Source organism: Primulina eburnea, chromosome 15 (genome assembly GCF_022965805.1).
Source record: "Primulina eburnea isolate SZY01 chromosome 15, ASM2296580v1, whole genome shotgun sequence".
NCBI classification, from domain to species: Eukaryota; Viridiplantae; Streptophyta; class Magnoliopsida; order Lamiales; family Gesneriaceae; genus Primulina; species Primulina eburnea.
In genome coordinates, this window is record NC_133115.1 from 6729790 (window position 1) to 6801878 (window position 72089).

General features: G+C 38.4%; 3 protein-coding genes across 5 annotated transcripts; 1 reads left to right on the forward strand and 2 right to left on the reverse strand.

Moving 5' to 3' along the window:
• Positions 1-4998: 4998 nt before the first annotated feature.
• Positions 4999-31297, forward strand: LOC140813481 (polynucleotide 5'-hydroxyl-kinase NOL9-like). Of its 3 annotated transcripts, none has more exons than XM_073171963.1 (10): positions 4999-5311; positions 5558-5790; positions 6526-6623; positions 6734-6767; positions 7925-7975; positions 28571-28689; positions 28832-29015; positions 29590-29767; positions 29968-30195; positions 30372-31297. In XM_073171963.1, the coding sequence occupies exons 1-10, from the start codon at positions 5294-5296 to the stop codon at positions 30417-30419; spliced, it is 1191 nt and encodes a 396-aa protein (XP_073028064.1). In that variant the 5' UTR covers positions 4999-5293; the 3' UTR covers positions 30420-31297. The 3 variants fall into 3 exon arrangements, with proteins under 3 accessions (XP_073028064.1, XP_073028065.1, XP_073028063.1); XM_073171964.1 differs by having other exon boundaries at positions 5000-5311; positions 5503-5790; XM_073171962.1 differs by having other exon boundaries at positions 5000-5311; positions 5552-5790.
• On the reverse strand, positions 30873-36308 carry LOC140813482 (prefoldin subunit 3). The gene is made up of 6 exons (XM_073171965.1): positions 36115-36308; positions 34724-34781; positions 33359-33430; positions 31770-31889; positions 31580-31681; positions 30873-31261 (listed from the first exon to the last, which is right to left on the reverse strand). Exons 1-6 carry the CDS (start codon positions 36240-36242, stop codon positions 31181-31183), a joined length of 561 nt encoding a protein of 186 aa, XP_073028066.1. The 5' UTR covers positions 36243-36308; the 3' UTR covers positions 30873-31180.
• A 21195-nt stretch (positions 36309-57503) lies between these two features.
• LOC140814024 (transcription factor bHLH148-like) lies at positions 57504-59984 on the reverse strand. The gene is made up of 3 exons (XM_073172876.1): positions 59836-59984; positions 59040-59643; positions 57504-57791 (listed from the first exon to the last, which is right to left on the reverse strand). Exons 2-3 carry the CDS (start codon positions 59610-59612, stop codon positions 57657-57659), a joined length of 708 nt encoding a protein of 235 aa, XP_073028977.1. The 5' UTR covers positions 59613-59643; positions 59836-59984; the 3' UTR covers positions 57504-57656.
• Between the last annotated feature and the right edge of the window lie 12105 nt (positions 59985-72089).

The following is a 72089-nucleotide window of genomic DNA, read 5'->3' on the forward strand; positions in this document are numbered from 1 at the left end:
TAAGGAAAAAGTTACGTTTATGCACAATTTTATTAAGTGATGATTATGATGTTAATTTTGAAGGATGAGATTTGGTTGTGACTGACGATGTATATGTATACGATGACATGAGATATGATGAGCTGAGGCCCGGGCTCAGTGGGCGGGTAATGCTGTCGCTGATGTCCCCTGCCGCCGGGTACCACGGTTTTTATAGATGGATCCATCGATAGAGCTGATACGATAGAGCTGATACGAAAGTCACAACTAATGAACTGAATTCAATAAAAATAAAATGTTTGAGTTCATGATGACACGATGAGCTTTTTGACATGTATATGATGATACGACATGACATGATTTCATACGACACGTTTACGTTACGCTTTTAAGTTCATGAAAGTTATGTTGAGTATGACATTTTTCACTGCTGTGTGCTACGTATATGTACTTGTTATTACTGGTGCAGGCGTGTTGAGTCTTTAGACTCACTAGGCGTGTGTGATGCAGGTGAGTTCGATGTTGAGGAGACTGGAGGTGCTGGACTCTGAGTCAGCGGACCTGGTGGGCGACACGACCCGAGGACCTATGGTTTTTCCGCACATTATGGTTTTATGTTTTGGAGAGGATACGACGATTTTATCTGCTGTTTATATTTTTCTGTTGGATGTAGGATTTTACTCACTTCTTTTACCACGTATATTTTATTGGTAATTAATTATGATAACTTTTAAATGTTACTTTCAAAAAAAAAAAAAAATATTTCCGCACTTTTTAAAGCGAGTAGACGTTACAGAGTTATTTACTGATACATCGTATTCGATATTGTCTTTTCAGATTGATATGGACAGAGTTGAATACAGATCATCATCTTCGTCAGACCGGGACGACAAAGGTATAATTCATGTGATATACGGGAAGAAACAACTCAATTGAGATCACCATTTGAGTTGCCAAATAAATCACATACTATGTTCTTGTTTATATATTTGTTTATAGACCTTGTATTCAAATCTTGCTATGCTTTGTTTACAGATCATGTTACATTGCATTAAGATGATTATGCTTGTTTACAGATTGTGTATTCATGCATTAAGATAGGAAAGTCTGCGAGATCATCCAGACTTCTAGATGTTCGGCGATATCTCAGCTTAGGGGAAGATCACCGCCCCTTTGTAGACGTGGATACAGATCAGGCCGAAGTCTAGGAATAAGACGGACAGCACCTCGATTGGGAGGGTAGGTGACAGACAGTGCCGTCTTATTCACCCCGGGATCCCTAGAGTTATAGATCGAGTCAAGTCTAGACATGATTTGATTAGGACTTCATGCTTATATGGATGTGGCTCCTAGATCATGGGACCCATCGTTATTGCTTTCAGTTGTGCTAGCATGTTTTATGATTTAGATTGTTGATATGCATGTTTATCTGATTTGAGTTGCATGCTTAATTTCATAGACTATGAAAGATATTATGTTTATACATAATCGCATGTTTTATGAATTAGTTTGTTTATATACATGCTTACCATGTTTTATACTGGGATTTATTCTCACCGGAGTTATCCGGCTGTTGTCGTGTTTTGTATGTGTGCATGACAACAGGTGGGGCTGGATCAGGGTCGAGAAGATGACGAGAGAAGACGAGTTTAGCGTGGCGATTCCGGACTTACAGTAGATTGGATTTTACTACTTGAACTGCAGTAGTTGAACCTTAGATTAATTAAAAAGACTGTTGTACATTATGGTATCTTTATACTGAAATGTAGTTTTATACAGATATGTATATCATGTAGATGCCATTACCTTCCGCACTTTATTTTAAAAAGAAAAATTTTTTAGACCCTGTTTATCAGAACTGATAATTAAATCCCAACGGTGATTAAGAAGATGATTAGCGTCCGGGTCCCCACACTAATACTTGGTAAATTCGACATGATAGAAGAAATGGAAGCCTCTCTAGCCACAAACTTATAAACCAACAAAAACAGAGATGAAGAATTGCTAGTAAAGAAATTCTTTGCAAAAGAGCATAGAAGCAGCAAAGTCATACATTTTCTAAGAGCCAACAGATTGATTGGAACCAAAAACTACGGCCAAGAGAGATAAATAACACAAAGAAGGAAGAGAATAATAGAGATCCTCTAACACATACAACAAGGCCAACTAAGGTTCATCTTGCCACAACCACTATGCTAAGGCTAATTATTGACCAAATAGCACAAAATCGCCCAACTCCCCATGAGAATTCGATATAAAAAAAAACAGCGGTGAGATATAATCATTTCCAGAAAGCAATCACAAGACATACCATGTTATGTATTAATTTCCGAGGTATCTCCCAGCCCATGTTTTATGTAATAGATGTAGAAATAAGGTGGAACATTGGAATATGATAAAATCATAAATTATGGTTCATCAGTCGTGCGGCTGCATCATCTGTTTACTTTATTGGACATTGTTTCAACTAGAGCGACAAGGTTTTTAGAGGCAAGGCAGATAGGGGAAATCACTAAATCACATCCTCAGGGACCTTATTTCCCTCTTGAACAAAGTGTCTTAAATCTCAATATTTACATAGTAAAACGTGGGACACCAGGTTGCTGCAGCTCATGATGTGGGGGACATTGCACAAAATGTCAAACATACATATTTTACCGAACTCTCTAGTTGCCTTGAGGCGAAATTGTTAGAAGCTAGTATTCCTGCTACATTTGATGAACTGATGATTTGACCAAATAATCTTTCTAAACTTGTTGCTGGTACTTATTTTAGAATTTTTGATCTAAATAAACGTTGGATTTTGGGGCTCTGTCGGCATCTGGTGGTCAGGGGTATGATTTTGGAAATGACAACTGCAAGAATCCAAGGGAGCGATTGAGCCAACATAAAAAAACCTTTGATGTCGATTAGGTTTAGATGTGTGTGAGAAATTCATGGATGTCACTTGTCAGTGATATCATAAGAGATGAGGACCTTGTTTTGCCCAAGTTTAACTATTTTGTAAATGGAATGAATTCCTACTATATGCATCACAGCCTCTGTGTAATATTAACAAACTTGTGACTAATATGGTGCCCACCTCATGATCTAGGACGTCCAATGCCATGTAGCTCAGTATCTTAGAACGTAAAGAAAAATTAATTCAAAGATCAATCCAAAGGTTTGTCAAAGGATGTGTCCACATAGTCACCGAATCACACGATGTAATGTAGTCATTGGTTGCTCAAAAGTTGCTTATAGAAAACATTTTTGTTAGGACCATATTGAAAATGGAGATAGAGGCTTGCTTTTTCAAAGTTTTGTTGAAAAACTAAAGTATTCATGTTACTCTCTTATACAAATTTAAATATAAAATAATTTGACTTTCTATAATTCTATTTGAGACAATAAGTACCAACACATAAAATTGAATATAGAAAACATGGAAGCGACCAATGGCTGCAGAAGATGAAGAACACATATGTGCAGTAGATTGGACAAAGGGTTCACCAAGTGTTGGCATAATCGGTAATTCACTTGACATAGTGAGGGCTCGGGCAATAGAAAACAACAATCCATGAGGAAGGGACACTCAAAGTACTCGATCGAGGGAGATGCGCCTGAGAGAGACTTGATCCATAACGTTTCTTTGGGTGGCGATAGCACATGGAATAGCAAATACGAGTGAGGACACTAGAGCGATATCCAGACGACGACTTTCACAAAGGTGGCAGTTGGGTACCCCTCGATTGTAAATGGAGTTAGCGATGACAATATATAGTCTTAGCAGATAGAGGAACTACTGAGCATGGTTGTGATGTGCGATGCACAAGGAATGGCTAGAAGGTCTTGAATGTTGTTGGTGAGTGTTGGAACCATTTTAGTAAAGAAAAACCCATAGTTTATGGAGAAATTTTGGGGAAACGAAGTAAAAAAACGAGACAAAAATGTTTTGAATTTAACTGATGGGCTAAATGATAATTAAGAGTATCATATCTTAGTTCATCCAAGCCAGTGATACGATGGTGAAAATGAAAGAAGAATTGGATCGAGGAATTAATTATACGGGCATTTTGGTCCAATGGACCAATACTTGCGGGGACATTTGTTTATGATAAAATTTAATTTGTTTAATAAATTTTGCCTAAGACTATAAATTGAGCCCAATAATAAACATATTAATTATTTGAAAGTTGTTTATTGAAATTTGAATTGGAATCATTCAAAGAGTATGAGAAGTCAGCAACACGTTCTAGAGTAGTGGAGGAGTTGAATAGCTAGAGAGTGGAAACTGCGTGGACAATAGAACAACACAAATCATAAGCAGAAAAAAGAGCAACACAAATCACTTAACAACACCGCAGTATCAAATCTAAAAATTAATCAATCCAGTTCAAGCATTTTCTCATATTTCTAGTCTAATTTCCAAGATTTTCTTATCAACTTTGTTTAGTTTTTATGTTTATTTTGATTTCTCTTGGTTTTTGTAAATACAATAATCATGTATAGGAATTGTTTATCGTATTTCACCTTATTTTTCATTTCAATTCCTTTTTGTGTGTGCATATTAGCTTAGGAGATTAGAACCAATAATCAAATTAAGAATTCATTGTTGTTTGATTATTATGAGTCATATTGTTTTAGTTTTCATACAAATTAGTGCTTGTAGCACTTGACACACCCACATTCTATAAAAATTGTGTAAAAACTCTCTAAAATTTGTTCTTGCACCCCCCTAAAGTTTTCAATATATATTTTTGTCTTCTCAACTTTGTTTTTCTGACTTTGTCCCTGCTTTTACCGGTCTATCTATTCATATTTATTAAATAAATTACTACTTCCAACAGTTTTCAAATCTGTGTGAAAGTATAAATTATATGTGAGATGGAGAAAGTATTTAAATTTCAATTTCAGGGAATGATTAAAAATAAAATTTGTAAATTTTTTTGGGATCTTAGAGGGAAAATAAATGATATGATTGTAAATGGGCTTTGTTAAGGAAGAAAATAAAAACAGGCTTGAATTTTGATTCCCTGGGCTTAGATTTTGGTGGCCATAAGAGGAGAGTTCTCCACGCCTGCCGCCGCCAGGGAGCAAAAATCTCACTAAGCCCAAGCTCCGCCCCAAACCCACCACAAGTTGGACATTCTACAACTACCTCCGCCTGTCCCAGGCAAGTCGACGGCCCTCATCCATGTCGGAGCAGTGGCAAAACGAAGGGAAGACCCCAAAACAGCGGAGTTAGCGCAAGCAACGCGGAAGCATAGAGTCTGAGCACTGATTTTTTTATAATAATAGTCATAAAGTGACGTTCATAGGTGGTTTTTGATCAATGCCCAGGCCTCAAAAGGTATAATCCTCGGCCCTCGTTTATTTTGTTGAAAGTTTCATGATCTGGGCTGTTTTTGTTGTTTAGAATACACCCGGGCGGTCTAATTCATGCATGTTTTAGGTCATTGGTTGTCCAATGCTAATATTGTATCCACCATTATTGTTTGTTTATGTCTTTTTATACACCCGCAACGCGTGTGTATCGAATAGATAGCTAGTGTGCATATATGTATCACAAAATGAGACGTCATTGCTCTAGGAACAGAGGCTTAAAGTGAGAGAGGTGAAAGAAATCGTGAAGCAGCCTAAGATGGAGGTAGCTCAAGAGATTGAGACTCCATCATCCAGTATAATTATACCACAAGAATGGTCTGATGCTACCAAATCGATAGTGAACAATTCTGTTTCTTCAATCCCTCCAATTGCTATTGTCTGTGGTCCTAATAATTGCGGGAAAACGACTTTCTCTCTCAATCTCGTCAATGTTTTACTGCAAAGGTATGTTTTTTACCTTGTTAATGATAACTTTTTATGAGTGCTGTTTCGGTTTTTGTGGGGAATATGGCGAGTTTATGGACGGTTTTGTATGAAGAGGTTGCAACATTTTGTTGTTTAATTACTGAACTGGTCTCTTTGTAATATATTTAGTCTATCGAATTGGTTTTGCGAATTCGTTGTACTATTTAGCTAGTTTCTTTTCATGAGTATGATAGATGTTATATGCTTAGAACATTAGTGCTCTTTGATAATTTGTACATGCTGCTTTGTCTGAAAGGTTTGAAACCTGAAAACTTTTGGAGGGACACCTCTTGCGGCTCAATTTTATTGTGCCGGGCATGGTTATCTCATCCATTTTTTTCTATGTTTTATGAAAGGATAGAAAGGAGAAAGAGTTTGGAGCGAAGTTAGTTATAAGCGAGGACTCACATTGAGAGAATAAGCTGGACCTTTTAGGTGTACCTACATAGAATAAATTAATTAATCTAAAGTAATGAATTGATTTTTTGATCCATGAATCCTTTTCTAAGGAAATTATATTGTTATGTTATATAGGCTCACAAATAATCTTATTCAAACATGAAACAAAAGTTAAGAGGAAAGTAAATGTTTTTTTCAAACTTCATGCATGGCATTAGACTTAGATGCATGTTCATAAACAATTGTTGAAAGAAGAGCACATTTTTTTGATTCACCACCAGCAGAAGTTGCGACTTTTGAGTTCTTCTTTTGCAGGCACAAGAAAGTGGCTTATCTTGATACTGATGTTGGTCAGACAGTATTTACTCCTCCCGGTCTCCTGTCACTTACTATGATCGACGAAATAACTCCAGGTACAATCTCTTGATTGCTTCTACCATTGTTTGTTGATGGTTATTTTTATTTTGATATTGTGTGGTTAATATGCTGATCGGTTCTATATTCCTTTTTTTTTCTTATTTAGATGTGATACGTCCATGCTTGAAAATTCCTGAACGGTATTGCATCTCTAATTCACTAGATTATTTTGTGTTGTTGTCCAACTTTTTATTTAGTGAACACGTATTATCACAAAGGTGATGATGAATTGATTATATGGTACATGTTTCTATTTTAATGTCTTTGTTCAATTGATTATGTTTTTAAAACTACTTTTTGCTTGCATGAAAGTCTCTAGGAAAAATCCTTCAGAAAAAACATCAAGGTAGAATAACGAGTCAAATCTGGGCTCTTATTCATGCGGCTATTGTGTTCTTGGCTTATTTGTTGTGAAAATTTAAGAGTATTCTTTGTTTTTGTCCAAAAAGGTATTATATTACATCTTTCAATTATTCATTCTCAATGTGCTTACCATTGTTTATCCTTGATGTGGTTTTACAACGACTAGTAAGTTGATATAATGAATAATGTATAATACGAGCATTATAAATTGAAAGATATTGTTAACATGATTGTTTTTAACTCCACTTATATTGTAGAACTTGAGTCAAATGTTGATGAAACAAGAATGTCGAATCTTATCCATTGCACGAAATGATACCTTTTAGTATCGTTTATTATTTAATTTAAGAAAATTAAAAGTGCAAAGTACAAACTATTAAAACACTAGGTTTTTTGCCTTTATGTATTGATTGCTGTTGATATAAAAATCTGTGAGCTATGGCACTATCCACATTTTTAACCTCTGGCTAATTATAATTATAATTACCTATATTTATTTAAACAATGTAAGAACTTGTGAAGCTCGATACATGGGAGTGTTATTTGTCCTGTTCAAATATGTCCCAGATTTTGTAATTGACTGGGTGAACTTGGGTAGTTATATCACTAGTCGATTTGTATGTCTGCGTGTCCGTGTGGCCAACTCACATGCCCCAATTAACGGTGCTCAGTATTTGATATGTTCTGCGCATCGATTAATTTCAAATATTTGGCTCAACAATGTTATCTCACTAATGGCAGCTCATTTGCCAAGCCCGTTCCAAAATTTATTAACTCTTCTCTCAATTCTCAACCAAAGTTATATACTATAGTTCACCTGTTATGAATTGGGTTCTGTAAGTATTGCAATTTTTTTGCTGTTTATATATGTTTTTCTAGTCAAATCTATCGTAGTAAACTGTAATTCACTATGACTTTTGACATCTCGTTTCAGATGTTTTTTCTTTGGTGACATCTCCTCGAAAAGGGACCCAGAATTGTATCTCTCTTTGATACCCCGATATGTCCCGGGCAGTTGATCCCGGGAATGCTCGGGTCATGGGTCAGGCCCATGAGCGATGCCCGGGTCAGGACAGCCCATCTCTCGAGTGGTTGATTCAGGACATAGCACCAGAGTTCTGGTATAACTTCTCTTCTGACATCTCGAAGCGAGGGAGGCATTTAATGATGTTGAAATACACGCGGCCGACCTGTTAACATTAATGAGTGACTGGACAGATGGGATATGACCAATATATGATTTGACATGTCAGAACAATAGGGTATAATCAGCCGCCCTAGTATATTTAATGCGCACGTCCCAAAAAACGAGGTCATCATTATTTCCTCCACTATAAATACCAGGTTTTGCATTTATTTCTTCATTCAGATATTAATGAACATTTAACACACTCATTTATTGCACACCAATATCACAGCCATCACTTGGCTACATTGGTTTTATTGCTTGAGTACCCTGCTGACTTAAGCATCGGAGTGGCCACGCCGGGGACCTCCTCCGGCGCCCATTCACGTGGTTGTTTTTCTTATTGGCAGATCTTTCAAAGGCCAACGAATAATCTTCTTTCCAGTCCGCCGTCTTAGCTCATATTTCTTCCCGTATTCTTGATAGCTTACCTGGTAGAGTTACCTACCCGACTCCACTGTTCGACCCGGGTGGCATCATTGGCGCCGTCTGTGGGAAATCTGAGTCCTAAGACGTGGATATGGCTCCTACTAGGAGAGCAAACCAAGACGCCTCTCGAGCCCCAGAGGAAAACAATACACGTCTCTCTGGCGCAGGTGGTCCCCCCCCTAATGATCCTCAACCCACCATTCATTTGACTCCCGAAGAATTGAAGAAAATCATAACCGATGCTGTCAACATGGCTAACGCCAAAAAGGCTGCTTCTCACCAGGCCAGTCAGCATGAACAGCAGCGTAAGCAAGCACAAGAGGAAGAGAGAAGGGAAGAAGAAAGGGAAAGCGCAGGTTCTAAATCCCCCACTATCGCTGGAGAATTGGAAGAATTAAGAAAAAAAGTGAAAGCATTGGAAGGGCAGGCTGTCTCCAAGGGCGGTATTTTTGTAATCAAAGGCTGCCCATTCTCTGACATCATCGTCCGGGAACCACTTCCCGGGCATTTCAAGTCGGCAAAAATCAAAGATTATGATGGAAGCTCTGACCCTGAGGAACACCTCGCGCGTTTCGAAAATATGGCCATGTTGCACTGCTATGAAGACCCAATCAAATGTAAAGTATTTCTTACCACTCTGGTCGATTCCGCACAGAGATGGTTTGAAGGGTTGGCGCCACAAAGCATCTGTTGCTTTGAAGATTTTCAAAAAGTGTTCTTGCATCAATTTAGCAGCAGTAAAAAGTACAAAAAGACCGCCTTCAGTTTATTCGAAGTAAAGCAAAGACAAGATGAAACCCTGAGGGCTTATCTCAAAAGATTCAATCGGGTGGCCCTTGATGTGCCGACCTGTGCACCTGAGACAAAAACCACCGCATTTATGCAAGGGTTATGGGAAGGGGATTTCTTCCGATCCTTAACCAAAAAACTGCCTGAAAATTTTGAGGATCTCCTGTCACGAGCGGAGAAATATATCAATATGGAAGAAGCGCAAAACCAGAAAAGAGAGGCCTTGAAAAGAGCAAGAGGAGATCGGACTTACAAAACTGAAGAAAGAGCTCCTAAGAAAAGTGGTGGGGGTCATTTTCCCCATGTGCCTTTAAAGATGGCTCGGGACAGAGAGATTCAAGAGTGCAGGTCAAATGAAGTCCTTCCTCCCCGTTCAGAGGTCAGAATCTCCAAGCCAGAACAAAAAAGGTACTGTACCCTTCATAAAAATTGTGCTCACGACACTAATCAGTGCCGAGTCCTAGGAAGAAATGCTAATAGACGTCCCGTGTCCGCGCCTCACCCGCCACGAGAACGATCTAAACAACCACCCTGGTTGTCCAGACGTTCATCGCTGAATATTCCCCAAAGAACGATGAGCACTTCAAGTGGAAGACGAGGAGGAGAAACGAGTACCCGGGAAGAGAGAATCAAGCCAGCGGGAGGAGAGGATCCTTCTCCGAGTTGAGGAGTAATCAAAATGATTTCGGGGGGAGCTACTGATGGCGACTCTAATCGGGCAAGGAAGGCAAGGGGTAGGAGGGAGTGTCTAGAAGTTGATAATAAAAGAAGAGACGAGCCGATTATAAGCTTTGGACCAGAAGATCTCCAAGGAGTGAGTTTACCTCACAATGATGCGCTGGTCATTCAGGCCCGCATCGCCAACTATGACGTGTTAAGAATTTTCGTGGATAATGGGAGCTCTGTCAATGTTATTTTCAAAGATGCCCTCATCCAAATGGATCTGCATGAATACCAGCTGGAAACTGTGGAAACCGCCCTGTTCGGGTTTGCTGGGCACGCCGTGTATCCAGAAGGGGAAATTGCTCTACCCCTGACTCTGGGCACTGGAGACTTGAGAAAAACTGTAATAACTACTTTCACAGTAGTGGACGCCCCATCTTCATATAATGTCATCATAGGGAGACCAGCCATGAATGAAATGAGAGCAGTGGCCTCGACGTACCACCAAAAGATCAAATTCCCAGTGAAAGGACAGGTCGGAGAAGTCAAGGGCGACCAGCCCTCTTCTCGAAGATGTTATGGAGAAACAGTCCGAATTGATCAGAAGAAGGCAAGAAGGGAAGGGAAGGGGAAAGAACACCAGGAAGAAGCCTGGGAAGGGGAAGTACACTTTGTGACGGAAGAAGAGCAAGAATCGGTGGAGATCGAGTCGGGAAAGACTATCCGGATAGCTCGGGACATCTGCGCCACCACCCGGGTAAAACTCTTGCAATGTTTAAAAACTAATGCCGATATCTTTGCTTGGTCTCAGCAGGAACTGTCCGGGATCTCGCCCCAAGTGGCCGAGCATAGACTAAATATCCTCCCAGGGTCCCGGCCAATTAAGCAAAAAAAGCGACATTTCGGCCCGGAGAAAGATAAAATAATTGAAAAACAGGTCGAAGCATTGCTGAGGGCTGGACAAATTAGGGAAGTCCATTTCCCTTCTTGGCTATCGAATGTAGTTCTCGTCCCAAAGTCTACTGGAAAATGGAGAATGTGCGTAGATTTCAGAGATCTGAATAAAGCTTGCCCGAAGGATTGTTACCCACTCCCTCGGATTGATCAGCTAGTCGATTCCACTTCTGGGTGTGAAATCTTGAGCTTTTTGGATGCATATCAGGGATATCATCAGATCCCTTTAGCTACAGAAGATCAAGACAAAGCTAGTTTCGTCACGTCTGAGGGAACTTTCTGCTATGTTGTAATGCCTTTTGGACTAAAAAATGCAGGGGCTACATATCAACGACTGATGAATCTTGTCTTTCAAAAACAGATAGGCCGAAATATTGAAGTATATGTGGATGACATTTTGATTAAAACCCGAGAAGTCGCCCATTTCATCGATGATCTGATCGAAACCTTCGCCACTTTGAAGCAGTATAGGATAAAACTTAACCCGGCCAAATGTGTGTTTGGGGTTAAGAGTGGCAAATTCTTGGGGTTCATGGTCACGGATCGAGGAATCGAAGTCAACCCAGAAAAAATCAGGGCCATCATGGATATGCCCTCTCCTCAGTCGGTTCGAGATGTGCAAAAACTGACAGGGAAAATTGCAGCCTTATCACGCTTCATTTCCCGATCTGCACACCGTAGCTATCCTTTCTTTCAAGTTCTGAGGAAAGCACAGAAATTCGGCTGGGATGACAACTGCGAGCAGGCCTTTCAAAATTTGAAGAAACACTTGGCTGAATTGCCTGTCTTAGCAAAACCCGAGCCCGGAGAAAAATTGTGGGTCTATCTCTCAGCCACCGAAATTGCTGTTAGTTCCGTGCTCGTCAAGGAAGAAGGGACCGATCAGAAGCCTGTCTACTATGTCAGTCACGCCCTTCGCGGAGCCGAAATGAGATACAGTGAATTAGAAAAGATTGCTCTAGCTTTGGTAATGACTGCTCGAAAGCTGAGACCGTATTTCCTATCACATCCCATTGTGGTCCTCACTAATTCTCCTCTCGGCAGAATTATGACTCATACAGAGGTCTCGGGGAGGATGATCAAATGGACTGTAGAACTCGGGGAATACGATATTGAGTATAAACCCCGGGCTGCAATAAAAGCACAAGCGCTATCAGATTTCTTAACAGAAATGATCCAGCCCGAGGAAGAAAAAGTGTGGAGGGTATTTGTTGATGGCGCTTCAAACATAGCGGGATGCGGAGTGGGGGTCGTCTTGATCTCCCCACTCGAAGAAAGGGTTAAATTGGCTTTAAGGATTGACTTTAGGGTCACGAATAAGGAAGCAGAATACGAAGCTGTCTTGGCAGGGTTGCGTGCTGCCCGTGAGATTGGGGCATCCCGAATCATCATTTATTCCGACTCCCAGCTGGTTACTCAACAAATTAAGGGAGCTTACGAAGTTAAGAATGAAAAGATGCTCAAGTACTTGAATCTTATCACTTCTCAAGCGTCATCCTTCACAGACTGGAGTATCGAACAGATTCCCCGGGAAGAAAACACCGAAGCCGACACGTTGGCTAAATTGGCGGCTTCCTTGACAGAAGTAAGCACCCGGGAGATTCTCTATTGTTCGAAGCTCGTATCCTCGCTTGAAGAAGAAACACCCCCGCTGAGAAAAGACTCTTGGATGACTCCTCTCATAGAGTATATAAAGGAGGGAAAACTTCCAGAAGACCGGACCCAAGCTGTAAAGATCAGGAAGCAGGTACCCCGATTTGCCCTTTTAAATGATGTTTTATATAGGCGATCCTTTCAGGGCCCCTTACTCAAGTGCCTATCGGGGGAAGAGACAGAGTATGTCCTTCGGGAAGTACATGAGGGATGTTGTGGGGAACATCTCGGGGGAACGGCTCTATCGCGGAAGGTTATTTTAGCAGGATTTTGGTGGCCTCAAGTAAACCAAGATGCTACCCGGCTCGTCCAGAAATGCCAAGGTTGTCAACATCACTCTAATTTCCACCACCGCCCAACTGCTAACATGCAACCGATCTCTGCATCATGCCCTTTTGACCAATGGGGATTGGACATCGTGGGTCCCTTTCCGCCAGTTCGCGCCCAGAAGAAGTTCCTCCTGGTAGCTGTGGATTATTTTTCTAAATGGGTAGAAGCCGAGCCGTTGGCAAGAATCACCGAGGATGAAATCATGAAATTCTTATGGAAAAACATTGTCTGCCGATATGGCATCCCCAGGAAATTGATTTCAGACAATGGCAGACAATTCCAAGGAAAAAAGATTACCTATTGGTGTCAGGAAATGAAGATTATGCAATCTTTTACCTCAGTAGCCTACCCTCAAGCCAATGGCCAGACAGAGGTAACCAACAGGATCATCGTGCAAGCTTTGAAAGCCCGGTTGCAGGGGAAAGGAAAAGATTGGGTAGAAGAATTACCCAGCGTCTTATGGGCTTATCGGACTACTCCTCGGACATCCACTCGGGAAACCCCATATGGTCTGGTTTATGGATCTGAAGCAGTCTTGCCAGTAGAAATCGGGCAATCTTCCACTCGAGTGGAATCCTATTCGAGCAACAATGACTTATCTCGAGCCCTGGAGCTCGACCTTGTGGAAGAAAAAAGAGATCGGGCGGTCATCCGGATGGAAGCTTATCGCAGCAGGATCATAAAATCCTATAACAAGCACGTCCGAAGAAGGGATTTTCACGTGGGAGATCTGCTTATGAAAAAAGTTAAACCGGTGGGTGATGTGGGGAAGCTAGAAGCCAAATGGGAAGGGCCTTTCAAAGTAATCAGAAAAGTCAGTTCTGGTACGGCCTATTACCTCGAAGATCCTCAAGGACGTGTTCTTAAAAGACCATGGAATGCTTTTCATTTAAAGAAGTATTATGCTTAAGAAACATTTGTATCTGTTATTTCTACACTGAATGAAGGAAATTACTCGAAAGAATTATCTTTTAAGTCCAGGGACCCGTACCCTGGCCCGGTGGACCCGTACCCCGGATAATCTTTTAAGTCCAGGGACCCGTACCCTGGCCCGGTGGACCCGTACCCCGGATAATCTTTTAAGTCCAGGGATCCGTACCCTGGCCCGGTGGACCCGTACCCCGGATAATCTTTTAAGTCCAGGGATCCGTACCCTGGCCCGGTGGACCCGTACCCCGGATAATCTTTTAAGTCCAGGGATCCGTACCCTGGCCCGATGGACCCGTACCCCGGATAATCTTTTAAGACCAGGGACCCGTACCCTGGCCCGGTGGACCCGTACCCCGGATAATCTTTTAAGACCAGGGACCCGTACCCTGGCCCGGTGGACCCGTACCCCGGATTATCTTTTAGGACTTATACCCAACCCGGGTAAACCGTATCCCATTTAGCAATCGAAATTACGAAATTTTTCTAAAGGAAGCAAAATCGAAAAAAAGAAACATGCATACATAGATCAGAGGAAAGAGGTTACAAAAAAAAAAAAAAAAAGAGAGTTATTTATTCCGCAGGAGGGTCCCGCTTATCCATATCTTCCTTGTCATCATCTACAGCCTTCTCCAAATCCGGGAAATCTTCCATATCCGCTGGAACCAGGCCAGCTTCCTCGAATTGCTCCAAACACTTGTTGAAGCCTTGTTCAAAGTACGGGAAGGCTTTTCTGGCCAGCATTCGTTTAAAATCCGAAGACTTCAGGAAGTGTGACATATGCTCTGTCTGGGTTTTCCTCAAAAGGGCCACTGCCGCCTGAAAGTCCTCAGCCCGGACCCGGTGGTATTCTGCATCTTCTCTGGCAGCCAGCATCCCTTCTCTAGCCTCAGCAGCCATCGCCTCGAAATCCTCGGCACGAGCCCGGGAGGATTCTGCTTCTGCCCTGGCCGACTGCGCCTCCGCCCGAGCAACAGATAAGTCTGCCTGAAGCAGATCCATCTGCTGTTGCCAAATGGCCTTCTCCCGGGCCAGGACATTCTCATGAATTTCCCTGATCCGGTTTACTTCCTCTTGGAGCTGACCATGCGCTCCCTGAGCGGCCTTGGTTTGGGCATTAGCTCTCTTGGCTATCTTCGCCACTCGTTCATGCCCATGAAGTAACATTTGTAAACCCTGGTAATGAAAAGGTCAGGAAAATTTGCAGGAGAAAGGAAGAAGCAAGAGAGAGGGAACCCAAAAAATGAACTTACCGAGAAGGTCCGGGCCGCTCCTTCGCTCAGGAGCATATTAGGGTGCATTCCCTGAAGATGTGCCACCTCGTCAGGTCGGAGGAAGCTCCCGATCACCCCTAGCAGATCTGAACTGATGGTATCCCCAAAAATATTGGGGAGAACCAGAGGCCTCGTCGCCGAAATGCCTGCAGAAGGATCAGCCAAAGCAGGGGAAGGGGTCATCCCCTCGGGCTCATCTTCCACCACTACCGTCTCCACCCGTGGCTCCGTGGTGGCTCTCCTCTTGCGACGGTTCAGGGAAGTTGAGTCTTCCTCCCCTCCCGAAGAGATAGGCCCCACCCGGGGAGAACTGGCCCCTGCTTGGGCATCACTCTCTGCTTCCCGGGCCAAATCTGCCTCGCTGGCTCTGCGTTCTTCTGTTTCTTGAGCTTCAGCTGCCTCCCTAGCACGGCGTGCTTCCAATTCACCAGCTTCGGCCGCCTCCCTGGCCCGGCGCTCCTCCTGTTCCTGGGCTTCCTTCGCCCTTTTCTCCGCTCTAATCCTCTTTTGCTCCGCTTTCCTCTGAGCAGCAGCCTCTAGAAAGCTTGCTTTGATCATGTCTTCTTCGGCTACATCAAGAACACAGTGGGTCAGCAAAGTACAGTTGCGAAAAAAAAAAAAAAAAAGAAGAAAAAAAAAGCCAAGAAAAGCGATTTACCCGCCTACGACCCGGGTTGATCAAACCCGTCGATGATCTGATCTACAGGGTCTTCAGGCCGGGACCCGATCCCGTAATAGGCCAGATTGTTCGACCCAATCAGCACTGAAGATAAGAAGGATTGCTTTCCTAAACCATCCCAGGCATCGGTAAAAGGAGGAAGAAGTTTGAAATCTCGGGGAAGCTCAGGTTGTTTAGGCATGGAAGGAAGAAACCCCAAAGCACAGGTGGGGAGAGTCGGAAATTTAAGAAAGAAAAATTTTGTTTTCCATCCCTTCAAAGAAGAAGGGATGTCGGTTAAAAACCGATAGTGCATCCGGGCCATAAAAGAAAAAACCCCGTCATTAAATCGACAGGAATAAAAATAGTGAAAGATGGAGGAGTTAATGGGAATAAGTTTCATGCGGAACAAAACAAAAGTAGCTGCCATAATACGAAAAGCATTGGGATGAAGATGATTAAGAGGAAGGTTAAAAAATCGAGCAACTCCTTCAAAGAAATGATGAACCGGGAAACGGAGACCACTCCTAAGCTGCTCAAGGAAGAAAGCATGGTATCCGAGGGGAGGAGTATCAGGATGGTCAGTAGGTCCGGGAATCCTAATGTCATAAGTAGAAGGAATAGCTCCCAGGGACCGAATGTCTCCTAAACTACCCGGACGGAGAGTGGAAGACACCGTAGAAAACCAGAAGGGCCCTGTTATTTTATCCTTCCCTCTACTCGGGGAGCCCAGGGGTCGGGAAGAAGACGCTTTAGCAGTCTTCTTGGACAAAGATCGAGAGGGAATTGTAGTGACCCGTTCCAGAATCACCTACTAATTGAAAACTAAGCATGCAATTAACTTAATAATTACTAATCAGAGATAATAGCGGAAACAACTAACAAATGATAGTTATACAACCCAAACGAACTCTAGAACAACTCAAAATAAGGTAAAGAATATCTGGTACAACCATATCGAATCAAATGATACCGAAACTAAACCAACCGGCTACTCAACGTCCTCCTCCTGCTCCTCCGGAACCATCCAACCTGAGACCTGCCCCGAGGGAATGTAGTAGCCCGAATGCCGAATTGGGTAATTAACGGATTAATGGTGATTAATCATGATCGGAAGGTCCGAAGATGGTTCGGAAGCACCGAAGAGTTCGGCAGGTCCGAAGTGAGTTCGGTGGATCCGATCATTAGGTGTCAAGAGTTGATCGACACGTGGGAGTTCGGACGTTCCGAAGTGTAGGTTCGGTGGATCCGATCATGAGGTGTCAAGAGCAGCTGGACACGTGCATGTTCGGACGGTCCGAAGTGTATGATCGGAGGATCCGATCATGAGCTGTCAAGAGCCAATGGACACGTAGCGTTCGGACGTTCCGAAGTGTTGTTCGGAGGATCCGAACATGGCCTATAAATAGTGCTCGGATTTCTCATTTGTGACTTGCCAATTCATGATTTTGCCTCATAGTTGAGAGGATTTGGAAGGTTTCTAGGGTTAGTTGTTGGTCGAGCGATAGCCAAGAGCTGCCAGGAGTAGTAGCGTAGCGGCGCCTGAGTTTCAAGGCAATCGACATCAAAGGGCTGTCGACGGACGAAGGTAATCCCTAAACCTTTGGTAGTACTAGGGAGTACTGGTTTTGCTAGTCGAGCATGGTAGTATTGATTGAGTATGCTTTTGATGCGTAGGCTTGTTCTAGACCTGATTAGCGGTGTTGCGTAAGGCTAGGCTTGCTGTGATAGAGGTACGAAAGTACTATCCGAGATATCCTGGTTGAGTATACATTCATATATGTGTTGCATGATTATGTGGTGCATTGATATATGTCATATGATGCATGCTATTATGTCACGTTTATTACTGCATATTGCATATCATGTTGAGCCGTATCTCCTTCGAGATAGCCTTTACTGTTGAGCTGTATCTCTTTCGAGATAAGCTATATCTTGGGGCCGCTCAGCCCTGTCTTGTGGACGCATGGACACCGAGAGTACACAGTGGCCGACGGGTCGGGAGGGCTTCGGTGGTCCGGGACATTTTAGGTCCACGTCTGTCTTGTAGTGGATGCAGTGACCCAGAGGTTGGACCGCGCGGCACTATCCACTTGGCGCCTCTAGACTGAGCATTGTTGAGATCCTTTTGTGATTCCTGTTTCTTGACTACCCCGGTATCATGATCATAGCATGTGCATTTCATATAGGTCTGTATACTCATACTTTTGTACTGGGCGTTCTTATCGCTCACGTCCTCGGTTTTGTTTATTCTTGGACACCCCATTTCCCACGGGGCAGGCCTCAGGTTGGATGGCTCAGGAGGAGCAGGAGGAGGACGTTGAGTAGCTGGTTGGTTTAGTTTTCAGTGTTTTCCATTTGATTCGATATGGTTGTACTGGATATTTCATTTTGAGTTGTTCTAGAGTTCGTTTGGGTTGTATAACTATCATTTGTTAGTTGTTTCCGCTATTATCTCTGATTAGTAATTATTAAGTTAATTGCATGCTTAGTTTTCAATTAGTAGGTGATTCTGGAACGGGTCACTACATTTATGGTGGTGCATTGATATATGTCATATGATGCATGCTATTATGTCACGTTTATTACTGCACGTTGCATTTCATGTTGAGCCGTATCTCCTTCGAGATAGCCTTTGCTGTTGAGCTGTATCTCTTTCGAGATAAGCTATATCTTGGGGCCGCTCAGCCCTGTCTTGTGGACGCATGGACACCGAGAGTACACAGTGGCCGACGGGTCGGGAGGGCTTCGGTGGTCCGGGACATTTTAGGTCCACGTCTGTCTTGTAGTGGATGCAGTGACCCAGAGGTTGGACCGCGCGGCACTATCCACTTGGCGCCTCTAGACTGAGCATTGTTGAGATCCTTTTGTGATTCCTGTTTCTTGACTACCCCGGTATCATGATCATAGCATGTGCATTTCATATAGGTCTGTATACTCATACTTTTGTACTGGGCGTTCTTATCGCTCACGTCCTCGGTTTTGTTTATCTTGGACACCCCATTCCCTCGGGGCAGGTCTCAGGTTGGATGGTTCCGGAGGAGCAGGAGGAGGACGTTGAGTAGCCGGTTGGTTTAGTTTCGGTATCATTTGATTCGATATGGTTGTACCAGATATTCTTTACCTTATTTTGAGTTGTTCTAGAGTTCGTTTGGGTTGTATAACTATCATTTGTTAGTTGTTTCCGCTATTATCTCTGATTAGTAATTATTAAGTTAATTGCATGCTTAGTTTTCAATTAGTAGGTGATTCTGGAACGGGTCACTACATTTATGGTATCAGAGCATGCGTAGGATTTTGGGATATAGATTTTGTTTTGGGATTTCCGTTGACCATTTTTCCCTATTCTATCTTGTAGCGATGGCTGACCATTTTGATGACGGGAGTAGTCAGGGGAGTGTAGGTCGATGGGGTGACCAAGATGATCTTAGGCGTCACCATGAGCATCGTCATCGTCGGGATGGTCCTAGGCGTTTCGATATGCATCGTTTCATGCAGATGGGGCCTAAGCCTTTAGTTGGCGGTGAGACTCCCGATGATGCGGAGGATTGGTTAGAGCGCATGGAGAGTTGTTTCCGCGCATTCCAGTGCACCGATGAGCAGAAGATGGAGACCCTTAGTTTTCTTCTTGAGGGCCGTGCTCGCAGGTGGTGGCGATCGACTTCTGCGCCGATAGTTCAGTCTCAGGGTAGAGCGACTTGGGTCGATTTCCGTGCAGCGTTCATGCAGCTGTACTTTCCTCCAGCCCTTCGCCAGGCCAAGACGATTGAGCTCTTGAACCTGAAGCAGGGGAGTATGTCTGTTGATGAGTATCAGCAGAAATTCTTTGAGTTATTACCCTTCGCTCCTCATATCAGTGGCAGTTCTGAGGCCAAGTATGATCATTTCCTCCAGGGCCTTAATCAGGAGATCTTTGATCGAGTCACTGTCTGTGATAATCCTACTTCGTACGATGGGTTGGTGAACCGGTGTCGTCAAGCAGAGATCAGTCTCCAGCGTGGTAGGGCTATTCTTTCTTCTAGACCTCCGAGTACTTTGAGGCCTCGATCTCAGTCGTTCAAGAAATCTGGTTCGTCTTCTTCTGGATCTAGATCTCGATCTAGCGGTGTTTTCCGCTTTGGTAAGAAGAAGGAGTCTTGTGCGCATTGTGGGAAGAACCATCCATCGGAGCAATGCCGAGTAGCCGCAGGAGCTTGTTATCAGTGCGGAGAGATGGGGCATATTAAGAAGAATTGTCCTCAGTTGCGAGGTGGAGCAGGATCTGATTCTGGATCTCAGGCGACTGTTCAGCAGAGGAGGCAGGGTCAGGCAGTGGGTAGTTCGAATCTTCGACCTCGTGCCCAAGGTCAAGTTTTTGCGTTGAACCAGGATCAGGCTGCAGACGAGACCGAGAGAGTCATAGCAGGTACTTTTTGTTTATGCGGTATTCCTGCTTTTGTTCTTATAGATACCGGAGCATCTCATTCATTCATTTCTGCACGATTCGTTAAACGTCATAAGTTACCGTATGTTTCTCTAGACGTCATTCTTTCTGTTTCTACCCCGATGGGTCATTCGGTTTTAGCCAAGCGTCTAGTGATGGGTTGTCCTTTAGATTTTGAGGGTAACGAGTTGACTGCGAATCTTATGATTCTGGAGATGGAAGATTTTGATTGTATTTTGGGTATAGACATTTTGACTACCTACCGAGCTACTGTGGATTGTTACCAGAAGCTTGTTCAGTTTCGTACGACTGAGAGCTCTAGTTGGTTTTTCTATGGTGAGGGAGCGCGACCTCCGATGCCAGTAGTATCTGCTCTGAAAGCCTGTCGTGCTTTAGAGGCGGGCGGGGAAGGCTACCTCATCTATGCAATTGATACGTCCACAGGTAGTGTTGGTATAGAGGATATTCCAGTGGTTTGTGAATTTCCTGATGTATTTCCAGAAGAGATTCCTGGTTTTCCTCCGGTTAGAGAGGTGGAGTTTGGCATTGAGTTAATGCCAGGGACTGCACCGATTTCTCGTGCCCCCTATCGTCTGGCTCCGTCAGAGATGAGAGAGCTGAAGCAGCAATTGCAGGATCTTCTTGATAAGGGTTATATTCGCCCGAGTGTTTCGCCTTGGGGAGCTCCAGTCTTGTTTGTCAAGAAGAAGGATGGATCGATGCGGTTGTGCATTGATTATCGCCAGCTGAATCGGGTGACGATCAAAAACAAGTACCCATTACCCCGTATTGATGACTTGTTCGATCAGCTTCAGGGTACTTCTGTTTACTCCAAGATCGACTTGCGATCAGGTTATCATCAGATGAGAGTCAGAGATGATGATATTTCCAAGACTGCATTTCGTACTCGTTATGGGCATTACGAGTTTCTAGTTATGCCATTCGGATTGACGAATGCGCCAGCGGTGTTCATGAATCTGATGAACCGAGTCTTCCGAGATTTTCTGGATCAGTTTGTGGTGGTTTTCATTGACGATATCTTGATCTATTCTCATAGTGTGGAAGAGCATGTCCGGCACTTGAGGATTGTGTTGCAGATTCTTCGCGAGAAGCAATTGTATGCTAAGCTGAGTAAGTGCGAGTTCTGGATTGATCGTGTAGTATTCCTTGGTCATGTGATTTCCAAGGAAGGAATTTCTGTGGATCCCAGCAAGATTGAGGCAGTGCTAAATTGGTCACGACCTACGACGGTGGCTGAGATCCGTAGTTTTCTAGGTCTAGCAGGGTATTATCGTCGCTTCATCGTGAATTTCTCCCAGGTAGCTAGACCTTTGACGCAACTTACTCGGAAGGATGTTCCATTTGAGTGGTCATCTGAGTGCGAAGATAGTTTCAGAGAGCTTCGTCGACTTCTGACTTCTGCACCTGTTTTGGCGTTACCGTCAGGATCTGATGGTTTCAGTGTTTACACCGATGCCTCTTCTCAAGGCTTAGGGTGTGTGTTGACGCAAAACGGTCATGTGATTGCTTATGCTTCCAGACAGCTGAAATCTCACGAGGAGAAGTATCCTACTCATGATCTAGAGTTGGCAGCTATTGTGTTCGCGCTGAAGATTTGGCGTCATTACTTGTACGGGGTTAAGTTTGAAATCTTTACTGATCATAAGAGTCTGAAATATCTGTTCACTCAGGCTGAGTTGAACATGAGGCAACGTCGTTGGATGGATTTGCTGAAAGATTATGACTGCGAGATCAAGTACCATCCAGGATCTGCAAATCTCACAGCTGATTCTCTTAGTCGCAAAGTGAGAGTTTCTGCACTTCAGACCAGTGCTATGATTAGTACTATTCAGGATTGTTGTTCGTTGGGATTTAATTTCAAACATCGGAAAGGTATGGAGAGCATTCGTGTTGCTACCATTTTATCTGAGCCAGCCTTGTTCGCTCGGATTCGAGATGCTCAGATGTCTGATCTCAAGACTCAGAGATTAGCTCGGTTAGCGGGTGGAGATAGCGGTTTCCATTATCAGTCTAATGGTCTTCTGTGTTTGTCTAATCGAGTTGTAGTACCAGAAGATGATAATTTGAGGGAGGAGATCTTATCTCATGCTCATCGAAGTAAGTTGAGTATTCATCCAGGAAGTAATAAGATGTATAAAGACTTGAGGACACGATTTTGGTGGAAAGGGATGAAGCGCAGTGTTTATCAGTTTGTTTCCAAGTGTCTTGTTTGTCAACAGGTTAAGGCAGAGCACCGTCGACCTGGAGGATTATTGTTGAATCTACCTATTCCTGAATGGAAGTGGGAGCATATCGCGATGGATTTCATTACTCACTTGCCATTATCGTCGAGGAATAGTGACGCTATTTGGGTAGTGGTGGATCGACTCACCAAGTCTGCTCATTTTCTGTCTTATAACCGGGATTTCACTTTCGATCGTATGGCTCGATTGTACATTCAGGAGATTGTACGTTTGCATGGAGTGCCTGTCAGTATTGTCAGTGACAGAGATCCTCGTTTTACCTCACGGTTTTGGGGTAGTTTCCAGTCAGCTTTGGGTACTACACTGAGTCTGAGTACTGCTTATCATCCGGAGACTGACGGTCAGTCAGAGAGGACTATCCGTACGCTTGAGGATATGTTGCGAGCCTGTGTTATGGATTTCGGACCCGCTTGGCAGGATCATTTGCCTTTGATTGAGTTCGCGTACAACAACAGCTACCATCGTAGTATTGGTATGGCACCATTTGAGGCGTTGTATGGGCGACGTTGTCGTACTCCTTTATTCTGGGACGAAGTTGGTGAACGACATGTTGAGGGACCGGAGTTAGTCCAGCAGGCTATTGATAAAGTTGCAGTAATCAAGAAGAGGATTAAGATTGCCCAGGATCGACAGGCTAGTTATGCGAACACCAAGCGGCGACCTCTTTATTTCCAGCCAGGTGAGAAAGTGTTTCTCCGAGTTTCGCCTTTTCGCAGGATTTTGAGATTTGGTCTCAAGGGTAAGCTATCTCCGAGATTCATTGGTCCTTTTGAGATTCTAGAATGTGTGGGAGATTTAGCTTACAGGTTAGCATTACCTCCGTATTTGTCCGGTATTCATGATGTGTTCCACGTATCTTTGTTGAGACGATACGTAGCAGATGAGTCTCACATCTTGCATCCCTCTGAAGTTCAACTTGAATCAGATTTGTCTTACGTGGAGCGACCAGTTCAGATTCTCGATCGCAAAGACAAGGTGTTGCGGAATAAGATCATTCCTCTTGTCTTAGTACAGTGGCAGCGCAGAGGCACTGAAGAAGCCACTTGGGAGTTAGAGAGTCGTATGCGTTCAGAACATCCAGAGCTCTTTTGAGTTTTGCTTTGTATATGTTTGTGTTTTTCAATTGTAATCGAGATATCAGTTGTATTCAACAACAATTGAGATATAATAGCGATGTTGTTATTTCGTTTTGTTCATTCTCTAAGCCTGATTTCGAGGACGAAATCTTTTAAGGGGGGGAGAATGTAGTAGCCCGAATGCCGAATTGGGTAATTAACGGATTAATGGTGATTAATCATGATCGGAAGGTCCGAAGATGGTTCGGAAGCACCGAAGAGTTCGGCAGGTCCGAAGTGAGTTCGGTGGATCCGATCATTAGGTGTCAAGAGTTGATCGACACGTGGGAGTTCGGACGTTCCGAAGTGTAGGTTCGGTGGATCCGATCATGAGGTGTCAAGAGCAGCTGGACACGTGCATGTTCGGACGGTCCGAAGTGTATGATCGGAGGATCCGATCATGAGCTGTCAAGAGCCAGTGGACACGTAGCGTTCGGACGTTCCGAAGTGGTGTTCGGAGGATCCGAACATGGCCTATAAATAGTGGTCGGATTTCCTCATTTTGACTCGCCAATTCAGAGAGTTCCATAGCATTTCAGTCGTTTCTGACAGGTTCTAGTCTTGTTCCGAGATTTGGGCACTAGCGGGGAGCTGCTGGTCTTGTAGCAGAGCTGTGCTCTAGTTGGGAGCTAGCGGCATCAGCGGGCTAGCGACGGACGAAGGTTTGGAATTTTATCAGTATTTATCTCAGGATTATCTAGTTAAGTCTGGTAGATAAGTTTAGTGATGGTTTTCACTTGATGAATAGGCTTGGATTAGACCTGTTGTCTGGTTGTTCCAGTGGATTAGGATTGATGTGATAGAGGTACGAAAGTACTATCCGAGATATCCTGGTTGAGTATACATTCATATATGTGTTGCATGATTATGTGGTGCATTGATATATGTCATATGATGCATGCTATTATGTCACGTTTATTACTGCACGTTGCATTTCATGTTGAGCCGTATCTCCTTCGAGATAGCCTTTGCTGTTGAGCTGTATCTCTTTCGAGATAAGCTATATCTTGGGGCCGCTCAGCCCTGTCTTGTGGACGCATGGACACCGAGAGTACACAGTGGCCGACGGGTCGGGAGGGCTTCGGTGGTCCGGGACATTTTAGGTCCACGTCTGTCTTGTAGTGGATGCAGTGACCCAGAGGTTGGACCGCGCGGCACTATCCACTTGGCGCCTCTAGACTGAGCATTGTTGAGATCCTTTTGTGATTCCTGTTTCTTGACTACCCCGGTATCATGATCATAGCATGTGCATTTCATATAGGTCTGTATACTCATACTTTTGTACTGGGCGTTCTTATCGCTCACGTCCTCGGTTTTGTTTATCTTGGACACCCCATTCCCTCGGGGCAGGTCTCAGGTTGGATGGTTCCGGAGGAGCAGGAGGAGGACGTTGAGTAGCCGGTTGGTTTAGTTTCGGTATCATTTGATTCGATATGGTTGTACCAGATATTCTTTACCTTATTTTGAGTTGTTCTAGAGTTCGTTTGGGTTGTATAACTATCATTTGTTAGTTGTTTCCGCTATTATCTCTGATTAGTAATTATTAAGTTAATTGCATGCTTAGTTTTCAATTAGTAGGTGATTCTGGAACGGGTCACTACAGAATAGTAGGAATACCCCTCGGAATCTGAACAGACTGGTCAGAAGGGGTGGGAGAATTGTCCTCCGATAGGCCCCTAGCATTTTTGCCAGAGGTAGAAGAAGTGGAATTGGACATGATGGAAAAGAAGCAAATAAGACACAGAAAAGAGAGACTTACTGAGAGGAATTGAGGGTGATGGTTGATAGTCGGAGAGATCGCCGGAGAAATCTACAGAGAAGACCGAGGAAGAAAACAAGCAGGGCTTCGCCGAAGAATAAATTTGCAAGTGATTTTTAGAAAAATCGATGGATCGCTATATATAAGGGAGAGATGGAATCTATGCCGTTGATCTAGCATAGATTGGACGGGCTAGATTAGCCTTGGAAGTTGAGCGGCATCATTCGGCGGGAAAATTGAAAAGACAGTTGCTCAAATCGAGGCGCCATGGTAGCTGAGAATACGTACGGGCTCTGACAACACGATTCTATCATTATGACTGCGCAATGATTGACTGAAAAAGCGAAGAGAGGGATTGGGATAATGCCATATCTCGGCCTTATTCAGATCCCGGAAGAACTAAAGTTATCGAATGAATACCCACTATACCCAGATTGGGACTTACCGATTTATCATATGACTATTCTTTTATATCCATGCGTGAAAAAGGTAAAGAGGTAATACGCCCCGATAGAATCCTTTTATCACAATCAAAAAAGAAAACATGCCAAGTCCCGGCCTCTTACGAGGTAACTCGGGAGCAGAGGATCCCATCACCCGGCTAAAAGGCCCGGACAGCATGGGACCCGGCGTTCGGATATGTTTAGGCCTACCTTTTTCGGTTTTCGGATTGATGATTAGTTTAGCTGGTGTTAAAACATTTGCAAGGAATTAAAAGAAGACGCAGGAATTAATTGTCTAAATTTTCATTAAGGGAATGGTCGGCGTCGTATTACAGAAATTTCAGTGGCCACTCGACCTTTCCACTCATCCATCCAGTCAGTAACTTCTTGAATGCCAAGATTGACAAAGGAATCAGTGCTCGAGACCTTATTTAGATGCCGCCATTCCTTCCACAACATAGCATGCAGCAGGTTCTGGTCAGTCAACAACTCTTCAATGCGGGATACCCCTAGTTCCCGCCTGTATTTCCTCGTCACCATCCTTTGAGAGCGAGTGAGGACTGTGCCGTTCAAATAAAGAAGGCCGATGAATTGAAGCTTATGCCAGGTACATATGACTTTGGCCAGAATGTACTCATCGACATTCTTTTTGAAAAGCTCTACATAGGGACGTAACTCCGCTGGGATTTGACTTTGCACACCAACAGAAGAGATGGCACTGCTGCAAGTACTGGAGTCGCTGGAGCTCGACATTGTTCTGTTGGTATGGGTGCATCTTATCCACCAATTTATTTATAGGAAAGGGAGGAAAAGACAATTGGGATGAGGGAATGTGAAGAGCCTAAGGTTAATTAAAGCATGCCGTCATTTATTGGGAAGGAGAATGTATCATAGCCATTAAGACCAGTGCACGTGGGCGATTAATAAGGGCTTCGAAAATTACGTGGGGTAGACCAAAAGGCGGATGCAGTTATCAAAACGACCCCGAATATGAAAGGTTTCCCGAGATAATGTTTAATGATAACGCATGCATCATTATGACTACCCGGATATCACAAACCTTGGAGCTTCGTATCCTCTCTAAGAGATTGTCAGGGCCCAACGTAATGTTTCAAAGCAAAGCCGGTGATCAACCATTACCGTTGGGATACTTTTGTTTGGTTTGTTCAGCAGGTATTCAGTAATAAAGACTCATACCAGATCTTAAAAATACAAAGCAAGGATGAAACAGAAGAATAACTTTATTCACTTGCTAGCATTTCTACTAATTACATCGGAGTATTCTTCTTCTACAAAGAGTATCCACATGGTTTTCCATTTTCTTAGCTCATTTGGGGAAAACTTGAGGAAGCCCTCGGTGCTTGTAATGCCCGAGAGGATTTTCATCTCCTTAAGCAACGTCAGCTGGTAGATGTAATCACCCTCGAAGATGTTCACCTCTTCGGTCATGTTCAGACGTTCCCGATACTTCTCCATCTTTACCACCAGTCTAGAAGCATTAGCTTCTCCGGTCTCGTGGAGAAGTTGTAATTTCTGAAGTTTCTCCCAGTAACGAACAATCTTATGGAACACTTCATCTTCTATCTCGGTTTTCTTCTTCTCAACTAATCGCCACGAGACTTCTTCCATATCTGAATTCGACGGATTACTGGAGCTCGCCATTTGACTCTTGTGACCAACTATTTAATGGTAACTTGAAAAAAATAAAAAAGATGTTGCTATATTTATAATAGCAAGGGGCTAATCACAACCGTCGAATCTTTGGATACATAGACGGTCAGGATGGACATTGGGAATTGCACCATAAAGTTGAAAAGACGTACACGCCTATCGAAATATTGCGATAAATCATCCTCGAAAACATAAAAACGTGGGAGATATGATTGATTGATGTACATCGCGAGTCTTCACTATACACCGACGTCTGTGTAGCTATGCTCAGTCCAGAAGGTGTATCAAAATGGCTTTCCTGACCGGGCACAAGGGACTAATCGGGACAGCGAGTAGACTCTAGCCCGACTATTTAAGGAAGGAGTGATGATACCCCGATATGTCCCGGGCAGTTGATCCCGGGAATGCTCGGGTCATGGGTCAGGCCCATGAGCGATGCCCGGGTCAGGACAGCCCATCTCTCGAGTGGTTGATTCAGGACATAGCACCAGAGTTCTGGTATAACTTCTCTTCTGACATCTCGAAGCGAGGGAGGCATTTAATGATGTTGAAATACACGCGGCCGACCTGTTAACATTAAGGAGTGACTGGACAGATGGGATATGACCAATATATGATTTGACATGTCAGAACAATAGGGTATAATCAGCCGCCCTAGTATATTTAATGCGCACGTCCCAAAAAACGAGGTCATCATTATTTCCTCCACTATAAATACCAGGTTTTGCATTTATTCCTTCATTCAGATATTAATGAACATTTAACACACTCATTTATTGCACACCAATATCACAGCCATCACTTGGCTACATTGGTTTTATTGCTTGAGTACCCTGCTGACTTAAGCATCGGAGTGGCCACGCCGGGGACCCCCTCCGGCGCCCATTCACGTGGTTGTTTTTCTTATTGGCAGATCTTTCAAAGGCCAACGAAGAATCTTCTTTCCAGTCCGCCGTCTTAGCTCATATTTCTTCCCGTATTCTTGATAGCTTACCTGGTAGAGTTACCTACCCGACTCCACTGTTCGACCCGGGTGGCATCACTCTTATATATTTAACCTGTTTGATCACTACCTGAAAGAATACCATATGAATGACAACACAAACTGTCTGGGTGATGCTGGTTTTCCGCTTGTAATAAATACCCCTGGCTGGGTCAAAGGTTTGTAATTTATCGTTCTTTTCTTTCTCATTGTTATAACACAAGTAATTTTAATGTTATAAATTTGTTTTGTGCCTAAGGAGTAATAATCTTTACTTCTACTATAGCTCATTACATGCTCTCTCTTTTGTTTTATGTGCAGGTATAGGTTATGAAATATTGGTGGACATGATAAAATATATGTCTCCTACCCATGTTGTCAAGATTAAGATTTCGCGTGTAGCGAAGAATTTACCAGCTGGCGCATTTTGGACGAGTGAGGGGGTTATGGATACCAATCATGTCATTGAGATAAATGCTGCTCTCCAGGATCTTTTACATAGATCGTATGAACTAATATTCTGATCTTCATGTTAAGCACTTGTTTTATGAATCAAAATTGCATTAAATTTTGATCATTCGATTCTATTTGAAAAAATCTTAGTCAATTATTGATTGGCATGAATTATATTACATGGGAGTACAATGAACTTATAAATGGATTCAACATAAAAATAGGATGAAATTATTGACCCTTATTCCCCTGTGGTGTGGTCAGTAATCAGAAATGATTTGGGATTGTAAATTTAATTATCCTTCTTTAGTGTTTAACAATCACAAGGTCAACTTCTCTATGCTTAGGAATATTAAACAGGTTGAGAACAAATCATACTAAGAAACAGATTGAGAAGGGAGTTGAAATGATTTCCTAATTTTGCCTTATCAATTGCCATGTTATCTGATTTGATCCATTTTTATGATCCACAGCTTTTATGTTCTTTTGTCTAATCTGTCGACTAGACGTATTCCTCTCCCAAAGATCACCATGTAACGTTTCATCATGACTGACAACATGAATTTAATCAGTCAATCTTCAAAAGTTGTTGATTCTGCCTTGTGTACTTGACAATACCTCTCCAGGGTGCTGGTACAAAGGGATGCTTCTGGCCTTCGAGATTTGCGGGTGATCGAATACTTCAGGCAATGTTTTCCTAATGAGAGAAATCTCACGAGAAAGAAACTTGGTCTTGCACTAGTTGCTCTCCCTCCTTATGAATTTCCGATTTCAAGTGTAAAGATAAAACATCTTCATTGTCAGGTATGGCTGTCCATGTGGCCATTAACATTGATGGTTCCTTTTAGTTTAGAATGACTCTTAAAATTGAATTATGCCAGACAATTTATTTATTTTTGTGCGAAGAAACGTATCTGAATATTTTACTTTAGTTTATATTTATGTACACCATGTATTGTATTGTTAACATTCTTATCAAAAAAGGAACATTTGTCTTCTTTTAGGTCCCTGAGACAGAAGTTTTCTATAGCTTGAATGCTACAATTGTTGGTCTAGCGATTAGTTCCGATGTTACCGAACAATTACCTCAATGTGTTGGTCTCGGACTTGTTAGAGCCGTCGACCCATCGAAGGGTATGCTGTATATTATTACCCCTGTTCCACAGCAGACTCTGGACGACGTCGATCTCATTCTTCAGGGGTTTATTCAGATTCCTACATGTTTTTTGAAGGTGCCCGTTTTCACAGTTTCCTTTTCAAAATGATTGTTTTAGTATAAATTTTGACAAGATTGGCCAGAAAATTCGAGATCATAGGTTTTTGAATCACATTAAAGTTTGTTTCCAAGTTGATTTTTATTCCCAGCGATAATAGATTGAAGTAACCGAGTTTTCATTTCTTCCCTCAGGTTCCAGGCTATATTTCCCCGTACATGTCTCGCAATGTTATCAGCTAGAAGATCCTTTATTTCAAAGATTTTGCTTTATTTAATGAGTACACTTTATATAGCTTCCACATATATTAGAATGTTTAGTTTCTTGTTTCGCTGTCAACATTTTTTGCGATATTTACGAATTTTGTTTGAACAACTATATCCATGTGATCTTTTATGGTTATAGGTCGACTAAAATCGAACCTATGCTATTCCTATAGAGGCTTAAGATCGCATCAAGGCAACCATACCGAAATTTTGAGATGTTTTGGAGACGAAGGCAACATATTTTAATACTTCAGTACGTCTTTAAGCGAAATTCTTCCTTTTTCCCCATCCAGTAAAGAACTCAAATACTGAGGAAGGGGACAGTAAACAAGGGAGGTCGGCTTTTTCCAAAGAAAAATATGGCCACTATGCTGTGAATTATGGACAATCATGTGGCTAGTCGCAAGCCATCTAGCTCTGAAACTAGAATAAACACACGCAAACAAATCACAATACACCAATATCAATCGTACAACTCGAAAACATGTTTAAATTCACTACATAAAAATGGGAATGACTAAGAAACTCAATCATTTGTGGGCATAGAACCGGCCTTGGTAAGATAGTTTTCCTAGCTAGAATACACCTCAGTAGGACAAAATCGATATGTGAACCATAAGATAGGACGGATCATGATATGCTTAATAAATAAGATACATGGCCAGAAACAATGAAAGATGGAGCTGGAGCACACAAACCCGGGAGAGGTCAAGTAGCCCCACCAACTATACTTAGTTTTATGGCTCTGACATGGCAGCAGAAGATTGCCGGAGTCTACGTTGGTGCACATCCCAGTTATACACACGAGCGATGGTAACCTGGAAAACGGTACTAGCTCAAGAAACATATAGAGCCTGGAAAACGGTACTAGCTCAAGAAACATGTAGAGCAGAAAAAATGTGACGCACGATGTGGTTTAGAGTGATTTATTACACATTCACAACTCATTTTGTATCTTTTCAAAATTCAAGGTATTCCCCTAATTTATGATGGAACATGTAGACAAATACGTCCGTTAGAATTGCAAAAAAGGACAACATGAATTTCTATGCATTACCAAGTCAATATTATTTCATCCTTTGAATTGTAGTTCACCTAAGCGAAAAGACCTCAAAATGATAATACCCATGCATCACCTGAGTAATAGTCACTTGATCCCTTAGGAATAGTAGATCAGCAACAAGAACTTCTAAACTTGCTTTGGCATTCTCCAAATTATTTTGAAGCAGGGTAGCCGCCTGCACAATGAAGTTTAAAGAACTCATGTATAGTCATATGTATCGCAGGAAAACAAAAAAGTAAAAGGGCTCTTCAGATGTTTAGTACCTCTTCACGTGAATATTCCAACATGACATTCGCTCCGAGCCATAGACAAACAGAATCTGTATTTTCAACACGAGCTCGGGAATAGATGCCTTCGGAGATTTCAAAATCAGCAATAATTTCCTACAATCAACAAAGAGCAAGGCACTGAACATGGGCAGCTCAAATACACAATCATGATCAAAAAATGAAAGTGGAGCATATTGGTTGATTGTTTTTTCCCAAAATAGATAGGTTGATTTGAACACCAAAAGTTTTGCATTACCATAGTTGTCAAGGGCGCGAGGCGCACCTAGGCGCTCTGGAGCGGCTGAGGCGCACGCTTTACCGAAGCAAGGCGCAAATTTTTTATTTTTTTAAAAAAAATATTTATCTTAGAATAATATATTAAAATATGAAATAATTAAGTCACAATGTCACACAAAACAACAAATTAAGTCATGTTGTTGGCTTCTGTAATTCTGTTGCAGTCTGCACACTTCTGCTCTTGTCGCCTTCTGTTATTTAATTTGTGAACTGGGTTGCTAGGGTTTGGGGTTGGGTTGGACCTTTTACATTTTAAGTTATTATTAAAAAAAAATAGAGAAGTAGGCGAGCCCAGGCGCTAGCCTTTGTGAATCGTTGCGCCTGGGATTGCCCCAGGCGCAACGCCCACGCCTGGTGGCGCCTCTCGTCTCGAGACGAGAGGCGCTCGCCTTTGACAAAATCGCCTTTGACAACTATGTGCATTACATTCGGAAAAAAATTAATTTAAATCACATCTCAAACCCCAGGAGACCGGGACAAGAAAAACTGGCTTGAAGCATCTTGTTAGCTGTAATCTCCGGTAAGTTTGTCCACTAGAGATAAACTCGAGCAACAGCCAGAAATGGTCTCAAATCATATAATATTTTCATAGGTATATGTGTGATGAGCTTTGTGACCGACATAATTGAAATAAAGTATTCGGTTGAGAAAACTAAAATCTTCCTGCATACCCTAAGAAGGCCAAATATGGATTAATTGATTCTAAACCAACAAATTCAAAGGAGAATCCAAATAGTTAAACAGACAAACTTGATGGTAAACGATATGCACGAGAGGAAGAATCTATTTGCAATTGAAACACCTGAAATTTAAATTGTCTATTAAGTTTCAGACCACGTATCTCTCCCATACAAACAAGTAGCGACAGCGCAAAGTAAAATAAACTTCCCCAAATTCTCAAGAATCAAGGAGTGACAAACCAATCAGCACAATGATACATCAATTGGATTTCCAGAACGTAAGTATCAGGCTCAAGTCACACCAAATGCATGTATCGGTAAAATTTCGGTTTTTTTTTTTCTCCACGAGGTCTTAGAACAGTTTCCAAGGAAAGAGTGCAACACATATTGCCAAGTCTGTTTTACTTCGAGTTAAACTATATAAATTTATTTATATAAGCATGAATCACCAATAGACTAACAAAAGAGATCATTTTTCATTTTAAAGATTGCATATTTTTCCAAAATTATAAATTCAACCTTTCTGCATTAATATTCTAATTAAATTACACATCAAAGGTCCAAAAAGAAAAAAAACTAAAAAACAATCTCAGTTTAAGAACAAACCTGACCGGTGTCCTTATTAGCTTGCAAAGTTGCAACAGCGTCTAAGCATTTCTCAATGTCCGGAATTTTTGCCTATAGTGATAAAGAAATTCAAATTTCAGAAAACACCTAGATGTTAGGAGCCGTCAAAAAAACCATTATTTGGCAGATTGTGGAAATTACGGATTTGAGTTTCTAAACATCAACATATCAAAAGTCAACTGCATACAATATGGTTGACTTTCTTACTTTGGTAATTGTATCACCATGTACAAGAACTAAAGAGACGTAAGAAAAAGCAAAGTTCTAAAAAGCGTGAAGCGGTCCGAAGCGCGGATGTCGAGCTCCAAACTTTTCAAGCTTAAGCGAGATTAGCACGGGCTTAAGCGTGAAAAAGCGTTTTTTATCTTGTGTAATTGTAATTATTTCAAACCAATAAATAGATAAAATAATATATAAATATGATAAATTTAAGTTTGATGCATTAATTCTCATATTTATAAAAGCATAAAAATCTCAAAATTACAATCTTTATTTGTTTTTGCAACTAGACCACAATAAAAAATGCTAAATATTTGTCAAATCATTATCAGACATGGTTAATCATTATTAAAATTAAAAAATAAACATCTAATTATAAACCTTTAAAAATAAAAAGACATGCCTTCAAAATAAAAAAAATTAAAAATAAATAAATACAATTAATTGTACTTAAACACACTTAATTAAACGTCTTAATTACGCTTAATTCGATCAAATTACAGTTTAACCGCTTTTTCCCGAAGCGGGGCGTTTTTGTGAAGCCTCAAGCTTAAGCGGACTTTTTAGAACATTGAGAAAAAGAACACACAGATGCTAAGGAAAATAATTGAAATGTGAAGCATCGCATGAAAGTGTTTGACTAGCTTATGCCAAGAATCTTATAAGTACAATGAGTTTACAAATTTTTTAAGCTTCTGGTGTTGCAACTTGTTTATGCAGTAAGCTATCAAATGGAAAAAAAATATGCTCCAAGAGCTGATATGATGCATTTATGGTAGCACTGAAACTAATGCTGTGGAAACTAGAAAAGGATGGATGAGATCTTAAATACAAGTCGGGATCCCTCAGCTTTATCTAAGAGCTTTTACGCTCTTCTCATCTTGTGTTGGAACTTTGGAAGGTCTTATTTTCAAAAAAAAACTATGCAACACTTTAATGTATCATATAAGCTCTCAAACAACTATATAGGAATATATTAAATACACACTAAAAATGAGAATATGCAGCACTTGAGAAATGCCACTCATTTAACTTTTGCTTGCAACTTTGGAACCAGACAAACTTCAGCACTTGCAGCAAGGAAAAATTAAGAGGACTTGAGTATTTGCATAGAAACAGGCAAACCTGAAGATCCCTCTGCTGTGCAAGAAGCTTCATTTCCACCACTCTATATTGCTGAAGCCTGCCAAACATTTATAGAATGAAAAGGAAATTTGGAAAGTTGGAAGGAAAAACGATGATAACACGACACGGATTAAAAAATTTCAGAGGAAATAGCAACCACTATGATAAAAATTGTTAAGAGATTCCTCCTAACTTTCTAAACTTCTCAAGAAATCTAATCCTTGAATACTGCAAGCATGGCAAAACCATAGTAATTAAAAGGGCAAGGCGCATTAAAGTGATTGAGTGTCCTGGGGCTTTAAGCGCAAAGTGAGGCGCAAGTTTTACCAAAATAAAGCGTCAATAAATAAAAAATATTCTCAAAAAATAAATAAATTCTATTCTTTTTAAGTGTGGTACATGAAACATCAGATATTAAATCATCTTACATCCAATCAAATATCAAAATGAGGGCAAAGGGCAGAGGCGAAGCAAGACGAGGGAAAATGCAACGTGAAGGTAAGTGTTTCCTAAGTCCTTTATTCCTGTAAATAGAGGATAATCACCCTCTCTATCTAGAATTCTTTAGAAAGGTCTGCTTTCTACGATGCGCACAGAAGCACAAGCTTCATGAAGCCATGCACTTTGGAGAGCGATTAAGCGCAGGCCGTGCGCTTCGCTCCGCTCTGCATTAAGCGCTTTTGACATCTATGGGCCAGATAAGTCTGAAAATAACATTTTCTCTTCCAAGAACCATGCTTTACAATATAAAAGAAACAACCAAAATCCAAGATATTGTGTTCCATCTCGATCAATCAGATGTCTTCTACTAATCAATTTTGTTCATATCATCATTGACATCCAACAAATGGAGGGAAAAAAATAATCTTGGAGACAGGGTAGCAGGTGCATTCATACGAACCCCAGTTTATTTTATTTTTCTCAAAACTCATAGGATCATATTATTTCAGGTGATGATAGTAAATTCAAACATTGAAGTCTATACCCATGCTAGTTCATCTTAAATGGATTTGTCCTGTTCATGAAGGTGAAACTGTCGAGTCACCCTGTTTAAAACTTTGTAACTGAATGTTTTTTAACAAAAAACTAGCATTAGAGGAAGAAACATAAGCCTTCTCGAGTATTATCGACAATCAGCGGGAGGTGGTGACACCAGCTACTTGTTGCACAGCCTTTTCGAGTGACGAGGAAATAAGGACACCTAACAGCTGATCTTGCTGTTCCCAAAGCAAAAACTCCGGATTCACAGTGTTTTCAACTCAAATGTACTCATCTAATTTGGCATCTTTATCTAAAATTAGCTAAAAGCAATCTAATAGTAATCTTCTTTGACCATTAAAACAAGAGAAACGAAAAACTACGTAAATTTAATATTCAGAATGAGCGCAAACCTCTCTTGGAGAAACGCGAGGGCGGAGTTCACATCGAGATTTGACTGGGAGAGGTAAGTCTGCACATCTTCCACAAACGCCGCCGCCGGGATTCCCCTTCTCTCAGTCGCACTAGCTGACGTCGACATCGCAGCCGCCTGGATCAGAAGGTCGAGGAAGAAGATCCTAATGTGAAGACTGAATCATACTAAATTGGGCTTGTTCATCAACTGCTTATTGGGCTGTGTACTTTGGGCTTCTTCATCAACTGCTCATTGGGCCTGGCTCCTTTCACTCTCTTATACTGGCTTTACATTAGCGTTGCACGTTTAGTTTTTTTAGTAAACTTTACGTGATTTTGGTCAATTATGTTATCATAATAGAATTTTAGTATTATATTTTTAATTATTTTTTTGCGATTTTTTTTTAGTTTTAATCATTATTTATGGAAGTGCTTATTTGATATTGGATATATCAACGTCATATCTGTTTTGTCACATCAACACTACATAAAAAATGACTATAATTCTACATAGATGACTAAATCCATAAAAATACAGACATAAATAACCAATTCACAATTTTTTTAAAAAAAAAATATGAAATTTTCAATAATTATTATCAAATAAATCAGAAAAAACAAAAAAAACATAAATATATTAATATCATCTATGTTTAGTGCTTATTATAGATTGGTTAAATAAGTGTTTTAGAAAATGAGAAAATATTTTAAAATTTTCCTCGTTTATTCTGTTGTTCAGTTTTCGATTTTATAATTCATATTGTCCGATGAATATGATTCGGATTTTTAAAATATTTTTTTTAAAAAAACTCAACTATCGAATTCTTTACCATATGAAATCTAGCATTATTTAATATAGAGTATGTCTCTTGTGAGACAGTCTTACGAATCTTTATTTTTGAGACGGGTCAACCTTACTAATATTCACAATAAAAAGTAATACTCGTAGCATAAAAAATAATATTTTTTCATGGATGACTCAAATAAGAGATTTGTCTCACAAAATATGAACAAATTTTTGTTTTTTTTATCGAAAAACTAAAATCTATCATCACTAGAATAAGTCCAACCATTCTTCCGTACCCTATAAATTAAAATTATTTCTCCAAAACAATTCCTCAAAACATAAATTATTCCCTCCCCCAATAATTATACTAAAAAAAACACCACACAGTCAAACACTAGTTTGATATATATATATATATATATATATATATATATATATATATATATATATATATATATATATATATATATATCAACACATGTGATTTGTACATTTCTGATAAATTATTGATGTTCCCACTTGGGTAAAATAATCACTTCAATTAGGTAAGATGATTAGACAAATGTCAAGTGGAGTAAGGTGATGGACAGGTCTAGTGATAGATATATCTCTTCTTAACTTTTTTGATTAACAAGCTATCATTTTTTATAGGTTCTTAACATTAACATCCAACCTAATCAATTATTGGAATGTCAACAGCAATTAAGTGTGTTTAGTTTTACAAGTTTAAATTATTTACAATCTTGTTGAATTGCGGTTTTTTTTGTTGTATAGAAATTTTTGGACTTAAAAAGCACACGGGAATTTTTTTTCTAAGACCGATGATCTGTTATCATAACAAAATTATAGTTTGTATTTTTCTAGCAGCGATGCAACTTAAATCTTTTGAATTGTATACAACCTAAACATCACGTCATAGTTGCTCGTCTGGTATACATGATTATTGCTCGTAACAATATGCATCCCAATAATTGCACAAACTTGCAAATAATCAACTATACGTTGTAAGATTTACGATTTTATTAGACGCTATAACTATTTATAATGATGGAAATTAAATATTTTATATTGTATGACCAAAATATAAAACCATACAGTACTCATATTTTATCTCTATGATAAATCGTTATGTCCGTATATTACATGTATTTGACCATTGTTTTATTAATATTTTGCTAGCCCGTTTAAGATAAATCAAAATCAGGTTCCTAATGTTCTATTCATATTTTGCGGTGGTTAAATACTTGAGGTTAAACGGTCTATTTTATGTTGGTTTTTAATGCGTTGGGATCCACTTCCATGTTGTTTAGATGTTATAATACAAATTGTTAGAATAAAAACTTACAATTAGTCCAAAAATTCACACTAATTAAGCGACGAGTGAACACGAGAGATTGCATATGTTTTGGTATCAATGGATTGGGTTGTTAGACATATGCGTCTGGAGAGGAGCATGCCTAACTGCTAGTGTTGTTCTATATTACTTTCGATATCAGACTTGATATTTCTTTGCTGCTGGCGCTATCCCCAGGAGAGACAGACTACTCATTAAAGATTTGGTGCCTCATGGTTCAGATAACCAAAAAAATTAAATGACGAAACGTCAGCAGCTTAGTGCACAATAACTTTTCAGAAAATCACTCATCTCAATACAAGACATATATATATATATATATATATATATATATATATAAAAGTATTAACTTATATATACATATATATAAGTATTAACTTATATAATCAACATTTTCACGCTATTTCTGTTAATAAAGATAAACATATTCTAAAAAAACTAATAGATAAAATATGTGGAATAATTGAAAGTGGTGATACAACTCGCAAGTGTTATTTAAGCAAAGTTGGGCCCCTTCAACGACTCTTTATATTATGCTTAATTACAGCTAATATTGATGTTGACAAATACATTAATAAATTAGCTTTAACTTGAGGGAACAAAAAATCCATTTGAAATAGTTCTATTTGATGGTGAGATGAATCCCCAATTTGGCTTGAATTCAATTTGGAAATAATTTAAATGACGAGAACAATAAAAAAATTATGCAGAAATGGAAAATCTTACCGATCGGATATCTCACTTGGTGTTTCTTGAAGAAGGAAGCTTGGATATTTTACTCATAATTCTCAAATATTTCCCCTGTTAGGATCGAAGTTAATATTTTGAGACGATAAATAAATTTAGTCAAAAAATATTCTGTTGGATTACCAACACTGAAATTTGATTCTTGTCAATAATGTTTTCAGAAAATTAATCAGTTGACCTATGCGGAAGTAGGTATGCGGAAAATGGTTGAACAAATGATTCAAAAAAAATGGGTGAGGAATGTTGAGTAAAATGCAATAGTAAACTGAATGCGAAATTGTTTCTGGATATTCGAAGATTTCAATACTCATACGTCACTCATTTTTCCTCATGGAAGGCTTGTAATAAAAGACTTTGGTAATTACAAACAGTTTGAAATCACCCACTTCAGTAGGACTTAAACAATGCTTGACTGAAACTCTCAGTAAAACTCTGATTTAAATAATTTGAGAAGTAAGACTTCTTACTTTCGATTATAAATAGTACTGAAAACTTTTAAGCACGAAAGTGATCCTTAAACTGATTGATAATGAATTATCTTGGTGTACTGACTTTTAGTTGGGCTTTAAAATCTTTATCGAGAGATTATCTGTTTACTTTGTATGATTGAGAGTGAGAATCATATCTTGATTCAAGACAACTGATTTATTTATACCTTTAATTGTCAATAGTAACCCGATCCAAATATATTCATTCATGACTGTGGTTGTCATTGTTTCCATATCACCATCCTTTATGATATGTTCAAAATTCCGACTGTAGCTCTGAACTTTAATCACTGATCGGTGAAAACCGAAAAAGTTTAAAAATTTGACTTTGATTCTTAATCACTAATCGGACTGGTTTAATAGAAAGTGAAAGGATTTTATCCTAAACGATAGACATTCGGTGGATCTAAATTAGTCAACCCATATTTGGTTCATCATCTTCAATGTTCTGTTTTACAATGGATTGCTCAACTTCGTCAACATTAGATAAAGTAAAGGTTCTCATAGATGGGGAGGGAGGAAAAATTGACTGGTCGAGCTGTCAGGTTCTTTTGGAACCAATTTCAATGGGCATCTTAGATACAGACTGAACTGAAGATCCACCCACTTCCCTGCTTCTAAGAATCCATTGGTTCAAAAAGTTTGTGATCATTTTCCAAGAATTTAACCTTCATCGGCAGGGAGACCAGGTCCATATCTAGTTGATTGATCACAGTTACATCATCAAAATAGTTGGGCAAGATTGGTCATAGTTAGATCTCTGTTCAGCACAAACTATAGTTAGCTTTTGAATCTTGAAAATATCCAGAAGATAATATCATCACTGAAGAGCTTCAGTGATGACTACAGTCTCGACTTGACGCCGAACTGACTTCTCAAAGGCTATAAATTTTTGAAGTACTTCATTTTTCTTCAGTTTATATGCAAGGAAGATTGTCCTAAATGGTACCAACTAATCAAATAATTTAATATTTTCTTTAGCAAATGCATTCACTTCATCCATAAATAAATTAGTCTATCTGAGTCTGGACAGTTGATATAGATTCTGAGATAGGAATTTAAGCCATATTATCTTTTCCTTTACTTGAAGATTAGGAGAAGGTAGAAACCAATCTTCATCTGGTGAATTGAGTTAAATATCTAATGATTACTCTTGTCGCTGGTCTAGGAGGAGAAAGAGCCAATGACATTGATTTTTCTGAGAGGGGCTGCCACAAATATCAAGTTTAGTTTTTCAGCAGGCGTAGCCACTTGTATCTGAGCTAAAGGAACCACCTTAATTGGTGCAAGCACTCGTCTAGTTTTGTCTGTTCTAGGATTTTTCGGAAGATGTGAAGGAGTTGTGACCTCAGAGTCACTGGCTTGTAGAATCAGTTTCCACTTAGGATTCAGTCTAGTTACCTTGCTTGTAAGAATTATGAATATTATTACTATTATTATGGTTATTATTATTATTATTATTATTATTATTATTATTATTAACTATTATGAAGTGCAAAACATTGAAAAAAATGATTGCAAAATATTGACAAAACATGAGTGCGAAACATTGAAAATCAAATGTGCCAAACTTTTGACTAAAATAAATAAAATATATTAAACTATGCATCAAATTGTGGAAATTGTTTTCAAATCTTGCCTATAAATAGATGTATTGAGTTTGAGGAAAATCACACCAAAACCTCTCCATTTAGAGCAAGCTTGAAGTTTGAAACCATCAATCTTCCTTGAAGTAAAATTTAGGAGCAAGAATTCTGTTATATTTCTGGAAATTCATCCATCACTCCCGAACTCAAAATCCGATCTCCACTGTTCATAATACACTTTTTAATGTTCTAAACATCATATCCAAATTTCAGCCACATCCAACGGTTCAATTTCTAGGAAATGTATCTGCAAGAATACTGCTCGGAATTCAAGCGAATTTAGCAATCTTACGGATTTTCGGGCGTTAACTTCGAGCTTGTTTCTTCCATAATTTAGGAGCACCTTTCTGTAAGTGGGCTTATGTTTTAAAGCATTTAAGTATGTTTTCGAAAATTCGATCGACATGATATATTCCTTCGATTTGATATATGAATATTTCGTTTCGATAAATTGTTAAGCATGTTTAAATCAATTTCAATTGCATGTTCCTTTCATTTCAAAATTATGTTGTCTTCGTTTCATGTTATATTCTAATATATGTTCTTAAACACCAATTTGATGTATTCTAAGAATTATGTATAAAATCACTGTTATGATTCAAGCTAGAAATGCTAAAAAAGAAAATTTTCCTAAAACATGATAAGATATGACAAGTTTATGGCCCTGATGCGGTGGGTAATAATAACCGATATATGGCCTCACCCCTTAGAAGAATTACATATAGGGGACTGATCAGTAACACCATGAATAATAAGATGAAATAACAGTGCAATACGAATAATATATGATATGTCTATATGCATATGATACGTTATGTTTGCTCATGGTTAATATCAGGTCTTGACTTTTGTTATGAATTATTATTGTGACATGAAATTCATTTAATATTTACAATAAAATATATATAAGTTATGTCATGTCTATCATTTTGTCTGTTTATTGTCCCGACGTTTGTTGAGACACGACAAATTTCGAATTGTTAAGATCTATATATGTATATTTTTGTGTTATTATGATCGATCGGCCCCCACTTGCTGAGTATTTTACAAAATACTCACCCTTACACCTCTCACTCCCATATAAGAATGAAAAACAAGTTGAAGAATAAGAGCAAATGAATTTCTGGGGATGGTAACAAGGTTCCGGTTGATCAAGACATACTTTGGAATTTGGCTATCTTTTATTTTTACGTTGTTCGCTTCCGCACTCGTTTGTTAAGTTGATTACGTTGTAAAGACAATGTATGTTTTATGAAAATGACTGGTTCGGTTGTACACTGTTCTACGAGGCTTGTTGATTTACGATTGAATAATTGTAAAACAACGTCGGATGTCAACTCACCCCGGTATCGGGACGTGACATTTAAGTGGTATCAGAGACTTCCAGGTTCATAATCCGGATGGGAAATTGCCATAGGAAATTTGACAAAGTCAGTTTTTGGCAAGACCTAGCGACTTCCTACCAATGAACAATATTCACTATTCTTATCGTGACATCTGAAAATTGCAAAATTCTATTGTTGAAGCATCTAAAATCATGTTTTGCCGTTTTTGGTAATAATCGTGAATATCATAACTCCTTGTTCTAAGCCTTTCCATTTGTTTTATTTCAGGAAATGGCTCCCCGTACTCGTGCTTAAATACCCAAACGTATGCGTGAACTCGCGCTTAGCGACCACGAAATTGCGATGGCACATCTTAGAGCGCAACTTTATTAGGAGCAACAAAAATATCAGATCAATTGTTAGCCAAAGACTAGGTATATGAAAACTTGAAGAAGAAAAATAAGAACTAAAAGATATTAAAGACCATCTTCAGGCTGACGTGCAAAGGTTTGCTTATTATCTTAACTCAGAAGAAAAACAGCACGAAATGACCAAGAAAAAACTAGAGGATTACGCCAACGAATGTTAGAGGAATCTCAAGCACTACAGTCTCATATTCAACAAATGTTGCTAATGGAAAAACAACGCCGTCAGCAAGATAAGACAACCATTTAGAACTGCAGAATTCAATGCAGAATTTGACTATGCAAATGAACAATTACAGCAACATGTTCATCATCTTGAGGATGCCATCATTATGGCATTGGAGCCGGAAGTAGAACCGGTAGAAGAACAGATAGAAGACGAAATACTAGGAGATGGCGAGATTTTAGATGATTGAGTATTTAGTGTCGTGATTATTTGCAATAAGGATTTAAAATCCATTTCCTTTCTTTTGTACTTCTTATCTTTGCACTTCTGAAAACTTTGATTTGTATTGCTTTTCCTTTTCATTGGAATCAATAAAATGTTTATTTGATCTATTCCTTGATTGATTTCATATTTGAGATAATCTTCAATATTTTTGTACATAATTATTTAAACTTCTTAGAAATTCTCATGCGTGTAGGAAATGGCAGAGAGACCCCATCGTAGCAACCGCAATCCGCGATATGTCAATCGCAACAATGATTGCAACAACAATAACAACGAAAATACACCACCACCAGCAAGAGTTGGCCTTAGCAGAGAAGATTTAATGGCCATAGCAACCATTGTGGCAACAACCCTCCAAGGAATGAGTCATTTAAATAACAACACTAATCACCCACCACCACCACCATCGAATGGAATCAAACACCATTATGAATCTCTTCGGAGGAATCGAGTCCCAACGTTTGACGGCAACCCTGACCCAGAAGTTGGTCAAGGCTGGCTCAAGAATATTGAGACACAGCTCCAATTGCTCGAAGTGCCAAATGAACTAAAAGTGACTGTGGTGACACCATTCCTAGAAGAAAAGGCGGCCAAATGGTGAGAGATAATCTCAGCAAATATGACAGAAGTCGGACCAATCACGTGGCAAAGGTTTCGAGAAGCATTCTTGAAACAATACTATCCAGCAGAGTTGAGATTAAAATTGTTTAGTGAATTCGAGAATTTTACTCAAACTCCGGATATGTCTGTTGTGGAGTACACTTCTAAATTCAACTCCCTTGGAACCTATGCTCCTGCTATCATGGCAGATGATATCCTGAAGATGCATCGTTTCAAACGTGGTCTGAACAGCCGTATCCAATCAGCTCTGGCAGTTTACCAACCCACAGGTTTTGATGATTTAATGGGAGCAGCCATTAGAGCTGAGACTGATATCAAGCGCCGAGAAGATGAAAATAAAAATAAACGAGCTCTCACTGGACAATCTTTTCAAGGTAAACAACCAGTTAAAAGGTCAAACCAATCGAGTGTACCATTCAAGGTAACTCCTTCCAATTCAACTACGACATTCTCAAGCATAAAACCGTGTCCATTATGAAACTACCGACACATTGGAGAATGTCGAAGGAACACTGGTGCTTGCTTCAATTGTAGGAAGATGGGACACCGAATTGCTAATTGTACTGAACCATTAAAGAAAATGACATGGTCAAACACTAATGCTACCCACAACAAGACAAAGGAGAATAAGACCAATGCTCGTATGTTTGCCATAACACAAGAAGAGGCAGATGAGGCAAACGATGTCGTGGCAGGTACATTATAATCAATAAAATTTCAGCTTATGTGTTGTTTGACTGTGGTGTCACTCATTCATTTATTTCTAAGAGATTCAGTATGAAGTTAGGGCTTATACCAGAGATACTTGTTGAACCTTTTAGAATTGCTACTCCCACCAGTAAAACAATTGAAACATATAAGATACATCTGAACTGCAAAGTATATATCAATGAACACACATTCAACGCCGAATTGATTCAAGTCAACATGGTGGAGTTCGACGTTATTCTGGGAATGGATTGGTTATCCAAGAGTCATGCAATAGTAGATTGTCGGCGTAAGATTATCAAACTCCGAACTCCAAGCCAAAAAGAAATCACATACCATGGCAAGGCTAAGAAACGTAAATCCCTCCTTTCTACATCTCAAACCTGGAAAGCCATGAAGTCTGGAGAAATAGTCTACCTAGCAATGGTAAATGAAGTAAAAGAAGGAGTCGAGCTCAAGATAGAAGATATTCCAGTGGTATAAGAATTTTCGGATGTCTTTCCAGAAGAGTTACCTGGAATGGTCCCGGACCGTGAGATAGAATTCGAGATTAACTTGGTACCAGGTGCTACACCAATATCAAAGGCACCCTATCAAATGGCTCCAGCAGAACTCAATGAGCTAAAAGAACAACTCCAAGAGTTGTTAGACAAGAAACAAATCAGTCCAGTGTCTCTCCTGGGGGAGCTCTAGTCTTATTTGTAAAGAAAAAGATGGAAGTATGAGATTGTGTATCGATTATAGAGAACTCAACAAGATTACAATCAAAAACAGATATCCTCTTCCAAGGATAGATGATCTTTTCGATCAACTCAAAGGAGCCACATTATTTTCCAAGCTTGATTTAAGGACATGATATCATCAACTGAAGGTCAAACCAGAAGACGTTCCAAAGACAGCTTTCAGAACAAGATATGGCCATTATGAGTTTACGGTAATGCCATTTGGATTGACAAATGCTCCAGCAGCTTTCATGGATCTCATGAACAGAGTATTCAAGACATTTCTCGACAAATTTGTGGTGGTATTTATCGACGACATTCTCGTATATTCCCCAAGTGAAGTGGATCACAAAGAACATCTTCACCTGACTCTTCAGATGTTAAGAGAAATAGAGTTATACACGAAATTCAAGAAATGCGAATTCTGGCTAAAAAGTGTCACTTTCTTAGGTCATATCATTTCAAAAGAAGGAGTATCTGTGGACCCTAAAAAGGTGGAAGCAATCACTGACTGACCGAGACCTAAGACAGTAATTGAAATTCGAAGTTTGGCAGGTTATTATCGAAAATTTGTTGAAGGTTTCTCTTCAGTAGCTATGCCTCTTACAAAACTCACACAAAAGAACTCAAAATTAAACTGGAGTGAGGAGTGTGAAAAGAGCTTCCAAACGCTCAAGGAAAAGCTTGCATCTACACCAATACTGGTTCTACCCACTGAGGACAAAAGCTTTACCATTAGAGTGACGTATCAAAAGAGGGTTTAGGATGCGTACTCATGCAAGAAGGAAGAGCAATCGCTTATGCATCAAGAGAATTGAAGCCGTACGAGAAAAATTATCCTACTCACGACCTCGAACTAGCTGCGGTAGTTTTTGCCTTAAAAATTTGGAGGCATTATCTTTACGGCGCCAAATGCGAGATCTTCACAGATCATCAAAGTCTCAAGTATTTGTTCACACAGAAAGAATTGAACATGAGGCAGAGAAGATGGATTGAATTGTTAAAAGATTATGATTTAACAATAAGCGATCACCCGGGCAAGGCAAATAGGTAGCTGATGCTTTAAGTAGGAAAAAAATGGGTAAAGTGATCCTAGCTTCACTTTCGGCACAACCATGCCTTCAAGAAACAATCAAGTTAAGACAAAATCAAGATCCTACTTTGACAAAACTTAAAGAACAAGTCAAAGAAAAGAAGTCACAAGATTTTCATATAGACGAGAAGGGAGTTTTGTGGATGAAAGGACAATTGTGTGTACCAAACATCGAGAATCTTCGACAGGAAGTAATGTCTGAAGCACATAAATCAAAATTTTCGGTCCACCTTGGCAGTACAAAAATGTACAGAGATTTAAAGAAAAATTTCTGGTGGAGCGGAATGAAGAAGGATGTAGCAGAATACATCTCTAGATGTCAGGTCTGTCAACAAGTTAAAGCTGAACATCAACGGCCTGGAGGACTTCTTCAACCCTTGGAAATTCCAGAATGGAAATGAGAACATATTTCCATGGATTTTGTAATAGGTTTACCAAAGTCTAGACAAAGTCATAATGGAATATGGTTAATCGTAGATAGACTCAGAAAATCTGCACATTTTCTACCTGTCTGCATGAATTATAATCTGGAAAAATTGGCTACCATATACATGGACAATATTGTGCGATTACATGGAGTTCCGACAAACATTCTGTCTGATAGAGATCCAAGATTTGTATCTCGGTTCTGGAAAAGTTTTCAACAAGCTATGGGGACTAAGGTTACTCTAAGTACAGCTAATCACCCTCAAACTGATGGCCAAACAGAGAGAACAATACAAACCCTTGAAGATATGCTACGAGCATGTGCTTTAGAATTCAGTGGTAATTGGAGTGAACATCTACCTTTAATTGAGTTCGCTTACAATAAAAGTTATCATAGCAGTATTGGAATGGCTCCATACGAAGCTCTGTACGGCCGAAAATGTTGATCACCTCAATACTGGGATGAGGTAGGATAGAAATCCATAACTGGACCTGAACTTGTCCAAGAAACCATGGACAAAGTAACAATCATTAAAGAAAGACTCAAAATTGCTCAAGATCGACAGAAAAGTTGGGCTGATCTAAAGAAGAGACCAGTGGAGTTCACAGTTGGAGAAAAAGCTTACGTAAAAGTTTCTCCCATGAAAGGAGTTGTTCGATTCAATAAAGCTGGGAAATTACATCCCCGATACATAGGACCTTTTGAAATTTTGGAAAGAATCGGAACACTGGCATATAGACTAGCATTACCACCGGATATGTCAAGGATTCATAATGTGTTTCATGTTTCACAATTGAGGAAATTCATCCTGAACCCAAATCATGTCCTTGAAACTGGACCACTTCTGATAGAATGAAATCTGAATGAAAAGCTAAGATATGAAGAAGTTCCAATTAGAATTTTGGACACCAAAGAACAAGTGCTAAGGCGACGCAACATTTCCTATGTCAAGACACAATGATCTAATCATATCGAAAGAGAAGCTACTTGGGAACTAAAAGAGAAGATGTTCAAGTAATATCCATGTCTTTTTGAAAATCTAGAAAACTCAAGTTTCAGGGATGAAACTTCTGATAAAGAGGGAGAAATGTAAGAATTATGATTATTAGTACTATTATTATGGCTATTATTATTATTATAAAGTGCAAAACATTGAAAAACATGATTGCAAAATATTGACAAAACATGAGTGCAAAATATTGAAAAATCAAATGTGCCAAACTTTTGACTAAAATAAATAAAATATATTAAACTATGCATCAAATTGTGAATTTTTTTTTTCAAATCTTGCCTATAAATAGATGTATTGAGTTTGAGGGAAATCACACCAAAACCTCTCCATCTAGAGCCAGCTTGAAGTTTGAAACCATCAATCTTCTTTGAAGTGAAATTTAGGAGCAAGAATTCTGTTATATTTCTGGAAATTCGTCCCATCACTCCCAACCTCAGAATCCGATCTTCACCGTTCATAATACACTTTCAAATGTTCTAAACAACATATCCAAATTTCGGTCGCATCCAACGGTTCAATTTCTGTAAAACGTATCTGCAAGAATACTGCTCGGAATTCAAGCGAATTTAGCAATCTTACGGATTTTCGGGCGTTAACTTCGAGCTTGTTTCTTCCATAATTTAGGAGCATCTTTCTGTAAGTGGGCTTATGTTTTAAAGCATTTAAGTATGTTTTCGAAAATTCGATCGACATGATATATTCCTTCGATTTGATATATGAATATTTCGTTTCGATAAATTGTTAAGCATGTTTAAATCAATTTCAATTGCATGTTCCTTTCATTTCAAAATTATGTTGTCTTCTTTCATGTTATATTCTAATATATGTTCTTAAACACCAATTTGGTGTATTCTAAAAATTATGTTTAAAAGCACTGTTATGATTCAAGCTAGAAATGCTAAAAAAGAAAATTTTCCTAAAACATGATAAGATATGACAAGTTTATGGCCATGATGCGGTGGGTAATAATAACCGATATATGGCCCCACCCCTTAGAAGAATTACATATAGGGGACTGATCAGTAACACCATGAATAATAAGATGAAATAACAGTGCAATACGAATAATATATGATATGTCTATATGCATATGATACGTTATGTTTGCTCATGGTTAATATCAGGTCTTGACTTTTGTTATGAATTATTATTGTGACATGAAATTCATTTAATATTTACAATAAAATATATATAAGTTATGTCATGTCTATCATTTTGTCTGTTTATTGTCCCGACGTTTGTTGAGACACGGCAAATTTCGAATTGTTAATATCTATATATGTATATTCTTGTGTTATTATGATCGATCGGCCCCCACTTGCTGAGTATTTTACAGAATACTCACCCTTACACCTCTCACTCCCAGATAAGAATGAAAAACAAGTTGAAGAAGAAGAGCAAATGAATTTCTGGGGATGGTAACAATGTTTCAGTTGACCAAGACATACTTTGGAATTTAGCTATCTTTTACTTTTACGTTGTTCGCTTCCGCACTCGTTTGTTAAGTTGATTACGTTGTAAATACAATGTATGTTTTATGAAAAAGACTGGTTTGGTTGTACACTGCACTACGAGGCTTGTTGATTTACGATTGAATAATTGTAAAAAAACGCCGAATGTCAACTCACCCCGGTATCGGGACGTGACATTGCTGCCCTTTTTATCATCTGGTTTCCTTTCAGTAATCAGATCATTTCCAATCTATTTCTTGATGACTATAATCCAGCAGAGTTGACATTCAAAGATTGTCTTTTAGGTCTGAGAGATAGAATGTTTGGTGCAGTTTGAGCTTTGAACTTGTGCAGAGTTACTGAGTTACTCAGTGAGGCTCCTGAGTCTTCAAACATTCTGCTCAAGGGGATGACAAAACCAATTGATTGATCCTCGTTAATAATCACTGACTTGAGAATTTGGAATAGAATAATTGACCAGTTGAATTTGAGTCTTTTGGCAATGACTCTCATAAATAAAAACATCTTTATAATATAGGCATCAAACGATCATGCCTTTGCTAGAATAGGCTTAGCCACAACGTCAGCCAATAGTTGGTATTCCAATTTCGTCTCTTTCTTTTTACTGAATGTTTTGATACTCTCGCTAGATGCAAAGAGCTTCAGCTTAATTTCCTCTACTGCTTGATGAGGAGTTGGAGAAAAATCAGTCAGCCTTTCAGAAGGGAACTTAAAAAGTGCAGAGAAATAATCCTCATCGATTAACAGACTATTCTCTCCCAGAGGCATCAGAATTTTCTCATATTTAGTTAATAAACTTTTGGCATAGAAATTCTTCATTTATTCCACGTAGATGTCCAAAGAAGAACCGAGGAATGTTCGGAGTCCAGATGACTCAACATTTTCGAAAACTTGAGTCACAACATCTTCCATGGATTGAATCGATTCGAATCGACTGCAAGTGTGTTCATGATATAGGAAGGAGTTTCTCGAATGACCATATATGAAATATTTTCTTAGGGATGGAAATTAGGTGGTTTTCGAGATGAAAGAAAATAGATAACTTGTAGTAGCCCGAATTCCAAATTGGGTAATTAACGGAGTAATGGTGATTAAGAAGGTTTAATGTGTAATTTTGACCGAGTCATGATCGGACGGACCGAAGATGGTTCGGAAGCACCGAAGAGTTCGGAAGGTCCGAAGTGGGTTCGGTGGATCCGATCATGAGGTGTCAAGAGCAGCTGGACACGTGCATGTTCGGACGGTCCGAAGTGTATGATCGGAGGATCCGATCATGAGCTGTCAAGAGCCAATGGACACGTAGCGTTCGGACGTTCCGAAGTGTTGTTCGGAGGATCCGAACATGGCCTATAAATAGTGCTCGGATTTCTCATTTTTGACTTGCCAATTTCTTGAGTTTTCTCTCATTTTGGAGAGTTTGGAAGGTTTCTAGGGTTAGTTGTTGGTCGAGCGATAGCCAAGAGCTGCCAGGAGTAGTAGCGTAGCGGCGCCTGAGTTACGAGGCAATCGACATCAAAGGGCTGTCGACGGACGAAGGTAAACCCTAAACCTTTGGTAGTACTAGGGAGTACTGGTTTTGCTAGTCGAGCATGGTAGTATTGATTGAGTATGCTTTTGATGCGTAGGCTTGTGCTAGACCTGATTAGCGGTGTTGCGTAAGGCTAGGCTTGCTGTGATAGAGGTACGAAAGTACTATCCGAGATATCCTGGTTGAGTATACATTCTTATATGTGTTGCATGATTATGTGGTGCATTGATATATGTCATATGATGCATGCTATTATGTCACGTTTATTACTGCACGTTGCATTTCATGTTGAGCCGTATTCTCCTTTGAGATAGCCTTTACTGTTGAGCTGTATCTCTTTCGAGATAAGCTATATCTTGGGGCCGCTCAGCCCTGTCTTGTGGACGCATGGACACCGAGAGTACACAGTGGCCGACGGGTCGGGAGGGCTTCGGTGGTCCGGGACATTTTAGGTCCACGTCTGTCTTGTAGTGGATGCAGTGACCCAGAGGTGTACCGCACGGCACTATCCACTTGGCGCCTCTAGACTGAGCATTGTTGAGATCCTTTTGTGACTCCTGTTTCTTGACTACCCCGGTATCATGATCATAGCATGTGCATTTCATATAGGTCTGTATACTCATACTTTTGTACTGGGCGTTCTTATCGCTCACGTCCTCGGTTTTGTTTATTCTTGGACACCCCATTCCCACGGGGCAGGCCTCAGGTTGGACAGCTCAGGAGGAGCAGGAGGAGGACGTTGAGTAGCTGGTTGGTTTAGTTTATCGGTATTGTTTTGATTCGATATGGTTGTATTGGATATTTTATTTGGAGTTATTCTAGACTTCGATTGGGTTGTATAACCATTATTTTGTTGACTTTTCCGCTGTTATCTCTGATTATTATTAATTAGGTTAATTGCATGCTTAGTTTTTGATTAGTAGGTGATTCTGGAACGGGTCACTACATAACTGCTTGAAGAGTACTAAGAAGATAGAGATAACTAAATGTGTTAGGGATTTGAAGTATATATCATGTGCGATTTTAAATCTGGTAACATACTTGGAAACACTTAAATTCATGCATTAAGATAAGTCAGTAAGTCCTAAAATGTTTCTGAAACTAGAAAGCTTATTCTCGGATATTGGTTTGGTGAAGATGTTTGGTGTTTGTTGTTCAGTTGAGATGTATTCCAATCTAATATCATTTTTCAATATATGATCCCGAATAAAATGACGACGAATGTCAATGTACTTACTGTTCGGAAATGTAAAACCAGATTGTATGTAATGACTATTGTACTTGTATTATCACAGAAGATATGTGATTATTTGACATCAATTTCATAATATTTCAATTGTTGTTGAATTCATAGTATTTGAGCACAATAACTCTCAGAAGCTAGGTATTCAGCTTCTGCAGTAGATGTGACAATTGATGTTTGCTTCTTACTGAATCAAGAAATCAGTTGGTTTCCAAGAAACTGACATGATCTTCTTGTACTTTTCCTGTCAGACTTTTATCCTGCATAATCTGAATGAGAATATCCAAATAATTGAACAATGATATTTATCATAACATAACCAAACTTCTTGAGTTCATTTTAGGATATTTAAAAATTCCTTTAGCTGCTGAATAATGTGAATGTTTTGGGTCTGACTGAAAACTTACACTCATACAAACTGGAGATATGATATCCGGTCGACTGACATTTAAGTATAATAATGAATCTATTAACCCTCGATACAATGTTACCTTAACTTATATCCCTCCTTCATATTTATCAAACTTAGCTGATGAGCTCATGGGGGTTGTAGATGCTAAACGTGATTCCATACCGAATTTTTTAAGTAGTTATTTGGTGTACTTTGTGATTGACAAAGATTCCAATATCCAATTGCTTAACTTGCATTCTTAAGAAGAAATTCAGTCCACTTCAATGTAGACCTCTTTTTTCAGTTTTCCGTTTAGAATTCATTCTTTACATCTATTTGATATACTTTGAAATTCTTGTAAGAAGTTCTGGATCTTTGTGCACCAACAAGCTGATCGACTGGAGTACCATTGTGTTCAATTGATCGATCAATCAGCTCGGGTTCTGGATTTGAGGAGTTCTTTTATATATTTCGTCTTCATTTTTCATTCTTTAGATTTATTTCTTCAAATCGATTTTTTTAGTTTGGTTGGATCAGTTGACTGCTCACTTGACACTATTTCATCAAATGTAATATGTGGAAATCCTTCAACATTCAAAGTTCTTTTATTAATTACTCGTTAAACTTTACTAAATTAAGAAATTCATATGCCTTAGCATCAAAATCAATTCGATGATTTTTATCATTTTAGTGGATAAAAAATTTGTAATCAAAATTTTTGAAGTAAGATATAATGGGTAGCTTACCACGCTAGATCTCATAAGGTGTTTTATCATATTTGTTGTTAATCATTGATCTGTTCTAAGTATAGCTTTCAATATTTACTGCTTCAGCCAAAATCTTTGAGAAATTCCAAAATCAACAAGGATTGTTCTAGTATCATCTTTAAGAGTCTTATTTATTCTCTCAAAAGTTCCATTATGCTAAGGTGTTCTATCTGCTGAGAACTCATGTATGATTCCATGATTTTCTAGAAAAATAGACAATGTTTGGTTGACGAATTCAGTTCCTCTAACGGATCTAATTTTGTCCATTCTCTTTGATTTTTTTTACTTAAAAGTCTTTTGAAAATTTTGATCAGTTGAGCAATAGTTTGATTTTAAAAAGATTATCCGAGTGGACCTTGTGAAATTGTGAAATCATCAGAAATGACTAGATTGTAATTAATTCTCTTTAAGCTCATGATGACATAAGACCAAAAAAGTCTATGTGTAGAAGTTCTAAGCTTCTGGTTAATGAATTACACCCTTTTTAAAAGATGACCTAATTTGTTTTCCAAACTGATAAGCTCACTGGTTTACTAGGTTGAGTGGTCCAACTGTTTTTGATGTGTCGCCACACGTGTCACCTGTCATTATAATGCATCAATGCTTATCTTTGACAGTACAAACATGCTTACTAAACCCAGCTGAATAAATGCTAATACAATTATATTTAAAATTTTCAACAATTAATATTTTTTTAATGATAATGTTACCATGAAAATAAGCTTACTCTTACCCAAAATTCTACCTTGAGAAACATCTCCAAATGTGATCTTGGGTCCAGTAAACTGAATCAGTTTTTATAGTAGTTTGGCTTCACCGGTCACGTTCCTTGAGCATCCACTGTCCAAGTACCAAACTGAATCATTGATTTGTTCAGTTAATGTGCCCTACAATCACAAATTATGAATAACTCTTGATACCATACTTGGGTCATAGACGGTATTAGGAATTTTGGAATCCAAACTTGGATCAGTTTATCTGATCGACACTTGTTGTGTTTCAAATAGATTGTGGTTGTGATGTGTTATGTGTGTAGTAGAAATCGTATGTTTATCTTTTCCAACTTTATTGTTCTAGATCGTTTATGAACATGCCTGATATTAAATTATAAGTTAGACTTGCCTTTCATCGAGTTATGCTTGGCTAGACTAGTTTGAATGGGGTTCCAGTTTGATTTAGCATTAAAACTCTCAGGTATGTAACCAACACCAATCTTTCTACCTTTTCTAATATCTTCAATATGTTTGACAACTTGATGAATATGTTCTTGAAATTCATGTACCATACTGGATATTACAAAGTGAATATATTTCTCTTTGCACATTAAGTTTTGGTTGAGTATTTTTCTTAGAAATGTTGTCGTTGTTGCTAAAATCGAGACTGATTTTGTCTCCAACAGGTTTCTGCAATGCAAATTAAGATAAATGAGAACTTATTTCAGGATGAAACTAGTTTTGTTAGCTTCATATTATCAAATTTAACTTTCTAGTTTTCATCGTGTATTCTATCATTCTAAATTTGCAGCTTAGTAGTATCTGCTTTCAGACTTCACATTTCACTAGACTGTTCCCAGTCAGTTTCAATTCTATTGTCTGGCATGTAACTTTGCTTAATTTTAATTTCCTCGAATTATTAAGAAAGTCCTTGGTACTCATCGACCATGTCATAAAATGCGTTAACAAGGTCCTTCGTGTAAAGTCGGTTGAGTTAAAGTCAAATACCTGCTTACTGGTAGATTCTAGCTCAGCATCGTTGGCAATTAGACATTTCACTTCTTCATCATCAATGGAGCTACTTGAGTCTTCTGATTTAGATGACATAGATTCTGAATCAGCCTACTTTGACTTGTTTTTCTCTGTCACCGGCACCTTTTGATCATGCTTTTTCTTAGAGAGTTTCTTCTCATACTTGGATCTCCTTCTGTTAAAGGATCTCTTGCCCTTCTCAGACGACCTCCTGCCATCCCTTCTAGGTTTAGGGCAATCTACTATGAAATGACGAGTTTTGTCACAATTAAAACAGACATTGGAGTCATCAGTTGATTCTCTCTTATGATAGAATCTTCGGTTGGAGTCTGGAAATTTGACTTGATTCTTTCTTAGAAACTCGCAAAATTTCTTTCACAAGCATGACATGACATCGTTTCTCAGCTGATTTTCATTCGAAATTGATGGTTCTAGTTTCACTGCAGATAGAGTGTTTGTTATCTGAGAGGTAGATCGATCATCTTCTTTGATTTGCAATTCGAATTTATAGGCTTTTAAGTTTGCAAACAAATCAGATAGCTCCATCTTGCTCGAATCTTTATATTCACGCATTGCTATAGTCTTGACATTTCATACTTGGAAGTCCTCTCATCACTTTCAGAGTTACTTCTCGATTGCAGTACTCTTTTCCAAGTCCATTGAGTTCTATTATGATTCCACTAACTCTTTCATCAAAATAAACATAGATTCTCTAGCTTTCATTTTGATATTGTCAAACTTTTGTATGGCACGAAGAGTTTGTTTCTTTGGTATGCTTATTTCTTTCACAGAGCTTAATCAACTTTTCCTATATTTCTTTTGCAGTTTTGCACATTTTGATTTTGTTGAATGTTTTTTTGTTAAGATTTTTTTATATAATATATTTATCATCATTCGTCCATTCGCTCCTTGGTTTTTCCATAATTTAAGTAGCACCTTCAGCGATGACTATAGCTGTATTTTCTTTAAATATCTTTATTTTTCTATCAATGATGACGAATCACACAACATCATCTTGAGCAGCTAATTGAGTTTATATCCTGATCTTCCAATCATCAAAATCTTCTTTAGAGAACATTGTAATTTTACTGAATAATGCCATAAAGATATTTTGTTCAGATACAAGAATGAACTGCTATGATACAATTTGTTAGGATCAAAACTAAAATTTAGAGGGATTGAATAAATTTAACCAAAAAATATTTCGGTCGAGTTAACAACACTGAAATTTGATTCTTGTTAGTAAGTTTTTTTAGCAAGTCAATCTGTTGAACTATGCGGAAATAGGCTTGCCGAATATGGTTGAACAAATAACTCAATAAAAATGGGTGAGAAATGTTGAGTAATATGCAATAGTAAATTGAATGCGAAATTATTCTGGATATTTGAAGATTTCAATACTCCCACGTCACCCCTAATTTCTCATAAAAGGCTTGTACTAAAAGACTTTGGTAATTACAAACACTTTGAAATCACCCAGTTCAGCAGAACTTAAAACACTGCCTGACTGAAACTTTCAATAAAACTCTGATTTAAAGAATTTGAGAAGTAAGAATTCTTACTTTCAATTACAAATAGTACTAAAAATTTCTAAGCACGGAATTGATCATTGAATTGATCTGATAATGAATTATCTAGGTGTGTTGACTTTTGGTTGGGCTTTAAAGTCTTCATTAATATATTATCAGTTTACTTTGTATGATTGAGAGTCAGAACCGTATCTTGATTCAAGTCAAGTGATTTATATATACTTTCAATTGACAACAATAACATGTTCCAAATATATTCGTTCATGATTGTGGATGTCCTTGTTGCTAAGTTACGGTCTTTTCTGATATGTTCAGAATTCTAACGGGTTTAGTATTCAATTTGGTTTCCAATACCAAAACTAAAATATCCCAACATCCCCTATCCTCTATTGAACGTAGTTCATCGATAAAAAAAAAATGAGGTGAATGTATGCTAAAAGCTATTTCACCTTAATTTCAGTCGGTCTATCATAGAAAAGTACCTTTTTTTTACGATTTTCCCATTATAAATTGATATATTCGACGTTTTAAGTTGATGGTAACGATATTTAAATTTAAAACTGTGCAAGTGAGACTTCGATTACAGTATCATATGGGAAACCTGCAACCAATCGTTTTTTCGATTTTGGTCCAAAGCTGAGCTAGTTTTTTGAACTTATCGAAACAAAATTCAATTTTTAATTGCAACCGTAAAATTTCTTATAAACTCTGGCAAAACAAAAAATAAAAAGTTGCACACTTGACACAATTGTACTATCAAATAAACTGCTACAAAAACTTGTTAGCTTTTTTTTAAGGAATTGCGTATACCACATCACCATATATTCGCATTTCGACCATATATCAAATAAATGTGTAGAATTACAAAGATCGAAAACATTTCTCTTTTTAGAAAATAATAAAAAAAATTAATTGTAAGAGTGGAAACAGAAGGTAAAGTGATAATATACACATTAAGATATGAAAATAGAAATGTAAAAAATTACATATGTACTGCCATCTTAAATCAGTTCAAAAAAAAAAAAAAAACAGAAGAAAAAATATTTATAAAAGAAACATATCAACTAGTGGCTGTGGGAGGGTGGCTTGAGGAGGGATGGCTATGCCCGTCGCTGGAGGAAGATGAACCAGAACCAGAACCAGAACCAGTTCCAGAAACAGAAAGCAACTCTGCTAAAGCCGTCATTGCTCGTACCTAGCAAATAATAGCAGTAAATCGATTTTTGGTTACGGTTTCAATATCTGAATCAGAACCATGTGAATCGTAATGGGAAACGTACTTTAAAATTTTGTAGTATACTTAATATGTGTAATTAAACTATAAACTAAATTTCATCCATTATTTATTTATAGTTATATATTTACAATATTATGTAATTTAATTATCAAATAATTAACTTTAAAACTCTCACGTTATATTCCGATGTTTTTTTCTCTCTAAATTTTAGAAAAATAAATATCAATTCAAATCATAACCAAATCAGAAACCAAAAGCAGAACCAAAATCGTTTTGGAGCGATTTAGTTTAGTGGAAAACTGAAATAAATTAAAAATAGATATGTTGTGAGACGGTCTCACAGATCTTTATCTGTGAGACGGGTCAACCCTACCGATATTCACAATAAAAAATAATACTCTTAGTATAAAAAGTAACATTTTTTCATGGATGACCTAAATAAGATATATGTCTCACAAAATACGACCCGTGAAAACATCTCACATAAATTACCATCAATTAATCAATCCGAGATCCAAAACCGTCTTAGGCTTATATTAGAGTGAATAGTGTTGTTATGTTAAATAAATTGAGAAAAATACTAATCATTTCTCTCAAACTTGCATTAGACATTTGAATTTAAATATTAGTTATAGTTTTCAATTTATAGGGATAATGTGGATTACTAATAACATGTTTATTTCATCCTAAACATGTGAGAATTATTCTCATGATAGGATGGATGACCAAGATTTGTCTATGCATATATAAAATCACTTTTTTTTTGAAATTATATGTGTGACAAGATCTTATCCGTTAAATAAAATGAAAATTTAGTGCTCATTTAAGTAGGATCTCGTCTACCATAATAACATACTAGTTACTATGCACACGCGATGCGTGTGTACAAATTTTTTTTATCATTATCGATGAATTAAAGTGTAATTTGACAATTTATGGAGTGACTAAATTGATATTTGAATTGTTGAAATAAAAAAATAAAATAAAAATGTGTGTTGAAATTTAAAGAACAAAACAAAACAACAAAAAACAAAAATGTAATATTAATATTATATAAGGGTAAAATAGGAAGGAAAAGTTGGTGTCCTCTTATGTAGTTACTATCATGTGCTCAAACTTAATATAGAAGTATATATACTATAATAATAAATAGTAAACTAAAGAAAGAGTAAAGGTTAAGTTAAATAAAAATGCAGGTCCGCGTACCTGCATTTCAAGCGCCGCGATGTAATCGGTCGCCTCCTCCAACACCACGGGCAGCGGTTGTTGCCGGCAACCGGGAACCAGGCGGCTCAAAACGCGCGTCTTGCGCTGAACAGCAGGCAAACTCTTGGTTTTCAGGCGCAAGATCCTGACCTTCGATTTCTTCGTCGACCGGCTATTGCCACGGGTGACGGCAGTGATGACCGATTGCTGTCGCTTCGCGATGTTATGCTTTTTCATGAACTTTATTTTCAGCCGGTTCGTGAGCATGGCACGGCTCCACCTCGATCGGCCTTTGGCTGTGGCGGCCAGGACTTTGTCCGCGGCTTCTCGCACGCGCCTCGGAGCGGATTTTTGAGCCGGCGAGCAGTTGCCTTCGCGGACTTTCCGCAGCGCCTGAAGAAGTTTCGAGGAGTAGATTTGCTGCTGAGCGTCTGATTTCCATTGAATAGGCGGATTTTGCTGCTGAGAGATATTGCCGAGGCTCTCTTCCCTTCGAATTTTGTTCTTCCTCCTCCTGGTGGCTGATCTGTCGGGATTCACAGCTGGATTTGGCGATAGCAGAGACGAAGACATCTTCTGTCGCTTTCTAGTATTCAATCTTCAGCTGATAATTTGATTGAATGATATAAAATTACAGAATTCCTTGTAAGATTCAAAGACGAATCAAATCAACACCTTCAAAACCCCATTACCAATAAGAATTAACGATAAATAACTATTGACGCCACCAAATCATCCAGCGATTGAAAAAGCAAACAATTAACCACCAGATTCAAATTCACGTGATAATCATCACCTGAAGACGCTGGAGATAATCTCCCAGTCAAATTCCGATCAATAGAGGGGGAATTCCATTCAGAGAGTAATTCGCCGTGTTCTCAAAATGTTTGTTGCGGTGTGTAGGCGATACAGGTTTAAAGGGGAAGGATAATATGGGATTAGTGTTGGTCACTTTGCATGAGTTGATGTCTTTTGAGATTGTTTCAATTCTATCAATATTTGTGAGATTAGTCAATTTTATTTATATATATTATAAAAAATAATTTTTGGATCGAGTCAGAAATCCGTGTTTTAAAATTAAACCATACAACGATCTTACAAGAGTTTTTGTATTTTATAATTTGGTCTGATTATATTATTAAATAGGCTATTTTTTTTATAATATAGAAATAATTGTAGGACTTTAAAATGTTGAACTTCGATTTTTTGGAGAATGAGTGAATTATTATTATTTTGGATACCAGCGTCATTAATTCAAGAAAAAAATTGTTCACTAACTTATAGGCTGTAACATTATCTGGATTTACGTTTAAGGAGAAGAGTATGTCTTTTGTGAGAAGATCTCATGAATCTTTATCTGTGAGACATATATATTCACAATAAAAAGTAATACTCTTAGCATAAAAAGTAATATTTTTTCATGGATGACCCAAATAAGAAATCTGTCTCACAAAATACGACCTGTGAGACCGTCTCACACAAGTTTTTGCCCAAGGGAAAAAGATCACCGTTGTGGATTAGTTCGCTGAAATTCGGATACCCTGAATCTTTTTAAAAAATTTGGTTAATAATTTTATATATTGTTTGGTCTATACTAACAGCTTCTTGATTAGAGTACATAAGTTTATAAACTCCAGCCCCGTTTTAATGAAGAGAATTATAAACTCATGTTCCGTTTTAATGATGATAAAACTATTCAGTTACTGATAGACTCTTCAATATGTTTTTATTAGGATTAAGAGATTGATTTAGAAGAAGTGAATAAAAAATCTAAAAATATGCAAGTAAATTTAGTTAGGTTAGCAACACTGAATTGTAATTCTCGATCGTTTGGGTAACAATAAACCAATAGTTGGATACTGCGTGGGAAAAGACTTACTGAAACGATTTGAACACAGAAAATGACTAAGTGAAACAACAATTAGGTTATCAAACTGAGAGTGAATAAAGGTAACCGAAATAGAAATGCACAGATAATATTTCTGGATATTCGGAGACTTGAATAACTCTTACGTCACCCCTTCTGTCACACAAAATTTCAAATACGAACTTCAATAGTACTTACCAATAGCCTGACTAAAACTCTTAAAATCTCACAACTTAAACAAAATGACAAGTAAAACTTCTTAATGTCACTTACAAGTATTTCTCAAAGAAATAATATATGCACAAATTTATCACTAATGATCGTATAGAATAACTGAAGCGCGTGCTGAAAAATTTCTTGATCATTTAGTCTCCCAAGAACTTAATACTCAGAATAATACTTGATGATTCAGAAAATTGTTTCGGGTTATAGACTTCAATTCCAAAATTTGGCTTTTTGAATCAGATAGTAGTTTCCAAACATAAATGTCTTTGTGTCATGTGATCGTCCTTTCTGAAATATAATACAATTTTTGTAATGTGCATGAAATATGACAGTCTAATGGAATGAAAAGATGTTGTGAAGATTTTATCCGATATATCAGTAGGGCTCTGATCCTTAACAAAAAAATGTTATGAAAATCTTCAGAGAATATTCGTCAAATATTTTGCCTCATTCAATAAGATGAGTTGATAAGTGATATTTGAATTAGTAGCCCTTAATCAATGATTTTCCTTTAGTATAACTTTGATAACGGTTTGCTTTGAAGACTAGTTCTGCTTTGTGATCAGTTCGGCCTGAGAAACATCAACATGTGGATAATAAGTTTTTCTTGTAAATTCAGTTTGGTTAGTTTTTACTGAAAGATAATCTGTAATCAGTAGTTTTTTGTTAAATTACCAAAATTAAATTGATCCAATAATTTTCTCCTTTTAGGTGATTGAAAAATATGCGTAAACTGGAAGAATGAATTCATATATAACTTCAAATGATAAAACATATAAAAGACATTTTGATCGAAGCACCATCTATTGTGATGTTCTTTGTAATTCCTCGATTGCTTTCTTGAATTAGTTGACTTGAAAGGTTCTTTCTTTTTGAGAGAATTCCTTCTAATGACTAGATTCAAACTTATTTTGGCCCACTTCCCTTTTTTGTTAATACCATAGAGGGATTTAAGAATTTTAAGCACCTCCGCCAGCTGAGAACTTATTCCATCCATTTTTCAGGTAAGCTGAGAGTTCACCTCGTCAATCTTGGAGTTTAACTGAAAATTATTGACTTTAATTTGTCCACCAAGATCCGTGTTGGTAGTAGCTTGTGCGTTCTTGATGTATTCCACTTACGTGAAAAGGCCGAGCACATGCTTAGACACAGTAGAAAAATCCTTGAGCATTTTTATGTCTGAAATTCTCGACATTATATGAAGTGATCACTTCACTTCGTTTCAAGACGGTCAAAATGGATGTAATCGAAGTCAAGTTGGTGTTGATTCTATCAAATGTGTGATAATATGAGATCTCTAGTTCTGGAAAGTTCATAATTCTTGGAAGATAATTGAATCCCATAGGCGGTCGAGTAATGAGCAGCTGAAGATCTGGTGCTTGACTAGTAGAGGATAAAACGTCAACTACTCGTTTTTCTTTAAAATATACTAGAAATTTTTTCCTTTTTTTCTCTTCCCTCACCTTCTCGGACGAATCATATATAAAAATATATTGTTATGATCGATTAGGGGGAGCACCGTTGAGCTACAATAGCTTGGTTCTTGAAATATTGAACACCGATGAATTAAATCGAGTTTGGTGTTCAAACCAAGCGGAAAATACTCGAAATAATCCTTCGTAGAAACCGATTAAATCTTTTGTAAAGCATTTAAAATATATGCAAGTTGAATGAGTAAAAGTATTTTAGTTGAAGCATTTTATCAAATACTTGGTATGCAATATTTTGGTATTTGAAGAAGACATAAAATGCTTCAACAATGCATCTTTAAAACTATGAAAATGATAAGTAAACGCAATAAACAAATAGAAACGAATTTGTTTATGGATGTTCGGAGATTTCAACACTCCTACGTCACCACTTCTTCCCCTTGGGAAGGATTTACTAGAAGACTTTGATTTATACAACACCTTGTACAAACCCATTCAGCTAGGACTTATCCACTGCCTAAACTGAACTCCTAGCACTCAAGATTGTAGGCAGCACCTCACAATCAGCATATTGTTTAATGTCTCATATGCAAAGACTACATACACAAGTTTTACGTCTTTGTGCAAGACTCACTCAACTAATCTTTGAACTTTAACTCTCTTGTATATGTGTGAGTGATCGTGTGTAAGGAATTTATCAGTTACAGTGTACATCTCAATCGTATCCTCACACAAGGGCTTGTGCTCTCAACTAGCTGATTTCTTCATGCTAACTGTCCATGGTTTGAATCCTCTTCAAAGCTATTGTTTGATCTTCAATATGTTGTATTTATAAGCCCAAACAATGATATATACGTTAGATACGAGAATATGACCGTTTGAAAAGTTTCTGTACTGTTTCCGAGATTGCAACGGTCAAATTCAGCTTGCTGGGCATTTTCTCGACTGGTCAACTCTGGTCAACTGGTCAACTTTGGTCAACTCAACTGGTCGTTCAGTTCAACTGGTCAGCAACTGGTTCAGTTCAGTTGGTCAACTGCTGGTTCAGTTCAGTTGGTTGGTCAGCAGGTCAGCAGCTGGTTCAGTTGGTTCAGTTTCAGCTGGTGTGCTGAAATCAGTCTAGCTGATTTCAGTTTGTGCAGAACCAGTAGCTTCATCGTCATTTATCAGCATCGTAAGCTTCGATTCATACTTTGACTTCTTAGAATGATTTGTAGATCTTTGTCTTATCTTTCCAAATCATACTGAATCGCTTCGTTTCGATAACCAAGGTGAGAGATATGACCAAAATACCGCAGCTGATCAAACCCAGCTGATTGCTGTTTTCGTGTGATCAGTTCGGTAATTGAGCGATCAGTTAGACCATGAAAAAATCCGATTTGGCCCAACTGACGTGAGATACGACTTGTTCCAAATTGAGTTTTCTGATCAGTCAATTTGGTGGATTGTCATTTGGATCATCCACTGGAGAGATATCTTCAAAAAACCGAAGCTTGCCATAAATTCAGTTTGTGCAAAATTCAGTTTCAGCTTGCTTCTTGTGTTTGCAATTTCACACTTGAGTAAATATGTTAGAAACACAATAACAAGTTTTGTTAACATCAAAATCAAGATTGCGAACATGAAATATTCCAACATATATATATATATATATATATATATATATAATATTTAACATCATTTTAAAATAAAACATACCAACTATATTTGAATGTTCAAAAGAAAGTAATTTGTAACATAAATTCATAAATCTTTCCCAAACTTAAACTTACCAATATTTCAAAATCAACATAAGTCTCACATCCTCTCCAACACCACTAAAAATCATTTAAAAATCGTAAAAATCTTCAGCGTAAACTTAAACATAAATCATAATACAAAAAATCTAGCGCTGATCCTCGGGTTGTGTGCAACTTCAGTACAACAAGATCATCCATCAAAACCTCCATATTATTAATATCATGCTCACATGCATCCATCACACCTAGTTAGTCTAATTACTCAGTAAACCATAATCTTGATAACAAGTAGTACATATACAATCGCATGCAACAATGAACATATTTTTACTTAAAATAACTTTCCATGACATGCATAAACATAACCATTTTTTCTTTTATCATTTCATAGCATATATCATTTCATCATAAACATTTTTCATTTTCATCATAAAAATATATGTTTTTCTTTTATTGAATTCAGATCGCTAATTGTGACTTTCGTTTCAGATTTAAGGTCGATGAATCCATCTACATATAACCACAGTACTGGGCAGCGGGGACGTCAGCGACACTCTCACTCATCAGCTGAGCCTTGGCCTATCATATCATCATATGAAAATACGATCGTCGGGCTCCCTCTAGGGCTTTCTCCCATAGACGGGCTCCCTCTAGGGCCTTATCTCGTAAATGGGCTCTCTCTAGGGTCTTTTCCCTCACGATATCCCCAATTATATCATTGTATCATCGTCAACTATTCATATTTCATCACTTATAAAATCATGCATATAAATATTAATTTCTTTTAAAACAAACTTGCAACGTATCTTTTAGCTTTAACGTTTTATCATAAAATTCTTTAAACATTTAAAATAAGCCTTTTTATCATGTATTACAGCATTCGAGACACTGCCATGACATCTACCCATTTTTCAGTGTAAAAAAATTGTTTTACCCATAAACCTACAATTTCTCGATTTGGACTTTTTCTTAATTTCATTGACTCTATACCATCCTAGATAATTATTTAAGCTTAAATTAATTTTTTGGCAATTTTATTCAGCTTAAATTCTAGGCTTTCGATTTAATTTCGTAATTATTAATTCATATAGCGTTTTAAACCAGATATAATTCAAACTTTAATATTTTCTTTTCAAATTTTAAACATAGAATTTTATTACCTAATTTACCCTAGTGAACCATGATTCCACCCCGTGGACCACAGTTAAACTCCCAAGCTATTAAACCCATATTTTCGAACCCTCAACTCCACCACCTCGAGACATCTCTGCAATTTCCAAAACCACGCCCAAGACATCACAAACCATCACATGCCCAGCCCATCTAGGAACCTACTGGACCCATGTTGACCCCTAGGACTAGGCCTTAGCCCGCGTCGAAGCCACCTGCACAAGCCAAGTGCTGCGGCCGAGAGCCCTACAACCCTAGGACTCATTCCCTTGTCTAGGACTCCTCTCTACCTAGACCACCCCTGAGCCTTTCCCTTCTAGACTCTCACAGGACCCTGACTGAACCCTGCAAGCCAGCCCAAGCCTGCCTGAAGCCCCTCACGCTGGTGTGTGCAGCCCCCCGGGAACAAGGGAATAGCCCCACTACCTTCGGGCACTTCCATGGCTGCTTTCCAAGAGTCCAAGCCCTGCTAGGACTCGTCCTAAGTCTGAGCCATGACCTACACGAGCCCACGTCGAGCGCTGGTCAAGCCGAAAGCCATGATCCTCCCTACCCGAACCCTAATGCACCATGTCATGTGAATTTCGTTCAAGCCTTGTTACCTTCATTTGCAGCGTACATCTTGGAACCTAAGGACCCTTAATATGATGGAAAAGCATCCTTCCAAGATATCCTAATATGGCATCCCTTCGTGCGATGATATCATAAGTTTTGGATCATAACATCACAATTTATTAACATTTTAAGGCATAAAAACGAAAATAATCTAAGGTAACATGTTTTTCATGCAAACATAAATCAAACACCTAATATGGTGTGATAGATGAGAAAAAGAAGATTTATGGCGTGTCTTTGCGTATATTACGCACGAAAACGTTGTGGCGATTCGAAGAACGACGACATAGAACCTAGGCTGAATTATATTTGCAAGAACCGAAGCTTTCCTTCTCCAAACACTCATGTGTGCATGTGTTATGCTGGTAGAAAAGAGTCCTTGCATGTTTGAGGGGTAAGGGGCGTGGGTTTGTATGGTTTAGGTTAGGGGTTTAGAGCTTTTTATTTGATAATATCATAAGTGTGCAAGCTTGGACCCATTAGCATGGACCTTTATGCCCATTAATCCCATTAGTGAATATTTAAAATATTTTGTTTAGGAAAGTTTGTGAAATTATTAGCCGAGTTGTCAAAAAGTTCATATTTTCGTCGAAAATCAAATACCATTAAAAATTACGCCGCGGCATATAAAATCACCTCGAAATTCCTTATTCTTAAAAATATCATATAGCATCAACCTTATTTTAAATCATTAAAAACAATTATTTAATAAAAAAATTTTCCCTTTATTCAGCCATCGGTCTCCATTCGTCGATCGCATTTCAAATAACCTTAAAAACACTGTTTTCATGCATTCGTGTAGAAGTAAATTTTATTCATGTAAACATGCACATCAAATTAATTATGCAACAAATATATTTAATTAATCGTTTTTCATTTTTCCTAGATTTGCATGCAGTTGGATTCGTTGTCTTATTTTTGGACCTTACGATTTCTCCCCCTTAAATGAAATTTCGTCATCGAAATTAAAACTTACCGAAATAACTTCGGGTAGCGACTTCTCATGTCCCTCTCAGTCTCCCAAGTAGCTTCTTCTTCAGAGTGATTTAACTACTTGACTTTGACCATTGGAATAACATTGTTTCGCACACTTCTTTCTTGTCTTAATTCATAGGATTTGTGTAGGTCTTTCTTCATATGACATATTTGGAGTCAACTGCAGAAGCTCGTAATTTAGTACATGTGAAATATTCGATATGTACTTTCGCAACATCGAGATGTTGAACACATTATGCACTCTGGCCAGCATCAGTGACAACGCTACTCTATAGACTAGTGTCCCAACCATTTCCAAAATCTCAAATTGTCCAATTTATCTTGAACCGAGCTTTCATTTCTTGCCCAATCTCATAACACCCTTCATAGGTACTATTTTTACAAACACATGGTCACCCACGGCAAGCTCTAACTCTCTTCGACGCTTATCGGCATAGCATTTCTGCCGACTCAGTGCAATCTTCATCCTATCTCGTATCTTGACTACTAACTCGGCTGTGTGCTTGATCAAGTCCGGTCCAAACTCTCCTCGTTCACCAACCTCGTCCCAATGTATTGATGATCTACACTTCCTCCCATATAGTGCCTCGTATGGAGCCATCCCTATCGATGATTGATAGCTATTATTGTAGGTAAACTCCACTAGAGGTAATTTAGAATCTTAATGTAACGTACAGTACATTAAAACTACTTAAAATTTGCGGAAAATAATTTTTTTTCTTAAATAAGTAATAATATCTCAAAATGAAATACAAGTAAAATGATTATCTAAATATTTGAAATGTAAAAGAGCTTGCAACATGTACTTGTTTAAAGAACGTGAAGTAATTTCAATAAAATCAGAGTAAATGAATTTAATGTGCATAAAAATTCTTGAAAACTTAAGCGGTCCTCGGGTTAGGACTTTGCACCATCCGAGCCAACTCATTGGTCCTCGTCTCTCGCCTCCTCATACTCGTCCTCACCTATATCGATCAAGTCTAGTGAGTCCAAAGACTCAACATGTATAAACTGAGAGTAGCAATTAACATATAATAAAACCAATGCATTTTAAAGTAGCCCATACATACTTAAACTCTGAACATACTTACATAAACATACTTACATACACATAGACGTGCCATCATTTCATAAACATGCTACATCATACATGCTTAAACATGCATAATCATCAACATATTGCGTAGAGATATGTTTCTAAGTAAGTGACACAGAACATAATGTGCCTGATCAGACTAAACCATATTACTGGGCTGGCAGAGATCATCGCAGCCTTTCAACCGAACGTCCACTCCCACATACATAATATCTCCGGTCATGCTTTACTGGGTGGATTGGTCCCTAGTCATGCTTTACTGCTTCCCAATCCTGATTAAAACCCGGTCATGCTTTACCGGGGTGGAGAGGTCCTTGGACACGTTCGCCGGCTTCCAAACCCATAACATAATTGGTCACAAGACAATTCGCATACCTCAAAAACATAAAAAAAATTTCTTTTTAGACATCGAACATACTTACATAGCATTGAGGGCTTCGTTGGATCTCGCTTGGGCGATTGTTGCACATACTAACACAATATTCCAGAATCTTACCGCTCGAGCGCGCTCGTCCAGAAGGCTTGGCGCTCGGGCGGTAACATCTTACCGCTTGAGCGCGCCCAGCTAAGCGGTTCCCAATGAAGCATGCAACCCAAAGTCCTCAAGAAAACAAGAAAAATACATTTTTGACACAGTTTGAGTAGTCACTCGAAAATAATCATAACTCCCTCGTCTCTTGTCCGAAAGTTTTGAATTTACTGTCAAATCGAAGATATCTAAAAGTAATACATTTTAACATTTTATATGTTGAAAGATCCTCCAGAAAACAGATAAAAAATTTGGAAGATTCGAAATGATAGAGGGTGACGAGTTTTGTGAGACAGAAATTTCATATTTTGAGCGATTTTACGATAAAAATCATATCTCACTTGTTTCTTATAAAAAAATTACGAATTTTCTATCAAATCAAATATATGAAAAAATATACGTTTTATATGCAAAATTGTTACCAGAAAACTGACAGAAAACTCTCAGGATTTGAAATGACATAGGGTAACGAGTTTTGTGACACAAAAATTTCATAGTTTGAGCGAGTTTAGGATAAAAATATCATATCTCCCTCGTTGCTTATCAAAAAATTACGAATTTAATTTCAAATTGAAGATATAAAAAAGTATTACATTGTATATGTTGAAAGTGTTTCTGGAAAACCGACTGAAAATTCGCAGGATTCGAAATGATAGTAGATTCGGTTTTTGAGATCTAAAAACTTGTTCAAAATCGTTTCAAACATCATTGCTCAAACTTTCCATAACATAACCGGATTTTTACATACAATATGCATCAAAATATTTACTATGACAAGATCGATACAGAAAAAAGAAATAATATACATGCCTTGATGATTATACTCAAAAAACGACGAATAATGACGTGAGGGAATGCGAGAATCGATCCGGGATGACTTGTGGCACGTTTCTTGCTATAATAAAATGTGAATTACTGAAGAAAATTAAAGGGGAAAGGGGTGGCTGCTGTATACTCTAAGAACACTAGTTCTTATAAAAAGATAGAACAAAACAAGGTGTGTGTGCGTGTGTGTGTGTGCGCCGAGTGTGTGTGTAGAGTGTAAAAATGTGTAGGTGTGTGTGTGTGATGATTAGGGAGATAATTAGGGGTTAATTAGTTAAATAAAAATGCTAACAGTCAATTAACATGCTAAACAAAATACTAATCACCCATATTTTAAATAAAATACCTCGTGTGTCAAATTTTCAATGTTTAAATCCTCACTATTCAAATTAGTATTTTGAAAAGCTTAAAATCTTAACATCACCTAATAAATTAAATTAAGCTTTAAAATGCTAAAATTTTTCATAAATCACTTTAAATATATTTTTTCTTGACTTGAAATAAAATACCACATAAATAAAAAATCGTCTATATCGTCTTCGGTCTCTTTTCCAGATCCCGTATTGAATATTTGCCTGAAACATAAAACTCAAGAAAACATTTTAACGTGCATCAAATAAACATGTAATAATTTAAATAATACAAATAATAAATCATACATCGTTAAAAAAATCATTTTTAAAAAAAATTAAATAAATGATTTAACAATTAAATAAACACATGACTTTACGTGTACTGATTTTGAGCTCTACACCAAACTTCCTTGAAAATCGATCACACATGCTCGAATTAGATCCTCCAATATTCGAATAACTCTTTCAGAATGACCATCGGTTTGAGGATGGAATGTTGTGCTGAATAATATTTTAGTCCCCATCGCTGCATGCAGACTCTTTCAGAAAGATGATGTAAATCTCGGATCTCTGTTAGAAACAATAGATACAGGAATCCTATGCAGACGAACTATCTCTCGAATATACAAATCGGCATACTGTGTCATAGTGAATGTCGTTTTGATATGTATAAAATGTGCTGATTTCATAAGACGATCCACTATCACGCATATAGCATTAAATACCTTGATAGTCCTCGGCAATCCCACAACGAAGTCCATAGTGATGTTTTCCCATTTCCACTCGGGAAATGGAAGTGGCTTAAGTTTCCCTGCTGGCCTCTGATGCTCCGCTTTAACTTGTTGACATGTCAAACATTCGGATACAAATCGCAAGATATCATGCTTCTTACCCGGCCACCAATATAATAATTGCAAGTCTTTATACATCTTCGTGCTTCCTGGATGAATGGAGTTCATAGTATCATGAGCTTCTTTCATAACGACTTCCCTCAAAGAATTTCCACTAGGAAACCATAGTCGATCTCAGTATCGAACTATGCCATCTTCTTCACAATACAGTTTTTGACCCTTGGTTTCATCTCTCGATCTTCATTTTTTCAATTGCTCGTCAGTAGAGTGCCCCTCACGGATTCTATCCCTCAAAGTCGACTGTACTGTCATGGTGGCAAGATTAAGGGCCTCGCCCCTAGCATATAATGCTTGCTCAAACTGCTGAATCTCGGATTGCAATGGTCGCTGAAGTGATATTTGATTAATAATTGATGTCTTTCTACTCAATGTGTTTGCTACTACATTAGCTTTTCTCGGATAGTAGCTAATGTTGCAGTCGTAGTCCTTTACTAATTCCAACCATCTTCTTTGCCTCATATTCAACTCTTTTTGTGTGAATATGTACCTCAAACTTTTATGGTCGATGAAAATCTTGCATTCCTCCCCATACAAGTAGTGTCTCCAAATCTTTAATGCAAAAACGACTGTTGCGAGCTCCAAATCATGTGTCGGGTAATTTTTCTCATGCACTTTCAACAGTCTCGACGTGTAAGTTATCAATCGATCGTTTTGCATCATCACTACACCACCTAACCAAAGTTTCAAAGCATCGGTATATAGAACATACTCTCCTTGCCCCGATGACATCAATAATATTGACGCTGAGATCAAAGCTTCCTTCAACTTGTCAAAAATTTCTTGGCACTCGGATCCTCATATGAGCTTTGCATTCTTCTTTGTCAAGGTGGTCAAGCGTACTGCAATAGATGAGAATCCTTTAATAAACTTTCATAATAGCCAGCTAGTCCCAAGAAACTACATATCTCGGTTACACTCTTTGGTATGAGCCATTATTTCACTGCTTCCACCTTGCTCGGATCAACCTTAACTCCATCTCTAGAAATGATGTGGCCTAAGAACGCCACTCTCTCAAGCCAAAACTCGCACTTGCTGAATTTTGCATATAACTTCCTATCTTGCAATAATTGCAGTGGTGTCCTGAAATGCCGACTATGCTCCTCTTTGCTCTTCGAGTTGATCAAAATATCATCAAAGAAGACTATAACAAATTGATCCAAATATGGCTGAAATATGCGATTCATGAGATCCATGAAGATCGCTGGGGCATTGGTCAAACCGAATGGCATGACCATAAACTCATAATGCTCATACCAAGCTCTGAACGTTGTGTTATGAACATCCGCCTCCTTAA

What these genes read in the sequence shown, in the direction of transcription:
- LOC140813481 (XM_073171962.1), top strand. An exon ending in GATCGACGAAATAACTCCAG is followed by an intron (nt 6,624 to 6,733) that starts GTACAATCTCTT and finishes TTTCTTATTTAG; the next exon opens with ATGTGATACGTCCATGCTTG. An exon ending in AGGGACCCAGAATTGTATCT is followed by an intron (nt 7,976 to 28,570) that starts CTCTTTGATACC and finishes CGGGTGGCATCA; the next exon opens with CTCTTATATATTTAACCTGT.
- LOC140813482 (XM_073171965.1), bottom strand. Translation starts at nt 36,242, where the DNA reads ATGTCGACGTCAGCTAGTGCGACTGAGAGAAGGGGAATCCCGGCGGCG. An exon ending in CTCGCGTTTCTCCAAGAGAG is followed by an intron (nt 34,782 to 36,114) that starts GTTTGCGCTCAT and finishes AATGTTTGGCAG; the next exon opens with GCTTCAGCAATATAGAGTGG. An exon ending in ATCAAGTGACTATTACTCAG is followed by an intron (nt 31,262 to 31,579) that starts GTGATGCATGGG and finishes ACCGTTTTCCAG; the next exon opens with GTTACCATCGCTCGTGTGTA.
- LOC140814024 (XM_073172876.1), bottom strand. Translation starts at nt 59,612, where the DNA reads ATGTCTTCGTCTCTGCTATCGCCAAATCCAGCTGTGAATCCCGACAGA. An exon ending in TCGCGGCGCTTGAAATGCAG is followed by an intron (nt 57,792 to 59,039) that starts GTACGCGGACCT and finishes ATTATTTGCTAG; the next exon opens with GTACGAGCAATGACGGCTTT.